Genomic DNA, 67,861 nt, shown 5'->3' on the forward strand with positions numbered 1-67,861 from the left:
AATTCAATTAATATACTCTGCTTCTGCTTTGGAATAATCTCACTTGTATTGTATGTTGTGTGTGTAACTTTGTATAGTACTTGAATGTTGACACACGTGATATAGAAGAGATTATATTTTTAGTTAAAATGATTATCAGCTTTTATCATTCCAAAATAAGGGCATCTGAGTTTTTTTAAGATTTTATTTTATTCCGAAATTAATCAGATTGTGTTTAAAAAATAATGAGACACGAATGCATACAAAATTGGAATATTCTTTAAAGCTTAATTTAAATTTCAGATTAAGTTGATGATTGATATTCCATTTGACTATTTAGTTGTTATAAGAAACCATACACCTGGAAGAATTGTATTATAAATGTATAGTTAATTATATCATGAATAAGTAAAAAGAGCACAAACGTTGACCTATTTATATGTGTCGTCTAAATATGTGGTAACATTAATTTAAGCTAGGATTAAAAAGTTAATAGTAAATTCCATTCTTGCAATAGTACTTTCAATCGTTAATTTATGTGTAATTTGATCTTCATGTAATAACTAATAATGAACATAATCGATCTCACTTGAGTAACAACACGACATCGTTTTGAATACAAGTACATAACTTTAGTCTTTAGCAATACATTACGTATACGGTATACGTGTATGTCTAGGAAGAATACGTATAGTGATGAGGAGAATTAAGGGTCGGTGATGAAAGTAGATTCTTTATCACATGACTTCAAAGGAGTATTTCAATGACCCCATTAATAATGCATGCCATTGCCAATTGCCAATCCTCTCTCTATATTTCTATATATAGAGATATATTGTCTCTCCCTTCAACCCTAACTTAAGCAACTACTACCATATTTTTTTCTCTCTCTTGAATTCTCGATGCATGTGTGTATCGATATTATTGTGTTGAGGGGTATGTTGTCTGGCGCGAAGTCATTGATTTTTATTATTCATCGATCGGACTTAAGTGGATGATTTCGGACCAGGCTTCATTCCCCTCAAACGGAAAGACAAAACACTCTCTCTCACTGTCTCACACACATTTGATCAAAGGTGATTGAAAATATTTACATATAATGATATGTATATCAAGATTTAATTCAATGTGTTTTTCTTTGCTTTGAGGGGAAGAATATTTCGCATGTTATGAATGATTCAAATGATTTTAAAAGTATTTTTGTTTCAGTCTTGGCTAGATTTAAGATGATGTGAGCTCAGTGATATTCCTTACACATATAGTAGTATATAATAATTTTTAATTTACAATATTATTTGGTATTCCTTTTTTTGTTTATACATCCATGTCTTTATATGAGTAATATTTTTATAATGTATTATTATTATTATTATTATTATTATTATTATTATTATTATTATTATTATTATTATTATTATTATTATTATTATTATTATTATTATTTCTCTCTGTATCTATACATATATATTTCAAGATAGAGAGATATTCATGAATCACGTCATTTATGGAGGGAGTATTATTTATTCAAATGACATGAGAAACTAATTGTATTTTTTATAGTATTAATAAAGCCATGAATTCTTTTAACTTATGGCCCAAAATACAAAATTGTATAGTACTCCTATGTATTTTACACATTGTATTTATTTATTCATAGAGCATAGATCATATATAGGTGTATCTATGTATTAGTGATGTGAGCACTAGAAACCGATTTTGTATGCTAATATATTCTTGGTGATGTGTTACGTTGATATTTCAAAAGTTGAGAATCACGAATATTTCCATCCTTTTTTAAATGCTATATTGATATTCTTAGAAAAAATTAAAGCATTAACTGACAAATTGGACATACTCAAATACGCTTTAGTTTACTTTTCTATATATCACAATATATTAATTTATAAATTTCATAAGTTTTTTTTTATTTAATTGGCGACGATCAAATAAGTCGAATTGTACATTATGCGAACTTAATTAGAGAAAATTGAATAGCAAATTGTTTCTTATTGTCTCAATTCATCAATTAATTTTTTTAAGAAATTCACAACAAAATTGAAAAACACAACTAAATTGGAATCAAACATTTATGGTTATGAATATTAACTTGTACTTGCATTTTTATTTTAAAAGAAACATAATCAATTATTATGACAATTTTAATTTACAAAATTAATTCAAACAAGTTCGAGAAGTTAGCGGGTAATTAGCGAATTTATATTATCTTATCTTAGTATTATCATAAATTTCACGTTTAGTTTTATTAATATAGATAGTCTATTATTTAACAATTTATACTCCTAAAAAATTATTTAGACATTTATACTTTACAAGGTTAAATGAGTTTGACTAATTAGTAGTACTATGATATTACTGTGCGGATTTAGGATGAGAATTGAGAAATGCAGCAATATCATTTTTTAAATAGAGCTTGTCACGTCTATGAATAAATGTGTTCGAACACTAATTGATATGCCCACACACAAATTGCTCTTTAATTTAATATGTTGTCATTTATTATATTACTCATATTAATGTTGCTTTGCGTTGTTATTGCGTCAAATCATCATCAATTAGTATAATTAAACAATTTAGGTAATCGACAAGTATTACTACTATAATTAAACAATGATCAATGAATGATGAAATCAATTTCTAATATTATTTCATAGTTTTGACTTATAAATGATAATGTTAAAATATTGTTCATCGAAATTCGACGGATTATACACTGCTATCTAATAAATACAACTTGGGACATGCAAAAGAATAAAGAGGCAGGAAAAGTTGATAATTTGAAACTTTATGTAGCTCTGACATTTATCTCAATATTCAATAATTTTTTTTTGTCATATTGCTCTGAAAAATAAAGGAAAGATAAACATTCGAATAGGAGATTCGGATTGAAAGAAAGTTTTAAAGGAGTGCAAAAAAATGAAAGAAAAAGAACATAATTTTTGGAAAAATATTGTTAAATTAATTTAATAATAATATAAAGTTAGAGAACATGTTTATATTGCTTCCTACAAAAATGCCAAATAATTTCAAATGTACACTTGAGAGTTCCATTATTCACAAATCTAGTCTTAAAAATCGAACTAGAGACCAAATTTGGCCCTTAGATCTAGTTTTTAATGGATGAGATGAGATGATGTAGTGAAAATTTCCGCATTCATTAGGTAGCCAAATTACTTCAACCGAGGGTATTTTTGTCAAATTACATTTATAGTTTATTACTTTATCCAGTAGATTTATTACTTCATTCCAATAGTTAATTACTTTATTCCAGTAGATTATAACTTCATCAATTAGGTTATTTAGTCAATACAGGTACAAGTCCAACTGCACACTTATACATAAACACAATTCAGTTCATATTACTTCATTACATGTGTTTATAACTTTATTGAATAATTCTTTGCAAACTATGCATACAAGGCGGTTCAATTCATATTACTTTATTACTTAAGATTATAACTTCATCAAATGCTTTATTTAGTTCATTACAATATTAATTATTCGCAAACTATACATACAACATAGTTCTTCATCCGTTCTTCCCCACTCTGAAAAATTCCTTTAATCTACCGCGATAATTTCCACCAGAATTCCTTCAAAATCAAACCAGATGACGATAAATTGTTCCCGAAGCTTCTTTAGCCCGAATCAAGCAATATATGCATTTCTTTTTTGATCGCTCTTCCTCATCTGCTCCATATTCATTAAGACTAATAACCTAGTTGAATAAAGTGATGGCACTATTTGAATCAAACAATAAGAATATAATAATGAAGTAATGATCTAGTCAAATGAAGTAATAACTTAGTTGAATGAACTAATAATCTAACCGAATGAAGTTATAGCCTAGTTGAATGAAGTAAAATCAAAATCTAAATAGACGATTTCACACTGCTCTGCAGTTTCTTCGTCTTCTTCGCCACCGACGGCAGCTCGTCTAACATCCTCTCCAGCTCGTTCCCCTATGGCCCCATAACCTCATCAATTATATCCTTCTACATCTTCTTATTCACCACTTTCCCTAAGTTGAATATCAAGTGCAACACCATGTTATCCATCATCCTACCAGTCACCACCTCCCAATATCCATCCTCATCACCAGATCGTACGACGCCTGCAACATATCCGCGTTCACGCCCTACAGATGCGCGATCTCCTTGAAAATTGTCATGAATCAGCTCCATGAATCCATTCTGCTCATCAGCTTGTTCTACGATATCGTGTACACCCCATTGCACGATCGCAGAGCTTCTCCATCTCCACCAGATCGGAGATCCACTCCGTAGAGTGCTGCTTCTTCCTCGACTCCGATGCGGTAGGGCGGGAGAGGCTGCACGCCGGAGGTAGTTGGCGTGGGGGATGAGTGAGAATTGTAGAGAGAGAGAAGTGGGTTGGGTTTGGGAAGATAGGAGGAGATGCATACACTGCATGATATTTGATCTACCAAAATTACCCTTTTGTTAATAAAAAAAATTAAATATTTTGTAATTATTTATAACCATTAGATGTAATTAATGGATGGATGAGATTAGGTCTCTAGTTCGGTCTTTAAAATTGGTTCGACATTGATCACAACTCGTACACTTAAACCATATAAATACATAAATGGAGAACCATGAGAGTGTTATATTGCTAACTTATAACTTAAATAATAGTCATTAGATATTCAAATTAATGGCTTAGAACATCAATCGCTAAATGTCAATACGATCAACAAAAACGTCAATAAGGCCATAGGATTAATTCCAAAAAATATCAATAGAGGTATTAATGTCAATTAACTACATGTTTAGTTATAACTAACTTTTAAAAGAAATTCCAAAACTTTAAATTCATATAACATATATCAAATTAAAGATAACTTCATAAGGATTCCAACAATATCCTACATGCATATGTTCCGACGTCAAAATTTGAAAAAAAAATCAATTTTTTTTAATTTTTTCGTACAGCAGAAATGTTAACATACTATATAAAATATGTCAATATAATACATGTTGAATGTCAATATAAGCAATGGGTTAACATTCCTAAAGCATTGTGTTGATATTTTCGAGTTATATTGACATTTTCATCCAAAACCCTAATTTGAAGTTTTTTTTATCTTTTTTGATTTTATTAATAAAAATAAAAATTATACGTGGCAAATTGTAGACACACGTTTTCTAAAATCCTATGGCCTTAAATTAGTTTTAGTTAGCAATTATATAGTAGATTTTTAGGAGTAAAAAGGTATAAACGAATTTTCAAATGCACTTTCTTTCTCTATTGAAATCGCTTAACATACTATACTTGAAAAGAATCGAAATAGTTAGCTACAAAAAAATTGAGTCATTCTTTACAAGAATTGGTCTGCAATAAACAAAAATTCATAGCCAAATCCACCCCTATTTAGAATCTTAGATAATCTCTCTCTTTCACTCTCACACACACATTTTAGGACAAAGCCCTGCAAACTTGCTGGGACAAACATTTCAGCATAAACTGGGAAATCAAGAATGATTGCAAAAGACATGATTGTGCTTCTCGTTTTCATCTGTTTGGATCTTCCCAACTTCCACAATCATGTCTCCAACATTCTCCATGCTTTCATCATAAACACACTTGACATACCCCACCAATGATACAACACAACATCCAAATCCAAATCCAAATCCAAATCCATTGATGTTTCCTTATGTTTCAGAATCCAGACTCACGGTGCTAATACGATACAAGGCCATGTCGACCTACCTAGCTTGTGATGTCTCAACCCCGGAGCAAGGATGAGATGAGTCTCGAGCCACCTCTGCAAAATCACAGCAGAAATAGCCATAATAAGTCCTCTATACATCACAATGCACAATGTTCAATCACTTTAACTAACTAATGGGGAAAAACTGATGAAAAATTACTATGCAGGTTAAATTGCACACAAAAAGTTCAATCTCTCATGCTATTCTCCTTCGTCGGCACCATTTTCGATTTCTCATTAGCATGGAAAAAGTTATATTCGTACGCAATGATTTCCGCTGTCATTTTCTCATTTGTTTTTCTTTTTCAAGAAAGATCCTACCCTTTGAAAAAACAAAATACAAACATACAAAATTTAATATCCTCATATATATTTACCTATATCTATTTACCTGCTTGTAGAAAAGAAGTGTGTGACCTTTAATTAGAGCAAATAGTCTACAAATGAAACTGTCCAACATATTGGTGTGTTCATTCAAGTGACACATCGTCTTTAGTTGGACTATTTTAATCACGGGCTCTCCGCTTTACATTTTGGGCAGTCTCTAGGAAAAGGGAAAAGGTGTTCAATGGAGTAAGGAATATATGCAGCTATCATCATTAGTTCATTACTATCTTAGTATAAACTAAAATAACTTTTATTCTCATATGGGGGACAATGATGAGAGATAGTTTCAGAAAGAAAATTGAAGCATCAAATCATTGAGTAAGGCAAAGCCATCTTATATAATTGAGCTCTGCAATCACAAGGGGAGTATTTAGATGTCGCGAAGAGCGTTCAAAGAGAAAATAAAACATAAATTTGGCAGTGTAACCTTGGACAGTATGTTTAAATGGAAACTACAGTGATTTAATATGAAGAAACTATAATATATTAAAGTCAAATGGCAATCACTAGTAATAGAATTTAAAGGAAAAATGAAGTTTCATTACTTCAATAAATAAATGCCTGCCTGCAGTTGCAGAAGAAATACTGATGCTGGAAGTTAAAACCGAATCAAATTAGACGCAGAAGAGAAACTTACATTCTGGTAAAACTGAAAGCATGCAAGGTTGAGACTTGATAGCCACAAGAAACCTCATCGCCTCTGTAGTAACAATATTATGATCCTCCCAATCAAGGACATGTCTCAACTCTTGAAGCCAAAAATGACTTCATTTTTATGCCCGCAAATCCTATCAACTGTGACTCCAAAGAGTTGATCAATATAAATTTTGAGCAAACGGACTTTGTTATATCACCATCCCACCAGTAATAACCATACATGAGCTGATGAGCATCTCCCATTCTGATTTGGAACGGACCAGAAGCAATATATTTTCATAATATTCATAGGTATGGTTCGTTTGTAATGTACTTCATCCAGTACCTTCAACGCTGACATTGTGTGAAAAGGGTGAACTGCTGGAACTTATTTTTCAACATGCCATCTTCTCCTGGACCTAGTCACTAAAGTTGGGAATTAATTTTAGAAATTCCGAGTAACCTTCAGTTTTCGACAGTAAGTCCACAACTATAGTTGCTGTATATGAATCTGGCAAGAGGGTTCTATTGGCCATTTTCTGAAGAAGATCGACCACGTTGGCTGGGTCATTGTTATCGCAGAATCCTCGCATAAGTGTATTAAAGATGGCTACATCGGAAGCATAACCACTGTTTTCAATGACAAGAAATAGATCTTTTGCCTTCTCTAACTGACCATTCTTGCAAAACCCATTTATCATGATCGAGTAAGTATAAGGTGTTGGTGCTAATCCCATATCCGGGAGTCTCTCAAATAGCTCGCAAGCCTCATCGAGCTTTCCTGCCTTGCAGAGCCCGTCAAGTAGGCAGTTACAAGCATGACTATTAAGCTTATAGCCAGACTTTTCGAGAGATTGGAACAGCTCTATTGCCTCCCCAAGTGAATCATTTTTGCAGAAACCATCCAGTAATATATTATAGGTTGCAGAGACTGGTGCCACGCCATGACCTTCCATCTTCGAATAAAGATCTCGTGCGCCCACAATGTTCCCCACTTCAAATAGACCAACTAACAAAATGTTAAAAGTAACAACCGTCGGTTTATGATCTTCACTAAGCATATCTCTGAAAAGGGCCATTGCCTCTTCCAATTTGTGATGCTTCCGATAACCATTAATCAACACATTGTAAGTGGTAACCTCCATTCGTTTGCCCTTATTTCTAATCACAACAAACAAGCCTCTCGCATCATCAAGCCTACCCTCGTGACAGTACCCATCCAACAAAGTGTTATACGTTATAACATCCGGCTCCTCGCCCCGCTCTACCATGAAATCCAACATCCCCCTCGCCTCGTCAGTTTTACCCTCCCTGCAAAGCGCATAAATCAGCATATTAAACGTCACAACATTTGGACGGATCCCTCTATCCATCATCTGGAAGAACAACCCCTTTGCCCCCTCCCAATCTCCAATCTTGCACAAACCGTCAATCAACGTGCCAAATGCTACCACATCAGCCGAAATCCCCCTCCCCTCCATCTCAGCAAACAATTCTTTCGCCTCCTCCAGAAGCCCCTCTTTCGCAAGGCCATCAAGAAGACAACAATAGTAAATCAAATTGGGATTAAACCTCAAACCACACCCAACATCTCCATCCCTAATCTCTCGATGCACCCTTAGAGCAATCCCCACATTCCCACTCCTACACAACCCATTAACCAAAGTGCCCCAAGTTTTCACATTAGGGTAAAAACCCATTGCAATTATCTTCCTCAACAGAGATAAGGCATCACCTACTCTATCTTCAATGCACAAACCCTTAATCAAGGAAGTGAATGTAACAATGTTTGGATTAAAACCCTTCTTCAAAATCACGCCCATTACAGCAAAACCTAGACCAGCTCTTCTCGAATCACAATAGCAATTGAGCAAGATATGCATACCGATGTAATCAGGGAACAAATCAGCTCCCGCCATCTGGTTGAACATAAAAATCACATCTTGATGTTTCTTGGCTCTGGCAACCGCTGCAAGCGGCGCATTGAATGATGAAATGGGCGGCGGCGGCTGCGTTTGGAGCATGTTGTTGAACTCTTTGAGCGATTGAGTTGCGTCGATTTTTGGGGCTTTTATGAAAGAGGTGGAATTGGGAGTGGGCGACGCCATTATCGTTGAAAGCTTAGGCTTTTGAGAATTCGCGGAGACGAGAGCCGTGGCAGCACAAGCTGCTTCACGAGCACGTGTTGTAGAAACCATGGCTGTGTGAGAAAGAGAGATGTCAGCTGAGATTTGAGTTTGGTTTTCAGTGTTCTTTTTTCATTCTTTGTTATGTGATTAGGTTTAGTTAATTCATTTTTTTAACAAAATTATTAAAATAAATTAGCATTAATAAATATTTTGTTTAATTCTCCTTATACTCCCGATTTACTATTTTTGGGTGTCCCACTTTAGGAGTCTCAGTTGGAATATTCCATAATTAGTAATAGGCCTCACATTCCACTCACATTTTATTACTCCCTCCGTCCACAAAAATTTGTCTCAGTTTTCCATTTCCGTCCGTCCCCCAAAATTTGTCCCATTTCACTTTTACCATTTTTGGTAGTGGACCTCATATTCCACTAACTCATTCCTACTCACATTTTATTATAAAACTAATACTTTAAAAGTAGGACCCACATCCCACTAACCTTTTCAACCCACTTTCCATTACATTTCTTAAAACCCGTGCCCGGTCAAACCGGGACGAATTTTCGTGGACGGAGGGAGTATAAAAGTAGGACTCACATTCCACTATTTTTTTTCACCAACTTTCCTTTACATTTCTTAAAACCCGTGCCGAACTCAACCGGGACTCTTAAAGTGGGACGGAGGGAGTATTTTCTAATTGAACCTTTTGTATTCTTGTCGAGTATCTTTATTCATTATTCAACATCAAATATGTATTATTTTAATAAAATAATGTATTTCATATTTGTATAGTAGGATGGTGTTCGGTTTTCTAGATAAAATAGTATTCTATCTATTCCATAGTAGTGGGGGCATTTCTTACTGGCATGAAGATTAAGAGCATCCACAACGGTAACGTTGTCCGTCCTTGCCGCTGACAAGGACGCCGCTGCTCACCAATGCGCGTTGTCCGTCCTTGCTGCTGAGCAGGCTTACGTGGCGGGCTACAATTGGCCAACGACATAGATTTTGTTTTTTTTTCTTTTTTTTAAAAAAAAATGTTTTTAAATAAAAAAATTTATTTTTCCACTTCCCAATAAATTATATCCGTTTTCTACACACTTTTAATTTATTTTTCAATTTTCCCAAGTATACGAGGTCTCCGAAGAATATTGGGGATAGAGGACTAGTCTTTCACGGGGGTATTTTTTAGTTATTAATTATGTAATTTTTAATTTGTAGGATTTTAATTATGTATTTTTTTATTTTCTAGGATTTTAATTATGTATTTTTATTTTTTAGGATTTTAATTATGTAAATTTTATATTTTAATGTATTTTTATATTGTAGAAATGTTTTTAGTAATTGAAGTAGTATTTAAATTGAATAATAGAATGGTAGGACCCTTGAGCTTGTCCTTGTGGAAGAGCATGGATGTGGGTGTTATGCTCTTGCCTAAGGACAAAGAGTAAAAGTGGGTCCGGGCCCACCTCTGTGCTCTTATTTAAGAGCACGGATGGGGATGCTCTAAGAAAAATTGTGTTAAGGGAGTTAAGTAAAGAAAGAATAAAGTATGAAATGAAAAAGGTAGAAATATGAAAAGAGAATAAAGTAAGAAAAAGTAAAGTAAATGAAAATAAATGTGTTACTAAAAAGGAATTACTCCACTAGGAAAGTACCAAAATAGCAAAATGATTCTATTACTATAAAGCGAAGGGAGTAATAAAATATAACTTCGGATTAAGTTACGAAATTAACTATGCATCTAGGATTAAGTAACGCTCGAATCTCATTAACATTTTATGAACCATTACTTACTACCACATGATAGCATTCAAGTTGTAGTTTCTAATTGGCGTTGTGGTTGAGATTATTATCATTTCAATTGTAATTTAATGTATTAATCAAGATTGTTAAGTGATTTCCTCTACGGATAAACTATTAACATTTGCCATCCAAAATCCTTTATAAAACAGAATTGCTAATTATAATTGATAGATTTATGGCATTCTCTCACAAAATTAATTAACATTGTCAAATTTAAATTATACACGTGGCATACAACATAAAACAGAATGTTTGATAATTCATGATGCAAATTGACCACATACAAGGAGTTGAAACATTCAGACATTCATGAACATCCATCTCCAAATTCATAGGAACAAAAAAAAACAGAATCACACACACAGAGACACACAGAGAGAAAGAGAAAGAAACAGAGGAAAAACACATTCTTGTCCTTCCATAGGCAAGAGATGCATAGTGGCAAAACATACGTAAAAACTGATCAACAAAAAAACTAGTTACCCATCACAGATTATTATGTTTGATTCTACGGCAGATGAGATGAACGGCAGCGCTAAAGCAACATACACGCAGATCCTCGTGGCCTCCTCCGTGGGGCTGATCATAGCAGCCGCGCTGCATTACCGCATCAGGAAAGTACGCGACAGGAAGATCATACCTCGGAAGAGAATCTCCGCTGCCGACCAGGTTCTGAGCATTGAGAAGTTCTCTCACTATGTAGGTAATAAGAAATCTATCTCTGCCCCTTCCTCTCCTCCCTTGGATCTTCGATCGCGTTAGCTAAGATCAAAATCATCAATATTCGAAAATGTACATATGAATGATCAAGATATTCCTTAGATGATTTTAAAACATAGTGTGTGTTGTTGTGTGTGTGGGGAGCAGCCAGGCAGATGGGATTCAAAGACAGGAGAGAATGCCCACATTTGTGTAAGTTGGCATCCGAATACATTAAAAAAGCTGAGGGATGCGAAGAGGACATGTACGCGTTTTTTGCAAACGATCCTGATGTTGATTCTCTCTTCATCAAACTGGTGGAAGAATTCGAAAGATGCATCCTCAGCTACTTTGCGTTCCACTGGAAACATACGTCGTTTATGCTCAGCCAGGCATGTCGATCTCATGCTTCGTTTCAATCCAACAAGTATTTCCTAGAATAACTGTTGAAAAACATGTAATGATTTCAGGTGCTGGGTGCCGAAGAGCCGAAAAAGAAGCTTAAGAACATCGTCATGCAAGCAACGAGGTAGGTAGATCTTCATATCTTCCATCTCTCATTTTCATTCATAATTTTTATAAAAACTGAATTCTAAACATATTTGTTTGTGTATTTCCTGATTTGTGCAATAAAGAGAGCAAAGAGTTGAGAGGGTAACAAAGAATCTAAAGGTGGCAAGAGTGTTTACCACATTAGTGGAGGAGATGAAAGCTATTGGACTTGTGACAAACGACGATTCACAGTGCACGAATGTCATGGTACCAATGGCTCTTAGCGACAGAAGTCCGGTCCTCCTCCTCATGGGTGGTGGGATGGGGGCCGGGAAGAGTACTGTGCTCAAGGACATTCTCAAAGAGTAAGCCAATCTCGTCTTAGCTGTACATAACAGAAACAAGACATTTAAAAATAAATAATTTGAGCTTATTGTGAGTAGTAAGGTGATTCAATAACAAAATTTGTTTATATGCACCATAGACCGTTCTGGGCTGGAGCATCTGGGAATGCAGTTATCATCGAGGCTGATGCCTTCAAAGAGTCGGACGTCATCTACAAAGCCTTGAGCTCTAGAGGGCACCATGACTTGCTCCACACTTCTGAACTGGTATTTATCACTCCCACTTCTCACTGTCTGCAAACAATATGTGGCAAATGAAAAGATAAATGATGGTTGCTTCCATCTAGATCAATAGTTGTTGCATTTTGAGACCCCATTCTTTCCTGACCAAGCTTCCTTTGCAAGATAATATGATGATAATATCTCAGCGTCACTTGTACTTTTTCTAGGTGCACCAATCATCTACAGATGCAGCATCATCCCTGCTAGTAACTGCACTTAATGAAGGGCGAGATGTGATCATGGATGGAACTCTTTCGTGGCTGCCATTCGTCGTTCAAACAATAAACATGGCCAGGTCTGTTCACCGTCGTAGATACCGCATGGGAGCTGGCTACAGACAAGATGATAACGGGGTCGTGACTGAGAACTACTGGGAACAAATGGATGAAGAACAAGAACATGAAGGAAATACGAAGAGAAGACCATACAGGGTAGAGTTGGTTGGCGTTGTTTGTGATTCTTATTTAGCTGTTATCCGAGGAATAAGGTAAACACAACATTAAACCAACCATGAAAACTATCACAATTTTAATTCTTACTAGCTGATTCTATTTCTTACTGTGACACAGGCGAGCTATAATGTGTAGAAGGGCAGTGAGGGTGAACTCTCAACTGAAATCACACAAGAGATTTGCAGAAGCATTTATGACATACTGCAACCTAGTAGACAATGCTCGACTTTACAGCACTAATGCGTTAGAAGGCGCTCCTAAGGTACACTCGACTCAACCCTCTCTTCCTAAGTTGAGACCAATTCAGACGTGCCGAAACTTAGCAGCTACAAGCATAACCAAGAATTTCCATTTCCACTAATAATTTGTGTGTTCTGCAGCTGATAGGATGGAAAGACAAAGACAAGACTCTGTTGGTCGATCCGGATGAGATAAGTTGTCTGAACGTGGTATCCAAGCTGAACGAAAATGCAGATTCAGTTTTTGATCTCTACAAGACCTTCCATCCGGCTTTCGAAGAAGGCTCTGTGTGGAACGACATAGTTTTGTCTCCTTCAAGGTTGAACATCCAGAAAGAACTCAAGTACTCTATTCAGAAAGCTGAGGCAATGAGAGAGTGATCACAAGCAAACAATTACATACGTACCAGTACATGTAAGAGTGGAGATATATAGATCTTGATGGAGTTGTCTACCTATATAGATACTGTTTAGATAATACTGAGATGGGATTTACAGAATCATCATTAAGACATTTGGCAGTGTGGAAAACAAGTTGAAAAGGCACAGCTTCCTAAATGCAGACTGAAAACTTAGCAGCAAAATTCCAGAGGTTTTTATCACTTGTCTATATTGTGAAAAGAAGATATACTTAGAGACATTTTGTGTCGTAATAAGGGCAAAACATTATCAGCAACCAACAACTAATCAAGAACCTCCTACCTCAATTGCCATGTATAACACTAAGAGACATAATATTCTAGCAAAGCACAAATTAAAAATCAGGAATCAAGGTAAATTTCTCTTAAATATACAAAAAGAAAAAGGAGGAATGTAAGCATCAAAGGGATGAGCTCCAACTCTAGTAATAAGAGTGAAGGAGTGACCTAAGGCAGATTCCATGAATAGGCGGTTTTGTTGACTATGCAGGACTCCAAACATTATCCATAGAAATAAATTAATGATTGAGAGGTGGCACTGTATCCGGTTATATTATTATCTGAATTAATCCATATAGATATTTATATTCATCTTAAACTTTAAGGATGTAATCTCTTAGGATGATATCAAGATATATGTTTACAGTATCCAGAGCTTATATAGCTGGAGACACCATTTTCTGCCTAGGAAAGAATTATGAAGATGGGAAATGCCTGCCTTTGACAGCAGATATCAAGCTTATAAACCAGCATCTCTTACCATCAAGTTCTTTACATCTATGTCGCTATAGCAGAATTCAACAACGCTGCTTAACTCAACTAGAAAAGCTTTTATGTTTCATCTTTAAACCCTGTACTGTTTATTTACACCTCAGCAATATGTTTTCAAATATGTGGCCTCACACAAGGCTAGCAGCTAGCTTGCCTCAGAAGTAACGTATTAATCCCCCCACGCAAAAGAGAAAAGTTATCGAAAGATCATTAGTTATCATCCATCATTAGTAGAATTCAAGCCAGGTTCCCTTCTATTAAGGTATTTGGGGCCATCTTGCTCATTAGGTTAGTTAGCCAAGTAGCTAAAAGCGTGTTGGACAGTCGGCACAAGATCTAGGGAGAGAAAATACATGTAGAGCTTGCCCAGAGTTATGAGAAAGATTCATTGTCTAATAAAATGCCTGTTTGTGTCATATTTGAGTCTTTGATTTGCGAAGCACTATGATTTTCCCTGAAGCGCATGTAAACTTACAAAAACAATAAAGAAACAATAAAGTGAATTGTAGTAGAAACTTAAAATTGTAACACTACCAAATAAGGGAAAGCATGATCTTAGCATTATCCTTGGCTGTTGCAGCATGCAACATACTTTTTGGCTGTAATGTCATTAATCATAATGATATCATCTCTAATTTTATGAAATTAGCTAGTACTCCTATTTCTTTATCAGTCCAGCTCCATGAATACTTGTTGGTCTTTTAGCTGCTCTGCTAAGTTCAAAATGTTTACTTTAGGCATTTAGCTGTATAGTATCGAGTTATAGATCTAAATATCTCCAAATGTTTAACACAGTTACAAATGACCTAAATATCTCCATATTCACACTTGCAATGGTGATGCAGCCAAGAAAATGCAGTAATAAGCAAGTTGGAATTGACCAAGAAGGATATTAAAAATGTACCATAGCTGAAGTAAATGGCCTACGAAAGCGTGTGATCCAGTGCTTTGCGTACAAATTCGGAATCCCCCCATCCCTCCCTTGTTCACTCATCTTCTTCAAACTTGATATGCTCTCACGCAATCGCACATGAATTCTGCAATACTCCAAATGCTCAAGCTATAGCAAAACACAGTTAATTGATGATATACTGATTCAATTGAACAGATTTTAAAACGAAGAAAGAACCCTAAAATATGAAATTGGGGGCAATTAAAGAAAAAGAATCGTTCTATCATACTCTTGAGGAGTGAGAAAAGACAACTACACTCTCTATAAGCATAGAAAGAGACCAGCGTAAATTTACAATACTATCCCTACAAACAAACATCTTTTTTCCATTAAAACTACTTCTTCCCCTTCCTCGCCGCAGTCTTCTTCGCCGGAGATTTCACCGTCTTAGCCTTCACGCTCTTCGCCGGAGCCTTCTTCACCGGAGTCGCCTTCTTCGCCGCCGGAGCTTTCTTCGCAGCCGCAGCCACCGCCTTCCTCGGGGTCGACCTGGTGGAAGTCCTCGCCGCTTTCGCCGCCGGCTTCTTCTCCGCCTTAGGCTTCTCCGGCGCCTTCCTCTTCGGCGCCGCCTTCGCCTTGGCAGGAGCTGCAGCTTTCGGCTTCGCAACAGTCTTCGCTTTCGCAGCCGGTTTGGCCTTCGCCGCTGGCTTCGCTACAGTCTTCGTTTTGGCAGGAGCGGCTTTTGCCTTCGGCTTGGCTTTCACCGCAACAGCCTTCTTCGCAGGCTTCGCCGCCGCCTTAGGCTTCGCAGGAGCGGCCTTCTTCGCAGGCGCGGCGGCGGGTTTGGGGGCACGAGCCGGCGGCAGCTTGTACGAGCTCTTCACCTTCACGAGCTTATCATTCGCCGCGAATTTCCTCAGCTGAACCAGCAGCATCTTCCTGAAATTCGACGGCAGAGTCTTCTGCTTATCCTCGATGAACTTCTGGATCGCGTACTGGCTCGATCCAGTCCTCTCCTTCAGCGTCACGATCGCCTCCTGAACCATCTGTGCACACATCCGAAAACAAATCAGATCTCAATTTCCAAAACCACAATTCAATTGAGAAACAAAAACTCACAAACTGAAAAATCCAATTCAATTCGATTCGATTCGGTTAATACCTCGAAGTAGGGAGGGTGAGTAGGAGCGGAGCGCTTCCTCGGCGCCGGCACCTTCTTCTCCTTTGGAGCGGCTGCCTTCCTCGCCTTGCTGGATTTCGGAGGCGGATTTTCCTCCTTAGCAACCTCCTCAGCGGCGGCGGCAGGCTGCTCCGCCACAATCTCGACGTGGACAACTGGTTCCTCGGCAATAGCGGCCATTGGATTCGGATTGAGCTGCAAATCTATGCTTTGAAGCTATGAATTCCCAATTTCGAATGAGAATTTGGTGTGAGATTGAAGGCGAAAAATGGGCGGATTTAATAGTAAGCTAATTTCGAGAAGACGCAATATGATTGGTCGAGAGGCAGCGCACGCGGATTCACAGCGTTCGTAAATTTTAAATCTTGACCGTCCGATGCGATCTAATCTACGGCTATCATGGTAGTTGAGTATGACGGATTGCAAAAGCATTACCAAAGTTGGCTGTTTTTAGGGCTTGTGATGTGTTTCTATGCTTGATTAATTTAAGAATAACTCGAGCTAGGGTTATTGGATTTTTGTGATTCTTGTTTTGTTCTCTAGGGAATTTCGTAAGGTTTCGAGGAAATGTCTGTTTGTGCATTGACGATTACAGGTTTGGGAGATATTGCGGTCGGAAGGTGAAATGGTCGAGAGTAGTGTTTACACGGAGCGTGTTGCGGTTTCTGAGTCGTACGTGTGAATGCTTAGGTTGGACTGCTGATTTTAATGTTGGATGGTGTTCTAGGTTAATGTGGGAGCGTGTTGAAACAAGAATCGTCCGAATCCGTTGAGGTTTGGTCGGGGAAAAGTTCGTTTGAAGTCGATCCAAGATGAACACATTATTAGCTAGTCCAATGTGACTAGTCTTAACACATGTAATTTGAGATTTTTGTCATAGAATCATCTTAAATTGGAATTTTCTCATTGAGTAATCTTGTTCTTTGTGAATTGATAATATGATGTTATATTTCGTTTGTAATCGAAAATCAATCAAAAAAGTCACTTGTAATCTACGGTGATAATCGCTTCTAAGTGTGCAACTATCTCATCAAAAATCATTCACGTATATCTCTAAACCAAATTTGCATTTCATTTGGCCAAAATCACCATCAAAATATATCTTGTTAACGCAAATTTTGCTAGGAGATTTAATCTGACACTATTTTTAGTTGTTATAAATCTATTCAAAGGCAACTATTCATCCATTTTTATGAAAAGGACCTAATTAATGGCACACACCATACATTTATACATGCTATAGAACTAGTTGACATATCAAATTACGCTTTGCATAAAATCTGTCTATACTTTCAAAATTATAAGAACTGTAACTTACTATTGAATTTTTTTAGTTATTGCTTACTATTCATCATGTTGTCGATTAAGTCAAACCTTAACCTGTGTGGAGTCTAATTGACATAGTAAATCAACGTATAAATAAAAATATCACAACACTAATCTCTTGATAAATTAGCAAGCACCAAGGTAAGGCTGAATAAATTAGCAATAACAAAAAAAGAAATGCTAAGATTCCAACCTCATTCTCTAGAAATATATTGTTTTTTGCATTATTAGTTAGGCCAAGGCATACCTTATGCACCTAAACTAAAAGTAATATAAATGTCATATGTGGAATGAAATATGAATTAGGTTTCTCGATATTTGAGTTTCAAAAGCATCCACAACTATGCTTTTGCGGATCCGAATCCACTTTTATTCATTTTTAATTTTCTGCTCTTTCACTAAAGCATAACACTTACATTCGTGCTCTTCCGCAAGCTATGCTCTTACACTATTCATAAGTCCCACTATTCTATTATTCAATTTAAATGCTTCAATTACTAAAAATATTTTCACGTACACAATTTTTTTTATATGTGTATGTTTGTTTAAACGCTTGTATTTAAAAATTCCCTCACGGATTCAATTAGTTAATTTCTTGTTTCTTGCTTAAAGAAAATCCACCGAAGCTCAAACTTTGGGAGTTTAAGAATTTCATTCTTTTACAGTTTTTTTATATAACTAATTAGTAGTAATATAGGCGGATTCATTCTCATTAGTATTAAGTAGTCTCAAATGCATTTTGGCTGTGTGAGATCAAGGAACAACGCAAGTAAAATGTAGCATTATAAATTTGTTCATATTGAATGTGAATCTTCTCCACATGTTAGATTTTTATGGTTTTGCATTATTTATATGAATTTTCTTCACCGTGACGAAAAATCTGGTCAGATTTCATGTACTCCCACTTATTCTCTAAGTTTTTGGTTATTATGACTTAACTTTTTAGGTTACCGAACATATTGCATTCGTACAACATGTTCTCCGAGCTTAACATTTTCCAGTGGCTATAGCTCTGTATTCTCAGACGACGCGTACAAATGTTACATTCACAGTACTTGTTCCTGATTTTTAATAATTGATTTGAATAAGTCACCAGCGTGCATATCATGTTTTATTTCTATTGGTTCAAGCAACATCTTAGAACAACCGGATTGAATAAGCTTCACATACACGGGGAGCCGAGACAAACAACCTCAAGCCATGTTACAAATGGTGCGGATATGTCTCAATTTTTCATAGCGGATATAATATATCCCTTAAATTCAACGAATGGAGATGTCGACGACCTCACAATGCGGCAACTCTGCCCCACCCTCATCAAAGACTGAGCTTCTTTTTCGTTCTTATCCGCAACAACCCTTCCTCCTGACTCCTGAGGTTGACGACCACAGTTTCAATCTACTCAACCTTACGAGTTATATTTCCTAGATCTGACATTGGGTGTAAAAGGTGACGTGTGGGCGTAAGCTTATTGAGATACTTATTTTTTATTACAAATTTAGAACATGAGCTATAAGGCAGGAGTAGTAAAATCATAGTAACATATTCTTATCATTTTTATGGAAATGGACTATCATGAAACAAATTGAAGGCTGCGTTTATATTTATAAATTATCATTCCGAATATCATGTTGTACCTTAAAATATTAGGTGAGGAGATTTATCGGCCCATTTTGCCACAAGCTTCAGTAGTTTATTTTATTTTTTGGGTTTGGTTAGTTTTCTGCGCAAATAATAGTACTTGAATAATTTGAAATGAGTATTTGCTTATTTTAAGTTTTTGGAAAAGGGAAATGGATGCTTTGATGATAATGAAATGGAATCAATTTTCTATAACTCTTATCCCAACAAAGCCAATCAGGTGGATTAAGGGTGCACTAAAAATTTTCATTTATTGAATTATATTTGAAGACCAAAATTTTACAGCATCAAGTATTTATACATTCACTGGAGTACATGTATGGAGATAGCTGTTAACTAAATCAGAACTCTCAAAACATTTCAGATACTCAAAATCATCTGATCTAAATAGCTATTGCTCTGATATATAAATTAACAAGAAAATACCATAAACCTACAAAACAGTCTATCATAGCATTCAGTTACTTGCAACTTGCAAGTTCTACGAGAATTTTAATGCGCAATAAGCAAGCATTATAAACACGAACGATCCTTATGATTGTCGACTCAGGAATGCAAGCTGCTAATGTATCAATCAGTGAATCAACAAGAAATAAAACACAACAAATATTGATATTCTGCAGCAGATTCTGGTTCCCTTGTACTATGCAAGAAACTCAACTAGTTATTGGATTCTGAACACTTGGACAGCAAGGCTTCGAGACGAAAGATCTAAACAACAATTTAACACCATGTATATGTACTGACCAAATATGTACACAACGAACAATTCAAGCCGACTTTAGGGGTATCTGAACTGGTTATGCACATGGGCCATTACAATCTTGACCCTTTTTTCGGGTGAAATTCAAGTGTTGGCCGACTGAGAAGGTAAATTTGGGTGGTTATGCTCACCTTCATAAGTTACAATTATCATCGTGGAATCTTCCACGCATCTCTCAACATGTTTCCTAGCAGGACAGCCTCTCATGGTGCTACATTTATAGTACCCCCTGCAAAGACCCGATGCATTCAGTGCAATTACTACAATAGAAGTGAGACTGCAGAAGCATTTATGCCTACGAGATGAGAGCAAGCAATGACAATACGTGAGACTTTGGTAACTTCCAGTGGTAGCTGCTCGTCAGTATAACAAGAACGTGTAACTACTAACTAATACATGTAAAATTACAATCTAATCCAAACAAAAGCAACAAGTAGCACGAGTTTAACGAAAACGATGACAAATTAACTTAGGATGATCTCTCAATAACTGACTATATAGAGGCATTCAATCAGAGCGAAAGCTTGTTTGAATCATAAGGAGACGGTACCTTGGATGAGGAGATCCCTTGATAGGTTTTTGACCGTACTTCCTCCACGAGTATTCATCAGGAGGGATATCAGCTAAGTTACTGCTTGTAGCAGGTACCTTGATTGCCCTTTTAATCTTGTTTTTCCTGCAAAAGAAGAAACATAAACATGGAGAGAAATCTTGCTATACAATTTGATCGAACACAAGCCATAAAGAGCACCTCTTCTTCGAGCAACGGCACCTACTACTGTCCCCACATTTCACACTCCCATCCTCTTCCCTCCCACAGCACCTTCTCTTGTGATGATAGGAGTCTTGATCTGACGAACCAATCAAACAGAACACGCTCCCATCCGTATTCGCAACACTGGCATCTACGCTCAACGAAGAAATAAATGACCTAGCAGACGACATGGCCGGAGTGAAGGTAGAGCCATTGGAATTCAGGCTAATTCCACTACTATTGGCGCGATACATCACCTCAGCCTGCTGCTGCTGCTGCTGGAGCTGGATCTTCCGCTGATGATAATTAGCCGAAAACTGAGGTAGATTCTTCGTGCGTGAGCTCAATTCCAATGTGAGTGCACTGGGATCACTCTGAAGAGGATTCATTTGACTAAGGGAAGGTGGTTTTCGACACTGATCCTCTGTTTTAGCTACTGGATTCTCCAAGAACATATTTTGGGGGAATGGCGATTGAATTTTCTTCAATCTCCTCACTCTAGCATGACCACTACTGGAATTAAGGAGAGAGACAACTTTTCTGAACTTGCTCACAGCATCCCCTGTTTGATCCGAGAGATTTGCGTAGTGATTCTGAATTTGGGGATGGGACAAGAGATGAACGACTCTGTAACAGCTTTCAATTGCAGCACTATTTGCCCTCTCTACCTCTTCCATCGAGAATTGGGGGTCAAAAACTAACTAAAATGCAGTACTAATAAAACCCTAGTTCCCAAATCAGAACAGAACAAAATCCAGATAGCACCGAAAAGGCCTCCAAAGTGATGATTTGATTCGACGTACCTTGAGCAATCATGAATCCGACAAATTCAAAACCTCATAATCGGTAGAAATCAAACTTAAGCTATCCGTTGCAATCAGGATTCATGGCGATTGGCGAGAAGAGAGAGAAGGGGGGAAAACATAAGTGAAAAGTGAGGAAAAAGGGACCTTTTTTGTTAGATTTCTGGTGGAAAATGGCGTAATACCCATGAAATGATGACGGAGTAAAACGGATTGAAAGACGTGAAAGAGAAGACTCTGAGAATTTGGCTTTTGTGAACTCTCAAACCCAGAAAACAGATTGCGAAGGTGAAATCTTGGCTCCATTTTTAGCCTATTGAATTACTGTTCAGCTCAATTAATTAAACTGGCTTTGAATAAGATTTAAAATAAAAATTTTCAGGTTTTCGAATGTTGGGAAAATCGGTTTCAATTATATAATATTTGAAATTGTAATGAAATTAATATTTTTACTCATTGGGAAATAAATTTAATTAAAACATGTAGCAAACAAGAAAGAATTTTAAAAAGAGGTGTTTTTTAGTGATTTTGAATTGTGGGTATTAAGTGATATTATTAATAATAATTTACCTATGCTTCACGTTTCATTTTATTCACTAGTCTATGATTCATTACAAAAATATTTACATAATTTATGTAACAACAAATCAGCGAAAATGGGTTTTGAACTATTTTTAAGATGAGTGAAGCATGGGGTAGAGTTTGCCAGTGAAACGAAGGAAACAGAGCCATTTCAACCTCAATACAAGGAATGAACCAAAATTCTTTGCATCTAAATTATAAGAAAATCAAACCATGTTTCACAAAATGTTTGGCCAGACGACGACGAAACGTAAGACTATTGCTGCTTCCTTCCTCTTCCTCTCCTGGCTGGCTGTGCTTCAGCTTGTTCTTTTCCACCACCTTCGGATATGTCGGCTGGAAAAAAGAGTTGCACAGTTTCCAAATTAGAGCACTCGTCTAAGATTATGAGAACGAACGAAACAGACCAAAGCAGAGCACACTCCTATCCCTATGCATATAAAGAAGTAACTAAGCAAGGAACGAAGCCAATCACTGAATGTTGTTTACTCAAGAATGTTGCTCAATAGTTTAAGACTTCAGGCATTAGATATGTTTACTCAAGAATGTTGTTTAGGCGAACAAAGCCAATCACGGAATCAATGCAAACAATATATAGATCACACTCCACAACATATTCACAATGAAAACAGAACAAATCACAGTATCTCACACATTTCACGAAAACACTTTTACCAGAGCAGAGCACAAAATATTAAGCACTGACACGAAATCTTCCACCTGAAGTGGACTATCAATGACTAAACGCATACCTCTACCCAATAAATGGTGACATCATCAACCTTGATTCTATATTTCTATGTGGCATTTTCCATAAAACAAATATCAGCAGTCTATTCAAAAATTTTCTATATAGGAGTATATATCTGTACTATAATCGAGCTCTTTGCTTGTGCTGAAGGTTAACAGGGAAGGAAATAGCATCCCAATATCTGCAAATAATAGGTCTAAGAAATTTTGAGCATCATTATCTTCCTACCTCCATAATATTATTGGATCATCATAACTTGCTCATCCCTATATCTTAGTACCAAAATGTAAAATAAAACAACTGACAGCAGGAGTTTTCTATAAAATAAAATAATTCAAAAGAAGAAAGAGATGCCAACAGACTTATCCAACAAAAAAGTTAGGAATGACCGTAGCACCATTAGGTAGGGAGATAGACATTCATTCTATCAGACTCTCAGAAGGCACATATGCAGTTGCTGAATATGAGACGTTATGGACCTTTTTTATAGTAGATAATCATGTAAAGCTACAAACATAAGTTTCAATCTTAACTTTGACACCACTTCTGAATTCACAAACACATAATCTACATAAATTGCGTCTATCTTGTGTCTGGAATTATTAACTTACATTACATGTGTAACAAATGCACCTACACACCAATTTTATATTAACCCTAAGCCCTAGATAAAGGCAGCTAGATTACAGTGAGACCCCCACTATTTGCTTCCTTACATTAAGAAGGAAGTGAATGGACACGCAGATGGAAAATAATGAGTCAAGAAAATACCATCAGGTCCCCGAGCCATCAAAGTAAAGAAGATGTTATTGAACTTCTCCATCTTCCTTGCATCCTGTGCTTGGTCTGTCTTAAATTTGATACACTGAAAGAAAAGGGAAAAGAAGTTACTGAATGTCGTTCCAGACTTACTGTATACGTTCTTATCTTAAGATTGTGGCAACGTATGTTAGAATGGGCAAAATACAAGTAGCCAGCCATATTCAGCTAAATTTCAAAATATCAAGCATCTTCAAGATAGTTTTTTAAACTAATCTATCAAGAAGTGCAAGGTGGGCTAATTTAGAAATAGATAATCACACTGGATCCATAACTAGCAAGAAAGATCTTTCGCCTTGTGGATGGTTAAGTATATATGACTAAAGGGATGAGTAAATCTGAGACAAAGAAAGGACCTACTCAAAATGATACATCCATACTCCAAATATTAACATCATAAGCATCCTGGCCTATTAGTGTAACATTCTAGTGCTAAAAAATGGAAGCTATAGACTGCAAGTAATATGCCACGTCGCTGTGAAAATTGAACAACTACAAAAGGACGCTAAAATAAATAAAACTAACAAGATCAAATAAGATAGAAACTGATAATATAAAATCAACCAATACTCTTCCATCCCTATGAATGACTGAACTCTTATCCTATCAGCATGACAGATTCAGGGCAAACTACTACTGGAATGTCATAAGCCAACACAATTTTCGTATACTGCAGCCTGCAGCTGAGGTTCACCTAACCCATGTCAGAGGACACTTCTAGTGTGAACTATGAATAGAAAGTATAAATGTACAGGTACAGTTAGCCAATCACGACACCACCAAGAATGAAGTTGCATTTTACTCGCAAGGTTGATCGGAAATATCAATGCAAAACAAAATGGAAAAAAGGTACTACTACATTTTTACTTTCTAAGGACATTGCTCAACATTTTGAAATTCTTTTAAACAGGAAACGTGACAAACTGGTTGAAATTGCACTTTCACTTATGCGTGCAACACCCCAAAAAACCTTCTGTGAGCGACATTAACTGAAAGACAATGCTGCTAAAACTTGTCCATTATAACATATACCAATAGAAACTTCCCTAAACATCTTCATCAATAAATACATCTTCAAGAGTAGCTGCATCAGTCTCAAAAGAGATAGACATCACATGATAATCATAGTAGGTAATCTACTACTATAACGCAAGGAAGCAATCAATTCAAGGGCTTGAGCATATTTAACATCAAAGCACTACATCAAAAACTCCAGAAGCAAAGGCATGAAAATTCTCTCACCAATTCGAATTAAAAAATCGAGTAACCATCGACAGCTAAACATTCTAACATTCGCCATCCAGAATTTCGAAAACAAACATAAATGTCAAGTAGTATTATGAAACTTCACCTCTCTATCATCGGTGACCTTGAGAACCAATTTGCCATCACAATGCCTGTATTTCATGGCATAACGAGTCTGCGCGGCCAGCAAAGCGATAGCAGTGAGTGAGAGATCATGGAATCCAAATTAAACGAATGTAGCGTAGCTGAGTTGAAGAGAAATACCTTTTCGGGATCGGATCGGAACAATTGGACGGACTTTTCCACGAAATCATCCCACGATTCAATGTAAACCATGACAACAAAACTGAGAATTTCACCTTCTAAATCTGGTGTATGCGTCTAGGGTTAGAAATGGAATAGAACTATAGAAGTAAGAGAAGAATCGGAGTAGAACGCCGGGAGAATTATGCAGCTTTTTGGGCGTCAATTTTAATTTTACTAACCACTAATTATAAGAAAATTTAATTTTAGTGCCATTTAAAAAATTTGGTGTTGGGATCGTAACATGACATGTTAATAAATAATCAAAATATATAGGGTAAGAAAATATATCATTTTTTTAAATACTTATTTATAGATGATTTAATCAATAGAAATATTAAAAGTTGTGATTAGTAAGCTATATAAACTTGATATAATCTGACAAGTATGATTTTTTTTTATAAAAAGAAACGAGTTAATGTCAAACCTAGTCTTGCTTTTTAAGATTGGGTTCGAGTGACCTTGATAATTAATAGATTACCATTACAATCATATTTGTTCTAATATTGTTTTCAACATCGAAAACGCAAGTCCTTTCCATTCCTAGTCTTCGTTTCGCTGCTACCAGTTTTGTGTTATATTTTGATAATAATCCAACCTTATGATTTGTCAACCTGGATACAAATTACTAAAGTGAGAATAAAATTGATAAATTTCATTGTCTAGAACACAATACCAATTCTAATTTATTTTATAAATGAATGAATTACATAAACGGAGAGTTGTATGTAGCTAATGTAGATGCATTTTGGACAAAATTTTAGTCTATTTTACGTAAATAACCTAATGAGATTTATTAGACGAGTTTATCCTTCATATATTAGATAGATATTGAGTGCAGTTGTCAAGCCTATAACAGGCTTCTTATTATTCATTGTTCGATACATTATTTTTTATGTGTTTCTTGAGTTTTTACTTTTAGAAATGAATAGTTTGTTTTTTTTGGTTGTTGTGGGGCTTTTAGAATTGTGAACCTTTGTTTTTTAAGAAATGTGAAGATGTGAGTGCTCTTATTTTTTTAGCATTAGGTTTAAACAAACGTGATGATATTTTGATTTGAAAAAATTAGTAAAATGTAAATCTCATTTTTATATTGGAGGATTCAATTTGGGCATTAAAATTAATTAAAATCATGTCTTCCTAATAAATTTGGTGATGGATATTGTTAATTGCCATAAACAAGGTAGAAGAACGTAAAATACATTTGCTCAATTTTTTTTAATGTAAAATTGAAACGCTACATTTGAATTTAGTCTTAACGAGATAGATTTTTATCACGTCGATCCGATAATATCCACACGATTAATAAAAGCAAAAAACAAAGTTACAGTAAATTTCAAAATTTTAAGATACAATCAATTTTATTTTATTATTATTATTTTTTTGTTTAGTATATAGATCTGTCTCAATCATGTTTTCTTCAATAGCAACAGTCAAAGTTATTTCATTAGAAAATGAAACACCTATTGACTTATTTAGTTAGTTAAAGTAGAAATTTTATTCTCCTTTAATTTAGATTTGAGAGAATTTCTTCTCTAATGGCGGAGGAGAGGTCTCAAACTCCCATCACCGACAAAGACGACCAACCGCAATCATCCAAAGGCAGCTGGGCCCAAGCCGCCTTCCACGTGGCCACCACCATCGCCACCCCCGCCGCCTACGCCCCTCTCCCCTTCGCCGTCGCCTCTCTCGGCTGGCCTCTCGGGGTGGTGAGTCTAGTTGGAGGGACTCTCTCCACATGGTATTCAAGTCTCCTCATTGCTTCCCTTTGGAGATGGGATGGCAACTCCCACACCACCTACACACTTCTTGCCAAATCCATCTATGGTTAGCATTCTTGATTTTTCAATAAAATACTCTACCATTTTAATGCATAATTGGTAAAATAATAGATTGAAAGACAAAGAGATTCGACTGTTGTTAGTGGAGAATGAGGAGAAAGAAATTGCCTGAAATCGAAGTTGCTATTTTCACGTGACAACCAAAAATGGCAAAAGTGTTACTGCCTATCTCTGTCCCAAATTATTTGCACTATTTCTATTTTAAGTAATAATTTACGGTATTTAATTCAGTTTTCTCTTATTAAGTGTCCCCTTATTACACTTGAAAGGCTAATTATTCAATCCTTAATTTACGACCAAAAGAGAAAAGTGCTGAGTAGCATGGGATGGGGGAATCGATTACATATCAACACTAATATTGATAATATCCCTCTTCTTGAATCAAGGATCATGGGGTTACTGGTCTATTGCCTTTTTCCAGCAGGTGGCTTCTCTTGGTAACAACATAGCCATCCAAATTGCTGCTGGCAGCAGCCTCAAGGTAATAATGCCAATCTTGTTAATTACTTGTTGTTTAATTGTTGTTTCATTGTTTCCATCCATCTCTTTATGAATAGGCAGTGTACAAACACTATGATCCAAATGGTGGCTTGAAGCTGCAGCATTTCATAGTCTTCTTCGGTGGATTCGAGCTCGCCCTCTCTCAGTTCCCGGACATCCACTCGCTGAGGTGGCTGAACGCTCTCTGCACCCTGAGCACCATCGGCTTTGCCACCACTGTCATTGGGGTGACCGTGTATAGCGGTAGGTTCCAAATTCCAATTGGTATCTTTGGGAAGAAAACGCGCATTTTAGTGACCCTCGGTAGGCGTTGCAGGGACCAGGGGGGATCGGAGCATGGTCACGTATGGCTTGGATGGGAGCTCGTCTAAGAAGGTGTTTAGGCGCTTCAACGCGCTAGGAGCAATCGCCTTCTCGTTTGGAGATGCAATGCTCCCGGAGATACAAGTAACATACTTATATGGCTAGCCATCTCATCTTTGGTGCTTGTTTATGCATGTATTGTGTAGTTTCAAACTTATGTGTGTTTCTTGGTAGAGCACGGTGAGGGAGCCGGTGAAGGCGAATATGTACAAAGGCGTATCGTCTGCGTACTCTGTCATTGCTGTGACCTACTGGCAGATAGCGTTTCTGGGCTATTGGGCGTTTGGTGCGGGCGTTGAGCCTTATATCGTGGCTTCTCTGACGACGCCTCAATGGACTCTCGTCGTTGCCAATCTCTTTGCATTTGTTCAGATTCTGGGATGCTATCAGGTAATCAACTAGAAATGAGGTTGCATTATTCTTGAGATTCTTTGATTTGAACCATCATGTAGATTTACTGCAGGCCAACATATGCATACTTTGAAGGGATGGAGAACAGGCTCCGTGGCTGTGTGTATCGCCTTGTGTACACCTTTGCGTACGTTGCTCTGATAACGCTCGTTTCCTTAGCCATGCCGTTCTTTGGGGACTTTGTTTCTATATGTGGAGCTGTTGGCTTTACGCCCTTGGATTTTGTCTTCCCCGTTGTGGCTTACATGAAGGCGGGTAAGATGCCGAGGAGCAGGAATCTTCGCCTCCCATTGCTACTCTTCAACGCGGGTATTGCTGTCTGGTTTTCGATAGTTGCGGTGCTGGGTTGCGTCGGAGCAGTCAGATACATCATCCAGGATACTAGGACATACAACTTCTTTCATGATATGTGAAACACACTAAGCATACACAACTTTGTTTGTATCAAACTTACATGTTTAAATGCACTTTCCAATATAATCTTTTTCCAATATAATCTTCTTCTTGATTAGTTTTATTAGTTAGCAGTATATGTTTCTTGTTGATTTCATTATGACAAGGCAATAATGGTATAATTAAATCCAATCAAATTCTCATTAGAGCAGTATTTCAAAACCAAATGATATAAACAAAGGAGTAAAATTTACTGAGATGTGCATTTTATCGCAGTCATTTTAAGTTGGGCCAACTCAATATTTTCTACTTGGGCCGTTTCAATTAATTATTTTGGACGGCTTCCTTAACCTTTAGCTTTGGGCTGATTAAATAAAGGTTGAGCATTTTAGCGAATGATTGGACTGTTTAAAGTAAATTCGGAAACGGTATTATTTTATAAATTTATTTAAGAGTAAAGGTCAATTTTGATCCTAAACATATGACCGAAAAATACATTTGTTCCAAAATATTTATTTTTTTAAAAACAGATCCATAACAAAATGAAATCATTGTCGAAGTGATCCTTTTTTTACGGTCTCGTGTAAAAACTAACAGTCATGCCCCTATGCAATTAGCGTTGACCGTTAGTTTTTTGACGGAACAATAAAAGAATGACTACTTCGGTGATATTTTCATTTATTATGAAACCTATTTTTCAAAAAATGAACGTTTTGGAATAAATTAATATTTGTAGTCATATGTTTAGTACCAAAATTAACCTTTATTCTTTATTTAACTTTCCCAAAAAATAGTTAATGGAATTAATTCTCGACTGAAACTAAAAGAATTTCTAAAGATAAAAAAAAGGAATTAAATAGCATGCATTCTAGTAGTTACTAGATTAAGGAAATTAAACTAAATGTTTGCGGTTAGAGTTAATTATGAGAATTGGATCCGATTAAAGTTATGAGATTTGGGGAAAGAGGAGTGGTTTTGGGCCAAAATAGCTATGTGTCTATTGGACCAACTATTTTAGTTGATAATGGAATAGAGATTTGGGCTAATAAACACTTATTGTTGTTTCTTACCAGAATCAAGATTGCCATAAAATGATTTTTCTTACGCGATATATATCTATTTTTTACAAAATAAAATAAAATTCTTTGTATATAAGTAATATCTTAATTAAGTAATTTCTATAATATAGGAAAAATCATTCTTTTTAGTTCATGACTATCAATTTGATCTCTATATCAATCGCTATACTTTGTTTATCCTCTTCATAATGTTTCTTTGTGATATTTTTGAAGTTGGTGAGTCTATTGACATGATTCGTATGATTATAGTTTTTTCCATCAAGATGTTTGTTGATACCTCCTAGGGTTTTATCTTTAAAAGCCGTTATCTAATGTATTTGGCTCATTTCAAGCTTGATTTGCTACTTGGACCCCTATCATTTCAAGCTTGATTTGATACTCTAATATTCAAGTCAAACTACCTTTGTTTGTATAATTTATTCAAAATATATTTTTTGTGTGGGATTTGTTGTTATAATAAGTTACAGTTGTCTAAATTTAGACATTAAGTGTCATTTCACCTTTGAATTAATGAATCTTCATGTATATTCCTACTTAAAGCTAAAAAGCAGTTTATTTTTTGAAATTAGTGTGATATAGTAAATTTTTTCAAACCTTAAAAGTTGAGAATATGAACTTTAAGCTAAAAAAAAGAGTATATGGTAAGGTGTTCTTGCCCAAGTATAAACAAGCGAAAAGAAAATGATCAAGAATAAAAATAAAAATAAAAACTGTCTTGAAGATGATTGAGGTGGTGTATTCTACATTAGAATTATATTTTATTAATTAAGTCAATGTTACTGTTTATGAAAAATCACATATATGTTATTATTGTTGGAATATAAATAAACTTATTTTGTAATGAAAATTTCTAGATAATATATAAAATTGATATTAGGAGAAAAAATTCCCCAGTCTAGACATACAAATAGTAAGACTTGACTAGGGGATTTTTTCTCACGATATTAGGTAGTACTAGTATTAGAATATCTATTAGGAGAATCATCTAGATATTGTACTAGTATTAGAATATCTAAATACTTTTTAGGAGAATCATCTAGATATTTATAATATAAAAGAATGAAGTAGAAAATTTCATAATAAGTTAGGAATGACTATAAATATGGGAGAGTGGTACCATTTTGCATAACTAGAGTAAGTTTGAGAATAGAGTGTTCTTTAGTTCTCTCACATCACCCGCATCTCCTAAATTATTTTCAATATATTTCACTAACTTTTCTCTCAAATATTTCCTTCAAATATGAGTGTAAGTATATGCTTTAACATTGAGATGCTACTTATTGAATATAAAATTGAATGTATGGATATAGTTGTGACTAGGACTGGGTCCGTACGATATATCGTACCGTAATATCAGTATGAAAGAATTAAATACCGTTACCGTATTGAAAGTTTCGGTATACCAATTAAGATATACCGAACTTCGGTATATCTTATCGGGATGATATACCAAACTACGGTACACTATACCGTTGTTTATAGTTATTTTTCAATCTATGTTCTCTAAACTTGCACATTATTTTCCTATATGGTTGATAATCTGATTCACTTGAATATAAATATTCTTCATCTTAGCGTTGTTTATAGTTATTTTTCAATCTATGTACTAATTAATTCTCGGTTTTGTTTGCAGCAATATGTTATGCATTCGCAGTGACTACAGCCTTGTACGACGACGAGGTTGTACATCACTCATCCGGATCCGTATGCATTGGATCCTCCGTGCAGGAATTACGAGACCACCTTCACTACTTCAGGCGCCCTGGGGAGTTGGCATTTCAGGCACATTTAAGGACTCGGGGAAAGGGTTTGTTTATTCGTTCAAGAGGGTTTTTAGCTATGTGAAGAAGCACGGATTGTGTCCGGAAGCCATCTACCTCTGGAAGGGTTGTCGTGAACTATGATATGCGACATGACACAAAATAGAGTGGAGTTGTCATCAGTGGATCATATAGTAGAAAAGGTAGTACTTATAACTTGTTGATTTATGTTTGAAAAATCTTCACAAATTTTTTTATAAAGATATATTTTTGTCTTGATTAAACTTGGTTTTGTTGTATAGACAAAAAAAATATTGGATATAAGATTTTAAGAAGCTGACAAGTAACGAAGAAATTGAAAGTGCATTGCGTAACCAACCAGTAGTAGGTTCTATGGTCACCTCAGATGATTTTGTGGCTCGTAAAAGTAAGTGTAAAAATATTATTTGAAAATTCTAATAATTATTAAATTGTTAATAATCAGGATGTTCTTAGCTTTGAACCTTGAGATAATGGTGAGGAGCATGTCGTAACCCTAGTGGGTTTCGGACATGACGACTTGACACTTATTGGGGCTACCGATGGGCTTCATCATGTGACACAAATTGGCCCATCATGTGATACATGACGACTTGGATGACTACTATATAAGAAAGAGGTTAAAATAGATACATGTGTGAAAAATTCATCATGTGACTATGACACATCATTCAAGACATCCATATCTTGGATCCGGATAAAGCAAGAAACAAAGATACACCGTTAATCTGAATTAATTTGAAAACCAATCCAAGCTACTGACCCAATTAAAAGTTTCAGCTCATTCAATATTATAAAATAATTGGCCCAAGAAACATATATACTACAACTTTGGGCCAACAAGAATATTTAAAAGTTTCAGCTCATTCAATATTATAAAATAATTGGCCCAAGAAACATATACTCTCTCCGTCCTGTTTTAGGAGTCCCGGTTGATCAATTTTGGGTGTTCCGCTTAGGAGTTCCGGTTGGGATAAATTAATAAAAAATGCCTACAAAGTGTTAAAAGTATTAAAAGTGGGTCCCAACATCTATTACAACTAATAAAAAAGTGGGTCTCAACATCCACTACAATATTTATTTATTGAACACTCAATTAAAAGTGGATCCCTACATCCACTACGATATTTATTTATTACATAATCAAACACTTTTTTCTTAAAACATGTGCCCGACTCAATCGGGACTCCTAAAGCGGGACGGAGGGAGTACTACTTTGGGCAATTTACTCCATTTGTCCCATAAAAATATATGTGTACTTTCTATTTTCTTCCGTCCCATAAAAATATAGACATTTCGATTAATGGAAAGTTGTCTCTAAATCATTACCCATATACATCAATTTATTTAAAACTTATACCGTTATGGCCCACCATTACAAATTATTAAACACTGATAATAATGTGGGTCTCAGTATCCACTAACACTACTTTTACTACACTTCTCCTCTTCTCTCTTATTTTAACAATTGTGCATTAATTTTCTTGTTATTTCAAATACAAATATTTTTATAGAACGAAGAGAGTAAATTGATAAAAAAAAATAGGATATCGTTGACTCTGAACCTTGGGTTAATGTTGGGTCGCATGCCATAACCATAGTAGGTTACGGAGATTAAGGACTTGAAGATTACTACTTACGACATATTTCATATGACAGTCCATGGGGCTATCGAGGTTACTTTAGAGTCTCGAGGCGTTTAGTTTATTATATTTACGTTCCCATAGGAACTCAAAGTCCTGGGTATTATGAAATGATCTAACATTGTTTATTTTTTTGTCGTAGCAGAGTAGCTAAAGATACCCGAGGAAGCCACGTTGGAGTTAGATGGTAGAATGAAAGAAAAATATCTTAAATTGTTTGTTTGAGATGACCAAATTCCGGGACAAATTTCCAACCCAAAATTCTATCATTTTAGTTTCATGAACCAAGTGGCAATTATAATCTATGTGATTGATTTTTCCATCTATTGGGAAATTTAGTTGAGTGTATTTATTTGATGTGCGCATTTGATTGAGGAAATTAAATTTCATTTAAATTCTAACGTGTATGTTTAATTAAGTGTATTTGTGCATAATTGTTACCCTTTAATTGGAGTTTTTGACCCCTCCCTTTAGTTGGAGAGAAGGATTTTATTTCCTTGGATTTTATGTATACATTGAATGCAAATATATAATAATGAATTATCCTTCTTTCTTGTATAATTTTGGTATAGGTATTAAAGTTACCTTTAATAAACAATGAATATTTAAATATGATTATATTTTCTGAAAGCTCAAACTCAAAATAGATCAATTGAGGCTGACCGCTGAAGGATGAAGGTACTTATCAATATCATCAAGTAAGAATTTAAAATCTATTACTATGATTGATATTATTTTCAATTAAATCATTAGGTAATTTCCATATTGTTTTTTAAACTCTATCATCAAGTAAGAATTAACAAAATAATAGTGAAAAACTCAAGAAAATATAAAATCAAAGTGAGAACCTATGATTGCTATTTCTCTGAATCCATATCATATAAACAATCCTCTATTTTGTAGTATTAAACTAAGTGATTACAATGTTTTTGCCCTTGATTATTCAAGTGACCCCACAAGGAAAGCTCCGATTTGAACTGATTTTGATAACTAAACAAATCAATAAGCAGTGAAAGAAACGTTCGATACATTTAAGATAAATAAAGTACTATTTATCATTACACTTTAATTGATTAATTATTTATTTTAAAAGTAGCAAATAATTATGGAAAATAAGTTGTCGGATACCTAAATTTACTTTTATTGGGCCTTAAATATTTAACCTAAGCTAGAGTGAAAGAGAGAATTAAGTGAAAACAAAAGTATGAAGCGTCAACTCTTTCTCTTCTCCAGCCGAAATATTTAAAAGCTTGAAGCTTCACACCCATTGCCAAAAATTGGTAAGCATTTTCTTGTATATCTATGTAATTGGCTTTATGTGATGCGTACAATTTTTGTCTTCATTTGGGTAATTAATTTGGATATGATTGTTTTGTCGAAAAAATTGTTTTGTTACAGACTTAGGAACTGCACATGCTTTCAATTGCTAAATAAGTTTTTTGTCAATAGATAAACTAGTTTTAACCAATATAATATTTACCACTATTTTTAATGTTATAAAGACTGATTTGATTCATGTTTTTATAGCCTGAAAAGCGAGATATCATATGTACATAGTATTGTAAGCAAGCAATAGAAATTTTCAGAATCAATCGCTTCCAAATAGAAATGACATAAATACCGTCAACTAAAATTTTCAAGTACGTACTAGCATAAAAAAAAGAATTAAATATATTCATACAAAAAGAAGCCCTAATTCCTCTCAATCATAATTTACATTGGCAGAAAGCATGGCTAGCTTCCCTCTTTGCTAGCCTTCCTCTCTTGAGCCGTGTTCGATCTGAAAGTGGCCGTGCTCATGTTCGTGTTCGTGTTCGTGTTCGTTCTACCCACGTAGGGCTAATATTCCGCAGGTTTAATTTTTTTATAAAATATTTCTCCAACTTGCATGTTTGTATTTGTTAAAATTAAAACTCTTTTCAATTAATATGAGTTTCTATGGTCAAAGACAAAGAAACTAAGAAAGTAGACTTGTTAATTGCCTACCAGGTATTGTTTACTAGTATTTATGTATTATCATCTCCATACTTGCATGCTAAATTGCAAAGATCAATTTTAAGGACTAGTTAATCACATAGTAATTTTGATGTTTGTAGGTGACTTTGGGCCACGAGACGAAGATCTACCTGATATCTGCGTAACCGAGACAAAATGTACTAGTACATCATTGTTTTGGAAGGCAAACATCCGCCCTAAGCCTGAGCCTGATCTTTTTGTCTTAATTCGACATACAGTATTTTTTATTGCATTTTCCCCTAAAGAGGATGGCACCATGTCACCCAAATATTTTGTGTATCTTCCCTCCATTCTGAAGAATAATTATAAGTTCACTGGGTGTAGCTCTAATGGTCTACTTTATCTTAGTGATTTCAAGTTGGGTAATGCTCTTTGGAACCCAACAACAAGTGAGTATAAGATCCTCCCTAAGACCTTTTTGGAACCGGAACCGAAACCTCACCTTGAATGTCTTAGTCAATCATTCGGAATGGCTTTTGACCATACATCTCAAGATTACAAAATGATCCATTTTGTTCAAACCGGTAACGCGAGTTACCACATTCACTTGTATTCGCTAAAAACTAATTCCTGGAAGCCAATACCATTACCATCCACTAACGAATTTGAGTTTTGTTCTATCTATTTGGATGATTCCGCTTGCGTAAATCGGGTTTATTATTGTGCAGCAAGCTCAAAAGAGACCCCCAACGACGTCGTCCTTGCCTTCAACTTTACTACTGAAGCTTTATCCACTCTACCCTTACCTGAAATATTTTTTCGCGGGGAACGTATTTGTTTGATAGAGTATAAAGGGTTGTTATGTGCTTATAAACGTTGCGAGCGTGGAGATAAATATTTTTGTCCTAGTATTTGTGACTATGAACTTTGGATCATGAGGGATGATATTGGATCATGGACAAGAGAATCTATTTTCCATACTCGCCATAATCGCGGTGGTATGGAGCCGTTGCGATTTTCGCAGGATGGTAAGCTAGTGTACTTTTCGATACACTTGGATGATATAATGGTGTTTAATCGAGCCACTGGAAAGTTGAAGTCTCTTGGCGAATATAACGGGACTGGTTATACAGTGGTGCTTCCGTTTGTTGAGAGCTTTGTTCAACTCAACGGAATTACACGCCATATGATAGGGTCCTCGATCTAGCAAATCTCGCCGAATATCATCTCCAATATTTTAGCGTATCTTTTATTATAGTTAATTATAAATATGCATTTTCTAAATCTTTTGTAATCTTTTATTTTAATTATGTTTCTTGATTAGCAAGACATATGTTAGGGTCTAGAATTCTATATAATAGAATTCTATTGTATTTTCATTCATTGAGAAATAAAGTATAAACTTATTCTCATTCCCGGTTCTGGCGGAAATCGCCCCTAGCACCTCAACTAGGGTTTATCTTGCTATTCGTAATCGTTCGAGTGCTCTCAATGAAAGCACCAATTGATAGGTTTTTGTATCCTATCGATCAGCAATAGATCACTCGAACGATTACGAATAACAAGATAAACCCTAGTTGAGGTGCTAGGGGGCGATTTCTGCCAGAATCGAGAATGATAATATGTTTATACTTTATTTCTCAATGAATGAAAATACAATAGAATTCTATTATATAGAATCCTAAACCCTAACATATGTCTTGCTAATCAAGAAACTAAAATAAAAGATTTAGAAAATGCATAAACATAATTAACTATAATAAAAGATACGCTAAAATATTGGAGATGATCTTCGGCGAGATTTGCTAGATCGAGGACCCTATCACCATACCTGTGTGAGAAAAATTCCTTTTGATTCTCAATTCCATGTCTATATATTGTTACAGTTTAGCATGTGTTTATGAGTAATTAATGTGTGTATTAGATATGTATGATTCAACTTGATCAGAATGTATGCATGGAGTAATGAAGTTAGCTTAATCGGAAGGGAGTTGTGACAGAAGCGGACAAGAGAGCTGGAGAAGTATTTAATAGATTCAAACAATTAGTTAAATTTTATATAATCAGCAGTTGAACTTTCATGATATGTGCTGATACACACTATCTTCTTCTTGATTGAGATTTATTTAGTGTATTTTCCTTGTTACATTATCTACTATTCAATTTATTTGACTTGTACATGCTAATGTTGATCTTGTTGATTTCATATGAAATTGCTAAATGAAAAAGATTTTTAGGAAGACTTCATAATTGTTTCATTAGCCTATATAAGAGAAAATATGCAAGAATTAGAGATTATGGATTGCAAACCAAAGAACAAACTAACCAGCGGAAAACTTGAATCAGAGGTTACCCTAGACCCTAAACAACACCGTTTGGTGCACATCATATATGTATAGCGTCAATTATCGTTTCAAAAAAAAAAAAGGGGTAATTACATGTTTCATGCAAAATATTTTACTTTTATTTCAATTTAGTACAAAAAGTATTAAGTTTACATATTTCATACAAAAAGTTACATTAGTGTTTTAAATTAATACATCCTGTTAAATATTTTTAAACACCGTTAATTAGTTTATAATTTGTCCAACTTATCATCATAATAAAAAATAATTAGAGATTCAATAAAGTTAATCACTCTAAAAAAATAATAGTCAATATCAATTGTTCCACCAATTGATCGTAGTTTTAAAAAAAAATCTGTTTCTCAATATACTCTATTTTTATTGTATTCGTTATAGAACATAATATAAAATAAGTCCATATTTCATCTTTCCATAATGGCTAATTTGAGCTTTAAACCGTCAATAAGTCAATATTTAATTTTTTCAAAAAAGATTCAATATCTTTTTAGTTGTATTCTACATTGTTGCATGAGAAAGCTTCGACAATAAAAGACAATTCGCTAATTTGATGGTGAAGAGTGGTGATTTTTTTTCTGTGTGTTTTTCATTTTTGTGAGTAATGGAAAGTTTTAATTTTAAACTTTTGTACAAATTTGAAGCATTGATGAAACTTTTTGTATGTATGATGTAATTGGAAGTAATGGTGTTAGTAGGGATTTAATAGAATTTAAATGAGGATCACCTACAACTTTTCCTACAACATCTCGTAGGGTCCATTACTATGTTATGTATGTGAGGGGTGGATTAGGAAACCAATCGGATCACCTAATACTTTCCCTAATTCATCCTCTACTCCACCCCTCACAAACATAATTGAGGGTGGAGTAGAGGATGGAGTAGAGAAAGTATTAGGTGATCCAAGCTGATTAGGAAATGTATTAGGTATGGATGTCAATCGGGCCAGCCCATCGGGTTTCGGGCCAACCCTATTCGGGTTGCGGGTCAATCGGGTGCGGGCTAATCGGGCTGTGATTTTTTCGGGTTATAAAAGTTCAACCCTAACCCTAAAAGCTCGGGTTTCGGGCTAGCCCAGCGGGCTAATCGGGTTGCTAACGATAAAATTAACATGCGCTCAATCCAATAAATAATAGTGAAAATTAGTTATATTTATAAAATGTAAAATATTTAATTATGATAACTTTGAGATATATGCTTAAACTAAAACATAAACATGACCAAATACTAATATTTGAGATTTATGTAAAATAAAACATAAAATCAAGAAATTTTAAAGCATGTTTTAGATATTTAAACGTATATTTTTTAATGAATTTGAAGTTTCTAATTTATATATCTATTATTATGTTAATAAAATTAATTTTTTAGTAATCTATATTATAAAATAACCAATGAATTGTCGAATTAGAGTCAAACAAATAGAACGATAGAAATCCTATCGGGTTTCTGGGCCAGCCCATCGGGTTTTCGGGCCTGGTCCTAACGGGTTGCGGGTTAATCGGGTGCGGGCTAATCGGGCTGTAATTTTATCGGGCTAGAAATTTTCAGCCCTAACCCTGTAAATTTGGCGGGCTATTCGGGCTGACCCACGGGTTACGGGCTACATTGATATCCCTAGTATTAGGAAAAGAATTAATTGATCCTTTCCGGATTTTTGTAAAATTAAGTAAAACTTTTTGTATGAAATAGATAATCTTAATACTTTTGGTAGTAAATTGAAAGTAAGGGCAAAACGAAACATGTAATTACCCCAAAAAAGAACAAGAGAGCTTGTGAAATTGCAATTGCTATGGAAAACCCTAATTCCCCGATTGGAGGAAGAGATTCCGTTGTGTGGGGTAAACGAAAGAGAGAAGAGATTGAGGGAAGAGTGAAGAGCGATTCCGGTGGCCATGGTGACGATAAGAAGAAAACAAGGAAGGTGGATGTTTTCGAAGATACGGATGGTGTGATTCTGCAGCACCTCGAGAAGAAGAGTTTCGAATTTGAAGGTTTCAATCCTCTGAAAAACTATGGACCTCATAATCCCTTCAATGAGGAAACAAGCTTCTATGGATTAGATGATTCTTGGTCGTCAAGTGATGTTGATGATGAGTCGAAGAAGAAGACGGACGCACCTCCTTTCGACACCACGGATGTTATCAAATACATCACTCAAGTCCGCGATAGCTTTGTAAGTCCGATCCAATTTGATTCAGATTTGATTTGATATCTGATAATGATGATGTAGGGTTTTGATGTGGATGTGCTTCTCCCTGCTTGGCTGGCGACTATGTGCCAGCTTTTGCTCTTCCCTTCTGATCGCACTTCTGAATTCGTGAATAAGATAGCCAAGGTCGCGATGGATGAAATCAATGTTGACATGGTATGGTATGCTATATTTGTCTCTTGCCATCAAATTTGTGGTGTTTATTTATGATTGCAACAGGAAAGCCTGACACATAAAAGCCAAACTTACGAGCTTGTGGAAGTTGCCAAGTCTGTCACCACCTCCTATCCATACCTTCTCTCATATTTGACTCTTACTGTGAAAAATGTTGAACCTGCTGCTGCTGCTACTACCACCACTATCCAAGCAATCGTCAAACGTCACATGAACATACCTTGGGAACTCCTTCAGTGGAGGTTTAAACCAGATGCAGATGCTCCCAAGGCTTATGACTAGCTACACAACAATTATGTTGAATGCTTGATATTCCTTTTATTGGGAGTACTAGATATTCCTTCTATGTTTGAACAATTAGCACTCAATCATGTTGTCTTCATATTCCTTTTACAAGCCATAAAATTGTTCTAGTACTACATATCACTAACTCTTACTTCTCCCCTGTTTATAGAATTATTTGTTGAATTTAGTTATGTATCATCTATTTAGTAGTAGTAATAGAATACTGCTACAAAATGGTTCTGGAATGAATTAGTTATAGAATTTAGGTGTTATCTGTTGTTAAAATGAGTTAAAGTTCTTTTTGGGTAAATGCTTGATCGTACGAACTCCCTCCCACACAACCTCTTTCTCCAGTTTCTATTGCTTCAAATCCACCATCAACACGACCCTCAACGCCTTCTCCAACCTCAGTCCTATCATGTTCATCATCGGTATTCGTTGCTAACCAATGATTGCTGCTCCATCCTCTCTTTACTTACCCTTTTGTCTTTCCAATTGCTCCTACGACCTACTCAATTCAAGTCTACACGTGAAAGTTTCATGGCTAGGGATTTCAATTGTTGCTGCACTCCGATTCAGTGGAACCGAAAATCAATCAAATCAGCTTTGCAATCGTTGAATTGGCTACCCGCGGATTCATTTCACTCTGCTTCAACACACTGATTCATCTTCATCATTCTTCCTTGCTCCTTCATTTAACTTGTTCTCACAAATTAGTTGTAAAACGAGAATCTGGATTGAGGCACTCCACAAAACGAAGAAGAAAAGAATTGAAAATTGGAAACCAGAGACTTTTGTGTTGATGAGAATTGAAAATTCTTTTTCAGAAATGGATCCAAAACAGTTAAATTATCCCCATATAACAACGGGTTTAATTTCCAGAACAGTTAAATATTTTTGGGTTTTTAGGATTTTAAATAAATATTTATTAAAATAATTAGGTCAAATCGGGATTAAACTTGTTGACCGTTTTTTAACGAAAATGTTGAAGGAAGACCAAAATGATCAAATTTTCATATGTTCAGGACCAAAAAATCCAAAAGATAATGTTTAGAACCAAAAAACGTAAAATGGTCATATGTTCAGACCAATTTTGGCTTAAAAATAGCCTAGGCTCTGATACCATGTTAGAAATGGTAGGGTGAGCAGCCATGAATAGAAGAGACAACATTTGTGGGAGCATGAAGGGAATGAGCTGCTATTGCATTGATGTTATGAAACTTAAAAAACTGTGTACAAACTACATACAACTCGGTATTTATACATGACATTAGAAGAGTCTAGAATCAACAACTAAAACCCTTGATGGCTAGCTGCCAATCTCAACTAGCAGACAAAGTTGCATATCTGATTCCAGCTTGCACTCCTGATCTTAATATCTTTGATCTGATCATATCAGGTTTGACTCATTAAGACTTCTTTACACGTAGGTGAGTACAGCTGGCAACTCATTCCAACATGGCACGAAGTTGCTTTCTTCATTTTCTTCTTATCCACTTGTGCACACCACTGCATGCCTTGTTCTTCATTCAAGGCTTGATCCTCATTCATGCTTTGAATCTTCACGCTTTCAAAACATAGAGATATATACCACATCATTGTTATTTTGCAAAATAGTATTCAACTACAAAAGTTATACGAGACAATCTCAACACCACTTTCGACAACGACACCGATCTAGTACATAAGTATGATTTGGAAGCAAGCGATTTTAATTTATACTCCTATATATTTTTTCGACACCGATCTAGTACATAAGTATGATTTGGAAGCAAGCGATTTTAATTTATACTCCTATATATTTTTTCTTACCATATCGAAAAATGTCATTCTATAAATAACGAAATTTATGAATTTGGCTTATTTGTTTAGGAATTTTAACTGTGAAAGAGAGATTAAATTGAAACTAGACGATCGAGGTGACAACTAAAATTTGAAATTGAAAAGGTCACTTATGTAGATGCTTGAACATCATTCAATAAATTGAATTTCCAACTCACCATAACCACGAGATAAATGAAGACAATATCTCATTTTATATAAAAAAATTCATACTCCATACTTCTGTTGTAATTTTCGAATAATAATATCACCTTGAAACAATATTAAAATATTTTACGTATAACATTTGCTTCTTAACACGTGTCTCCATCCTGCTTCTGTTTACTTCGCGCCTTTTCATAATTAAATAAATAAAAATAACTGCACCGCTTAAGCCCTGTTTGGTTACTCCGTAAAAAGTTCGATAAATATTTCTCCCTTTTTCTTGATATCCCAAACAACTCCTTAGGCATCTTTTCTGGAGTATATAAAGTAGCTGGAGCGGTTATTTCTTCGCATTTTCAGCTAATCAAAATTTGAGCCATGGCTGCTCTCTCCCCCACTCAAATCGGTACTTTCATCGCGAAATCCTTCTCGTTTTCGCTCAATTCAGCATATCTAAGTAGCTCTTCGTGCATGATTGTGTGTATTTTGATTTTATTTTGTTTCTTCGCCGTATCGAATGTGTATTTGAATTTTTTTGGATACGCTTGATTTCTTCACGCATTGTTAGTGTGAGGGTTTCTGATGATTTCTAGTTCTTGCTATGCAACATTTCTGATGATTGAAATGGCAGGTGCTGAGATTTTGAAGGCTACTGCTGATGGAAACAAAAAAGCACTCAAGGGTGGAATCTTTTATTTTTGTCCCCCCTAATTTATGTGTTTTTGCCGTCTTGTTTTCCTTCAATTTAATTATTATTCTGAGATGTTCAAATTTTGTTGTGCGATCGCAGCCATTGGAAGGGCACATGGTAAGTCAACAAACTTAAAGCAAATCTGCGATTTATACAATGACTTCGCTACGGGCCGGAGAGCCATTCATCTCGCTGCTGAAAAGGGAAATTTGGAGATTGTCACACGCTTAGTGGAACGCTTCGGAGCCTTTGTTGATATCCCGTCTTACTGCGGTTCTCACTCTCTCTCTCTTGTGATACTTATGTGGAAGTAATTTGGAATTATCTTCCTTCAACACTTGTACTATTTGATATGATTCTTGAATTTTTTTCGTTTTGGGGATTGGTAATGTGTTATATTTGAAATAATTTGGGATTCTTGATTTCTTTTGCTCCATTCTTTGTGACTCTAAGTTGTGCAACATTTTTCTGTGTATTGATTCAGGGGATACTCCTCTGATAGAAGCTGCCAGAGAGGGACACATCAATGTTGTGGAATTTCTGATCAGCCATAAAGCTCAACTGCAGGCAGCGAATAAAAAGGGATTCACTGCGTTGCATTATGCAGTTCAAAAAGGTCAGTGGTTTCTGTAGGTTTATTTTGGCCCATTTCTGCTTAGAAGATTGTGATGTCAAGAAAAAATTGCCAGTGTCCTTTTTCTGTTGAATTCTAAATGACTGTTTGTTGCAGATAACAGGGACCTTATGGAATTGTTGCTGAATAATGGTGCTCCTACGGAGAAAGATTCTGTGGATGGAACACCTTTACAAATTGCTGCATCTCGAGGACAAATCAAGTCTATCAAGTTGCTGCTGAAATATGGAGCGGAGGTTGGCAAGCACAACCTTGAGATGCATTCTTTTGTCGATAAATGTTACTTGTCTAAATTTCATTTTGGCATGGTGTCACTTGTCGTATTAGGATTTCAGTTGCTGCTGCTTTAAAAGTTTTGATTGTGAAAAAGAGTTTCATAGATTTATCATGTATAATTTGGTGAAATGTAACCAGTCATACTGTTATAATCCAGTGAGATTGATGTACTATTTAACTAATGAGGATATGTGCCTCTGTTAGCATATTATTGTATGATTGATGCAGCTAACTATGCTTATGTTTCTTTTGGTGCTTTATATTTTGCAGCCTAATTCAAACATTTCAGAAGTTCAGGACTCCCCTCTTATATCAGCAATCAAGGCGCTCTCGTATGAATGTGTGAAGCGTCTGATTAAGGTATGTTGGTGAAACTTAAGTTATTATGGACTTCAACTTTGTTATTATGCGTGTTAAATGCAGTGTTAAGAGGTATGCTAATGCTTGAAATGTGCTATTTGATCTCTTTAGCTGTAGCGTAATCACCTTCGTCTGTTTGTTTCCTCCGCCTTTTCATTTCATTAGAATCTGCAACTATACCTCTGGTAAATTTATTCTGTATCCACCCTTTTCTATGTAGGCTAAGGCTGACCCAGACAAGTTTTTATATGGGTTAACTCCTTTGGCACATGCAGCAAAACTACCGGACACGAAATATCTCGAATGTTTGATTGCTGCTGGAGCAACTCCGGATAAACAATGCACAGTTAGTTTCTACCTATGATATTTTTAGTCTTAAACCTATGATATTTCCACTTCGTCTGGGTTATATTTCACCTAGCAATCTTGTTGGTTTTTTCTGGTGTAATCTATTAATTTACCTCTTGCACTGACTCAACACTGATAATGACGACTTTCAGGGTCGCACAATAGCTATTGAGGAAGCTGCAATGGTAGATAATCGTAAAGCTGTTTCGATTTTGTTTCCGTTGACTGCAAAGCTTACAGGATATCAAACATGGACTGTTGATGGCATAATGAAGTATAATCGTTCTGGACCAGCAAAAACAAAGGTCTGAAACTAGTTTTTCATTCTTCTGCTCCATATTATGGAGGAAATTCAGTTCATCATTACTCTTAACTTAAGGTCTCTCTCTCACACACACACACTCACTCACTCGTATGTTGTACCACATATCTTGCAGAGAGAGGCATATAAGAAACGTTACTTGGGAATACTTGAAGGTTTAGGCAACAGTAGTTCAGAGAAGGAGGATTATCCCACTGCATTGAAGTGGTATAATGAGGTATCTATTTTCCCCCTACTTCCAAATTGTTGTTGTTAAACTGTCCTAAACTAAGTCTGTGCAACAATGTTGGTGGTGGTGTGATGAGTAGGCTGTTTTTCTCGAACCTGACAACGTGAGGTGGCTATCGATGCGAAGCATGTGCTATGCGAATATGGGCAACGGGGTGCTTGCTGCGCGCGATGCTCTGGAATCCATTAAACGCAACCCACAGAAGTGCCCGTGCCGCAAACCTCACTATGCTGTCGGAGATCATGGCCTTGCATGGCAACTATTCAAGGTATGGAACAGAATAGTGTGCAGATTGCGAGTGTTTGTTTATGTTTGTGTGTGTGATTGTTTTTTGTGGTCTTTGAAGAGGTACCACATGGCATCCATGGACTTCATCTTGACTCCAGACAACATCGAATACAAGGACGCATATAGGTAAAATTATTATTAACATTATGTTTTCACATTTCTTTGTAATTGTGGATTTTGAATTATGTTTTGGGTTTTTGGTGGCAGAGTTGCTTTGTTTGAATACTTTTCTTGGCTGTATCTGACAAGCTGCCCAGGGGAGATCATGATCTATTTCCAGCATTTCATGTAGAGAGATAGAGAGATGCTTTGTGTCTGTACAAATACATTGGAGCTAATATCAACTGCAAATATTGAATCATTGTTTCCCTATTGATTTCATTTGGTGTCTCCCTTTTTCTACCATTTAAATAGTTTTTGCTTTGATATATAGTTATCATATAGTTTTACTTTGAGCATTCATTAGTTTACATTAAATATAGGTCTTAAAAATAAGTATTAATCACACTTTTGAAACAATTTTAATTTCTAATGACTTAGTTTCGGGTATATTTCTGGCTTTACCATTATTTTCTTTTAGTAGTAACATATTTTTCAATGTTTCTCCATTTGACTTGAATTCATAAATGATTTGACCAAGTATCTTCATTCAAAAGTTTAACTCTGTTTTGAATATTTCTACCGCCAGTCTTTTTAAAACTTGAGCTTAGGTCTACTGTTGATTGAACTAATGTTTTGACTAATAATTATCGACGAAAATAGAAAACGAAATTAAAAAGAAAATGAATAGGTAAACGAAATTTTGCTTTCAATCCAAAAGTAGACTATAAAAATTACCAATTTTTTAACCTTATAGATTTATAGGCACACTAATATATAGTGTTATTCAAGATTCAATTCAACATTGCACACCGAAAGTGATTTTTTTCATACCCCTAATTAAAACAAATGAACTTCTGAACACTATCAATATAGTTTATTTGTTAACTCTTTGTACGTAGTCAAAGTTTACATAACTAATTTTATAATATTCATTTTATTCATGATACAATTATTATATTTAATCAAATTATTAAGTATTTTGTCTGATCATCCGCGGCAGTGTTAATTGTCCCTCTTAAATAAAATCATTCATATATATCAGGCTAGCAGCATCAACATTGAAATACGCGAAAATGGAACTTAAATTTTTTTGGTCAAGCTTTTCGGTTTCCTGTAATACTGAAATATACTCCTATTAAGACTTTCATAATTATTTGATTAACCCCGCCGATTTAAATTTAGAAATTTCAAGATCAAGATTGTCGCATGTTCCTTTTATTCGAAAATGCAAACTAAATAAGACGTACAAATAGGAATGACCGAGGCGTATAGTGATCCAAGAAGATTTTTCACAACTTTCTCGACAAAATTTCTTCTAAATCAAAACAAAAATGTTGTAGAAATTTAACAAATCTCCAAACCTCATAATTTTGCCGTATTTTATGAATATTAATCTTAGAAAACTGACATCGAACAAATTCATGATCTTCAAATTTACTTATAATATTTATCAGAAATTATGTTTTGAATATAAAATTACACTCTGCCAGTGACAAGTATGCAATAGATAACCAAATTCGGAATAAAACATATGCAAAAAAATCCATTTATTTAATTTCATTACAAATTCCTACTTCCAACATAAGAGCTGATAATCTCTCCCTCCTTTGGTATCGATATTTATTCTTTACTACAGTATTTGCTAAAAGCAATTTAAAAAAAATCCACACCTATAATAAAGAATGAAGAGAATACAAATTACATTTTAGTTGATTCATGGATCAAACTAAAAAAAAAAAAATCAATTATCTTGTTGGTATTGTTAGTTTCGACATTGTATCGCTTTCACTTAGCGATGCCAAACCGAGCTATTTGCTTGGGGTAAGCCACCGACGGATGGGATCGACCAGCAAAGTTTCGGCTACCGACCGAGGCAGTGCATGGCTTCCCCCCGCCACCGGAGACCCACGTGCAGCCGCTAGGCGCGGGAGGGCCGGTCGGTCGCCCCCGTTGGAAGGAAGGCAGTAGTAGATTTTTGCCCCCCTTCGTTATCCATTGCTCCTCGTCTTCATCTAGAATTCGAGTCGCTTCATACGGCTGTACCATAAGCAAAAAAACTAGTACCGTGATGGCTAAAAATGTAACAAACTTCATCTTGGTATTGGGTATAGATTATTAGCTATTAGAAAATACAAATTTTGGGCTTTGGAAATTGGATTGGTTTTTGAATTTTGATATGTGAGGTTTTTGGGAGTGTATTTATAATGCATGTAAGCATGGAAATTTTTGCCATACACATTGGTTTGACCGTTGACCAAAGGATTTTCACATGAGATTAGAGGAATTGAATTGGTCGTTTTATTGAAAGAAACGATTTTTTATTATTATATTATATAGTTTTGATGGAATAATATATGTTTGCCACAAAGTTGACAAGTATATACTTCGTATGCCCCCTTTTTTTATTGCTCTGTTAAAAGTTATAACAAGTCAATAAAAATTACTCCCTCCGTCCATGAAAATTCGTCCCGGTTTGACCGGGCACGGATTTTAAGAAATGTAATGGAAAGTGAGTTGAAAAGGTTAGTGGATTGTGGGTCCTACTTTTAAAGTATTAGTTTTATAATAAAATGTGAGTAGGAATGAGTTAGTGGAATATGAGGTCCACTACCAAAAATGGTAAAAGTGAAATGGGACAAATTTTGGGGGACGAACGGAAATGGAAAACTGGGACAAATTTTCGTGGACGGAGGGAGTAATTGATAAACATAATTCGTAATTTTCGTATTTTCACAAATGTTTTTTTGGTTTGACGTAAACACGATATTAACAAGTCCTCTAATAGTGTAATTGGTGAATGAAATTAAGTACCTAAAAAGAAAAGTAAAATCCAATAGTTAATTAAGGTCCGGCAGGACACCTACAACGCGTCTCTTACGTGTTCAGTCACCCGAAACATGATACTAGAAGGGTGCGTTACGAATGCCCTTATAGCAGTGGAACCGTTGTGTTAAATGTTAATTGAGGGTAAAATGACTTGATTTTATCTGAGTGACGTAGGAAAAATAATTATTTAAAACTTTAGTGAAATAAATAAATTTTTATTTGATGAATTTTGTACATTAATATTTTCATAAAGTTAAAAACTATTAAATCTTAAAATATAGTAACATCTTTGATTTAATTATAGTACTATAAATTTATAATTATTGATAGTAATATTGTGTAGTAGTAGTCCTTTGAAGATACGTGGAGAAAAAGAACAAGACCTTGACTAAATTACCCTATTTAAAGTTGAAAATCTTTTGCCCGCGTAAGAAATGGATAAATATTAGTAGAAAATGGAATCCACAATTCTTGGTCATTTAATTTGCTTCCTTGCATATCAATCCATTCATTTTGATTAAGTCTATACAAACAAGATTGTGAACAATACAATAAAATGAAAGTTGTTTTTAAAACAAATTTGAAAGAAGTAATTAGGTGGCACGGCTTGTTGTTAAAATTATTAATTTATTCGGCAAGTAATTAAGATTTTGATATTGACATAGATTGATGACATATTTGCAAACGTTAAACAAGATGATATTACTTGCATGGAGTGACACGGTATTTTGTTATACTCAATTAAATAATTTCATTTGTTATACTATATCCTAATATCCCATTTCTTGTTCTCTCCATCTCATTTTTTTCTTATACAAGTCTTAATTCTGAAATTATTTAATGTATAATACAAAGTAGTTTGATAAGGGTATTTCCCTTATCAAGATGCCGGAGACGATAAAAGAGATAAGAGAAGTCCCGAGAGGCAGAATCCCGTCGACAACTCAAGCTTAAACAAAATACTAAAATAAAACTGAAAGAAACGTAAATTCATATATTCATCATTCGTTTCTTTGAAATAATAACAATGCCACCTATTTATAATGCTAGTTACTTGATGAACAAGAAAATAGATATCCTAAAGATACGGTAAATCAAAACCAATTAATAAATATCCTATAGATATGCACGTATCAACTCCCCCGCAGTTAAAATCCACCTTGTTCTCAAGGTGGGAACCACGACACAACAAAGAGCGTCGCGAATAGAAGCTTTGACGAGCTATTCCCTCCTGGATCATACGCACAAGTCAGACCCCTCTTTTTCAATATTTTCATCGTATTGCTGATTGCGCACTCCTTCTGAACCAATTCTTCGGTCTTTAACTCTTTCATTCCCACTTCAAGGCCGTGCTCTATTATCTCGATTGCAACAAGGCTCTCAATCTCCATCTTCTCGTTTGTACCCGGCTTTTCAAGCAGCACCCTCAAATCTTTTTCCTTCTTCTCTAACTTAGATTTAAGATCTTCATATTTTATCTCCTTCTCGATCAGCTTCGAAAAATTCTTGTTGACCTCTTTGTCAGCGGAGTCTTTCTCTTTCTCGTTCTGCTTCAACATCCTACTAAGTTCTATCAACCTCTCCTTCCTCGCACAAAGTTTTTCTTCACCACCCGGTAGATTCGCATCCTCCTCCTTTCTCCCTGTGCTTGAGACACCGGGTTGCGGATGACCATTAGAGGCAAATAAGGGGGCTGTCACCGGCAGCAGTTGTAAGGGCTGCCAAGGTCTTGGTGCGGCGTAGTAGGACGACAACTCAATAGACGACGATGTGCTTTGCTGTTGCGGTGCTCCTTGGTGGTAAGGCTGCACAGGCAGAGGGAGATCGTAGTGTTGAAGGTGATGGCTCGGCGGTTGTGGCCACGCATAGGGTTGCTGGGCAGCGTGTGGGGGCTAAGTGTAAGGCTGATATGCCTTCTGCCGATCAAGCTGGTCGGGATACGGAGCGGGTTGTTCCCAAGCGGAGGGCTGCCACGCTTGTGGTGGGTCCCAGCGGGTCGGGAGTTGGGTTCGAACCGGTTGTAGCTGTTGAGGCGGCGCAGGCGGGTACCCATAAGTGTTAGGGTTTTGGTGATGGGGTTGCGACAACAAGTACGGAACAGGCCCATATGTCGGCTGTGGCTGCTGGTATAAAGGTTCCAGTGGCGGGTATATCTCTTGCTGGTAAGGAGCCGATGGTGGCTGGTAGGAGGTGAACTGGAATTGCGGCTGTGCGGCTGCGTACAATGGGGTTCCGTCGGGTGGGTCAGGTCCCTACACTCATGATCAATCAATCGGGTCTCGAGTCGGTCATGCCAAGCGAGAATATATTCCATCGTTGCAGTTATTGAATTCAATTGCAAGTCTTCGGATGCTTGCGATACCTCCGGCCACGAACGAAGATTGATTTTGGCCATGAGTTCGGGGATGAAAGCACCAATTGTTAAGGATAATCTCCTTAACGCGATGCCGAAAGATAGATTAGAAGTCCCAGGAGGCGAAATCCCGTCGACAACTAGGGTTTGCAGAAAAACGATAAAGAAAACAAGGCGATAAACGATTATTTCATTGATTTCATCTCTCAATGAAAGCACCAATTTGATAAGGGTATTTCCCTTATCAAGATGCCAGAGACGATAAAAGAGATAAGAGAAGTCCCGCGAGGCGGAATCCCGTCGACAACTCAAGCTTAAACAAAATACTAAAATAAAACTGAAAGAAACGTAAATTCATATATTCATCATTCGTTTCTTTGAAATAAGAGCATCCACAATAGAAATAGGCCAGCCATAGGCCAGCCACTCTCTCTCCCTGCCACGTCAGCAACACTAAAAATCCACCTGCCACATCAGATTTAGGCCAACCGCAATAAAAATAATTCAAAAACAACTACATTTACGGAATTAAATTTACGATTAAATTGCGGAACTAAATTTACGAGACATATACGGGAAAATTCATTAATTGCAGTAAAAAAAAGTACATTCATTTAAAAAAATAAATTACATAATAAAGAAAAAAAACTATCGCCGTGCAGTCTTCCGTGCCCACAACTCTTCAATTATATCCTTTTGGAGTTGAATATGAGCATCCACTTGGCGCATGTCGGCATATTCCTGGAGGCGGCCGACTTCATCGAGAGGTACCCCATGTCGTACGCTAGGGGTGGCTGTTCCGTGGCTTGGACCGGCTTCATCGTCATTGGCCCAACTAGTCAATTGTACGCCTTCGTCTTTGACGATCATGTTGTGCATGATAATGCAGGCGTACATTATTTGGGAAACGCATTTGACATCCCACAAACGCGTTGGACCCTTAATTGCCGCCCATCGAGACTGGAGCACACCAAATGCGCGCTCCACGTCCTTGCGCGCCGACTCCTGTCGTTCCGCAAAGTAGGCCTTCTTGTCATCCGTTGCGTGCCTGATCGTCTTCACAAAGACGGGCCACCTAGGGTATATCCCATCCGCCAAGTAGTAGCCCAAATCATGCCGGTTGCCGTTGGCCACAAATGAGACGGTTGGACCGATGTGTAACACCCCGACTTTTTATTACCCTAAGACTTAGAAATAAAAATCGATCTATATATATATATAAGTTTCACGTCTAATTTTCTTTTACTTCTCGTTATGATTAATCGTTGTGAAGTATATTTTGAGTAGTGATAAAAAATAGTAATATTTTAATATAAAGTTTGCTCTAATAAAAGTCCGTTTGTGAAGACCGAGTTTCAAATAAAAGTTCGTACACGAGTTCAACGTTTGAGTAAAGATTAATTAAAAATAAAAATACTCTCCATGCCCTTCGGATCTTGCGCAATAGTCACGCCTTGAATCCCGATACCTACATGAATGGATAAGATACGTGTTAAATCAAGACGAGATGATCGACAAAATCAAATCACATCAAACACGCAAATCAAACGGCGGCTCACGTTTTCCAAATGACGGCTCACGTCTTTTTAAGCGACGAGACATAATATTCTTTCCTTTTTAGGAAAAAGAGATGTTTGACAAGACAGCCTCATTTAGCAAAAAGTCCATAACTCTTGGACGATACATTTCCTTGCTAAACCAAGCTATTAACCATGTAAATTCATGCATTCTTTTCCTATATAAATACCACACAACCTCATCACTTACACTTTTGATTCACCATCTAAATTCTCCAAACAAAACTCATCTCAAGAAATGATGCTAGTATGTGCTTGAAGAAGGAGGATTAAGTCTTTACACACTACATTCCTTTCTTCCTCAAGGTACTTATCCTTAACCATTTAAATTCCTAAGTTTTACTTCACATTTGCTTTTCATTACATCATGTAGTAAAACTTATCCAATTACTCTCATCTTTATCAACATTGTTAGACCAAGTTTTTCTTAGACTTTGAACAACATTGGACTCTTAGTCAATACCATTGCTACACTTTTTTTTTCCTATATACATGGATACGGCTTCTAAACCAACTTTACAATCAAATGTATCCAAAGTGTTTTCATAACATTAGCCCATAACATGTTCAAAGAAACATAGAATGCTTAAGATGAAAATTAGATAACAAAGAAGTAAAGAACTTAGCTTTTAAGAGTGCACCGCTGGACACCGAACTACCGGAAGGCGCCGCTGCTGTCACCCGGAGCAGCCACTGCTGCTGTCTCCGGCAACCCGCACACCTTGCTGCCCTCGTGGCAGCCACACACGCATACGCGCTGCTGTCCCTCAGCAGCCGCACACACCCAGCTCCCTACCCCCGCAGCTGCTGCCCGGCGACGCCGCCGTGGCCCAGAGCTCGCTGACCGATCACCGGTGCCTCGTACCGAGCAGCCCAACGCTGCCCTCTTCCCCGAGCAAAACCCGACTGCTTTCTTCTCCACTAACTCGGCGACCCCGATGCCTGAAATTGAACAAGGGTTAGGAACTTAAGTGTGTTAGTGTGTATGGTGTGTGTGAGATGAGAAGATGAAGAAGAGAGATGAGACGACGTACCTGGGCGGCGGAGATCCGGCGAAGGGGGGGGGGGCTCCTCTTCGGAGGCAGCCGAGCTCCGACGGCAGAGAGAGAAAGAGAAACCGGGATAGAGAGAATGAAGAGGGAGGAAGACGCGGTGCCTGCCGGCGTCCTCGCCGGTGACGCCGTAGCCGAACTTCGGCGGAGAGAGAGAGAGTTAGATGTGGGAGAAGGAGGCGCCCCCTTTCTTTTTTCTCCTGATTTTGTTTGAAGTAGTAGGGTTTACCAATTAACTAGGATTTGGGCCTTCCCTTTAGGCTAAATAATTTAGTAGTAGTATCATCTCTTAATTTTCTAGTATGGGCCGAAGAGTTAGAGAAAAGGTGAAACTTCTAAATGAGAAAATGGACCCTTTTCTCTTAATTTGGGGTTAATATTGCTTGATTTGTTGGAAGCTTTTAAATAATAAATCTTATAATTAATTACTTTTCCTAATTAATTAAATTTCTTGAAGTTAAGAATGTATGAACTTAATGAACTCTCTCCCATATAATTATTTAATTACTTTAAGGTTTCTTATAAAATAGAGATCCACTTTTTTTAAAATGGAATGAAGTTATCTTGATCGACCCCCGAACATAGGACGCATACTCCATGTAGGATCATTTCATGTCATGCACCTTATGTATGTTCTTAAGACTAATTTAAATCATTATACTATTTCAAGAAGGGCGTGTTCGCGGAGTTTGATTTCCAAGGCCAAGCTTTTGTAGCTTTTCATTTGGAAGCTTTGAGGTGAGCTTTATATCCAACACATTAAGTGTGGATAAAATTATTAAATATATGAAATGATTTTTGTTTGATAAAATCGCACTTACTTTTTTTAAAATGTTATTGTGCCATAAATTGTTTGTTTTATGATGCCTATCTGTTTGGATATGCCAAATGAATGAATGAAACAAATTTGGCTCCAATAGGACCAAGATCCTATTCGAGTTAGTGTACACAAAGGAATGGACCGTGAGTCATCGTAAGGGTTGGCCGGTCAATGTGATCGTGGAAGGTGGCCACCTTCCCGACACACAATGAACCATCAGATATGGCGGATTGACTGGAATGAACTTAGTCTGATCAGACGAACTTTATGAAAATGAACTTAGTAAGCTCGGGCCTTTAAGAAAACCCACGTGTGTTACTGTGATGGCATGATAATAACTTTTTCTTATATGTGTATCTTTCGGCAATGTGTTCACTGAGTACCCCGTACTCAGCCCTGCATGTATTTCTAAATGTGCAGGTTGAGCAAGTGATGAACTGGTGGCTGAGTGGTGGAGTTGGTGGTCGTCTCATCTCTTTTGTAGGATTTTCGTGGCATGTGTCTTCATACACATGTCCACATGGTTACAACTCCTTCCGCTGTGCTTTTGTTGTGGTATTTGTAGTAGATGGGTCATAGGAAAAATGATCAGTAATGAATGACTTGTGATAAACACTCTTTTAAATTCTCATGATCTTTCGTTGTCTTGTGAACCTCTTGTACCTTATGAAGAAGTACTTGTGTGTCTTATTGTTGATTCTTCGTCCCCTTTCTATCCCCTCTTCTTAATTCTCTCCCCTGGTCACGATTTACCGAGCAAGACTATCCTTAGCAAGGCGCGGTCGTGACACGATGCCCCGACACTTCTCGTTGAAGAGGGCCGACGAGTTGAGGTCGTTGTTCGACCCGGCTACCCCAAAATACGCATGCCGGATCCACAGCCGGTAATCAGCTAAGGCCTCGAGGATCATCGTGGGATTCTTTGACTTGTAGCAGGTCGTGTAAGCCCCTTGCAGAGCAAGACAGTTTTCCACTCCCAATGCATACAATCTATGCTTTGCCTAACATCCCGGGGAACCCATGCTGCTCCCCGTGCATCCGCATCAGATTCGACAATCTTGGGGGGTAGGGCTTCGAAGGTACTCCTTACCGAAAATTTGAATCACGCCCGACAGAAAAACTTCGAGACATTGCGAGAGAAGTCGTCTCACCGATGTGGAGGTACTCATCCCACATGTCTGCCGCGCCTCCGTAGGCCAACTGCCCCGATTGCCGCCGTGCACTTTTGGATAGGGGTGTGGCCGGGTCTGCCACCCGCATCGTGCCTGAAGCGGAAATAAAGATATCGACGCTCCAAAGCGTCAACGATACGCATAAACAACTCCCTGCGCATTCTAAAACGCCGCCTGAACATGGTTGCTGGAAACCGCATGTCCGGAGCGAAGTAGCCGTCATATAGGCGCTGATGTGCAGCTACGTGATCCCGATCAATCACTGCTCGGCGGTGGACAACCGGTGGAGGGCGAGGTACCGCCTGCTGTTCCACCCTTCGCATGTACCGCTCCATCTCGCGGTTCATGTAGACCTCAGCCTCGTTCATCTGCCGTTCGTACTCCTCAGCATCCCAACCACTACCACCACTACCACCACCGCTACCACCCGCGTTACTCATTCCTCGATGTTGCTCTTGTACAGAAATTTAGAGAGCGAGAAAACTCGTTAAAACAAGTGGTGCAAATGAAAATGAAACTAAAATCGCGTATATATAGGTTTTCAAAAAAATAATAATAAAAAAAAATGAAAATTGGCGCTGGCCGATCGGCACGCCACAATGGCGGCCAGCGCATCGGCCAGCGCCCTCTAATCGGCTAGCCCACGTCGATTTTTACGCCGATTCTCGGCTGGCCGGTTGCAATGGTTCGGCTAGCCGATCGGCTAGCGACGGTATTGTGGATGCTCTAATAACAATGCCACCTATTTATAATGCTAGTTACTTAATGAACAAGAAAATAGATATCCTAAAGATACGGTAAATCAAAACCAACTAATTAATAAATATCCTATAGATATGCACGTATCATAGTTTTACTTAGGGGTGGCAAAATGGGTAGCGGGTAATGGGTAATTCCCATCTTGACCCGCTACCCGCCGGGTATCGGGTACCCGATACCCGACATTAATGGGAAATGGGGCGGGATCGGGTAGTGTGTTTTAGAGTTTTGCGGGTAGCGGGTATACCCACTACCCGTACGGGTATACCCGTTAGTCCCGTTAAACCCGTTATTATTAGTATTAGAGCCATATATCATTTTTAATACTCCCTCCATTCCATATTAATAGAGGCGTTTCAAATAGTTAAATTAGAGAAAAAAATAAATAGTTAAATAATAATAGCCATATACACATTCATTTTGAAAAATTAAAAATAAATAGTTAGAATGAAGAAAAAATAAAGTAAGAGAGATAATAATGTAGAGAACAGTATTTATATTATTATTTTTCCAAAATGAGTGAAGAAAATGAAATGTTTCTAAGAGTTCTTTTGAAACATTTTTATATTCCGACGAACATACAATTGAAAACTCATCGGAACTAGCTATAGAGTCCCCTCACTTTTATTCTTAATCTATTCAAAGTTTACCATCAATATTAATTAAGTAAATTAGGGAACATTGACGATTATTATGGTTTTCAAATTTTTTATTCGAATTTCGGGTCGGGTACGGGTACCCGCAATGCCGGGTACGGGATACCCGACACGGGTATTGGGTAAATCCCGGTATATAACGGGGCGGGTATTGAGACAACCAATTTAGCTAAAATCGGGTACGGGTACCCGACTTGTCGGATGCGGGTACCCGCGAGTAACCCGTTTCGCCACCCCTAGTTTTACTTTTACTGCTTGCAATATACTATAATAACACTGGCTTATGTTCATCATCCAATTATGTCTACTCCGAAATCTTGATTAATTATAGAATTAAAATAAATTAATAATTTAATAGCAAGATCAACACATATTTTATGGATAATATTTTGCAACTCACATGCACAACTAGAATTTGCCCATATGATATATAGACAGATTATCTTAGTTTTAAATATTATTTTAGGGTTAATTATATATAAAGTCACTCACCCCCTCCGCATTTCACAGTGGTAAAGAATATAAAGTTATTTTGTCATTTTAATACATTCCATAGTAGTGAAATTATTTTCTTTTTAATAAAACACCAACTCATTTCTTCTCACTTACTTGTTCATCTCTCTTACTTTATTATCTTTTTATTTAATATATTATACACCATTTTCTTGATTTTTATGTCGGAAAGAAATACCTTTACTAAGTTTAAAATAGAGGGAGTATTAAATTCTGAGTTAGTCAACTTGGTTTAAAATATAAAATATAAATTGCAAAGATTAAAAAACTATTGATCGTTGTCGACCCATCCTCACAATTTAAAAACACTAAATTAATATAATAGGATTAATATTTTTTAGTTCCTTAAATTCAAAACGATATCGTTTAAACTTTAGTCATTCATATCGTCATATTAATGTACAATTACATCAACTATTTATCGAACTCACCAAATATTTACATGTCTACACTAATTTAATATCGAATTTATCCTAAAGTAGGACAAATGAGATTTTTTAAACTTAATCATTTCTCATCCAAAGTACTAAAATTTGATACATATTACTATTTCGGTCCGTCCCTGAAAATTTGATACACTTCACTTTTACCATTTTTGATAGTAGACCCCATATTCCACTAACTCATTCCTACTCACATTTTATTATACAACTAATACTTTAAAAGTAGGACCCACATCCCACTAACTTTTTCAACTCACTTTCCATTACATTTCTTAAAATTTGTGTCGGGTCAAAGTGTAGCAAATTTTGGGGGACGGAGGTAGTATTTTTTAAAAAAATATTCCAAGAGAGAAACCAAGACCAAATTTTATAAACAAGTGGTAATATTTTATTTTATATTTATTCGGATCAAATAACGAAAGAATTCAACTTTCCCCTTCTTCTCAGATTGAATCTGCGTAATTAGGGTTTCCAGAATCCCCTCTGCTCAAGCACATTTATCCTGCTAATCTCCAATCGTCAGCGTTTCTTTCACCCGATCGCCTCCCTCCGCAGTAAATTCCCAATTTTTATAGTAGTAGGGTACCTCACATGGATCTGAAGGATGGCAAATGATTCGCGTATTATCAGGTTTTGACTACTCTCGTGAAAATCGTCTCCTTCTGTTACAAGTTATCTATTTTTAGCTATACGACCTTATAAATTGAACATGATAAATAATTCATCAACTTTCCTCACGATTATAGACCTGAATTGATGAAGCAGCTATCACGTTTTGACAGGTGAACTTGAATCTTTGAAATAGGTTTCTCGTTGTGTGCTGCTATAATGCTTTTCACATTTTGAAGTGTGAATTTATCTGTGTAGGCTTAATTTGCTGTATTCGGAATAGTATGAGTGTCTTAATTTTTCGATTTCATTTCAAACATTGGCTGTTCACGTTTGGCGGGTGAACTTGGATCTTCAAAATTGGTTTTACATTGTGTGCTGCTGTAATGCTTTTATCACATTTGAAGTATAAATTTAGCTGTGTAGACTTAATTTACTGTTTCAAACATTGTAAGTTGAAGTTCTTCTCTTCATTGCAGATAGTTGAGGTAGCGGAATAAGTATATGCTAATTCACAGTTTGACCTACTACTGTGGCTGTAGATCTACGACTATTGTGTTGTAGATCGTGGTAGAACTACTTTCACAAATCAAGATCTATAGTTTCTGGATAATTCAAAGTCGATGCATGGTCAGCTTCCGCAGTGGTATATTTTCCCTTCTACATTTATGATAAAACTTCTAGTTCTTGTATTGATTTATAAACCAGAGTGACACATTCAAGGCAGACATATATCCTGAAATTATTTACTTGTTTGCGGAAACTTAATCGTTAGCGGGTGAGAAACAAAAAATGGAAAATGAAAATTTCACATGATGCATTACTGATTTTGTCATTTCGATTACCATACTATTTTTATTCTTTGCATCATAAAATATGCTTACATAACTGTTAATTTCACCTCTGTTTTCAGTGGAGGGAGCATCATAAGATTCATAACCTTGGACCAAGTGGGCTTTCAATGCTAAGTCAGCCTCCTGTGTAGTCAATGGATAAGCTCACAGAACGAGAAGGGAAAATTACTTATTTTCCTTTTTTCTTTTTATATTTTTAAGGGGTTGCCTTTTAATTTCTTTTACTTAATTTTTATTTATTTATTTTCTGTGTTTTGAGGGTAATTAGTTGATTAGAATTTGGCTAGAGTTCCATATTCATATCAGAACATTAAAAACTTGAGTTTTCTGCCATTAGTGATGGGAAAGAAAGTATGGTGGAATGAAGAAGAGAAGGTTGTTGTGGAAAGTGTGTTGGGCAGTGAAGCAACTGAATATTTTGACTGGGCCGCTTCAAATAACGTTTTGTCTGAGTTCTCTGCTTCTAGTGGAGATCTTGGAGTGCAGGAGGCATTGTGCAATATTGTTGAAGGATCTCACTTGACATACGCCATTTATTGGCATGTTTCGAAGTCAAAATCTGGTAGATCAGCATTGATCTGGGGTGATGGGCATTACCAAGAACCTAAAGAAAGTGTTCATGATAGTCGTGGTAATCACAATGATCAGAAACGAATGGAAGGAGATAGAAGAAAATGGGTCCTTCAAAAGCTTCATGCTTGTTTTGGGGGATTAGAAGATGATAATGTTGCCGCAAAGTTGGATCAAGTTTCAAATGTCGAGATGTTATACCTCACATCAATGTTTTTCGCGTTCCCTTTCGACAAGCCTTCTGTTCCTTCCCAGTCGTTCAATTCTGATAGATGTATCTGGGTATCGAATATGGATGGTTGTCTTGAGCGATACCAGTCAAGAGCATATTTAGCCAAGTTAGCACAGTTTGAGACAGTGGCATTTGTACCAACAAAATCAGGGGTGGTTGAAATTGCTTCGAGAAAGTCTATACCTGAAAACAAGAGCATCATTAAGGCAGCCAAATCTATAGTGGTTGCCTTCAACTCAACACAGGCAAAACCTGTCCAGAAAGTATTTGGCCAAGATCTTAGTATTGGGGGTTCACGATCAGGTACTATAAATATTAGCTTTTCGCCAAAAGTGGAAGATGATTCTGGGTTTTCTGCAGAATCATATGATTTACAAGCAATAGGTAGTAACCATGGTTATGCAAATTCATCAAATGGGCATTGTGGTGATGATGGTGAAGCTAAAGTATTTCCACATCACGTGGTAGCTGGGGGACTGGATCCACAAACAATTATATCTGGAATGGAACTCGGTAAAGAGGACTGTTTTTTCCTTTCGGACGATCAAAGGCCTAGAAAAAGGGGGCGGAAGCCTGCAAATGGGAGGGAAGAGCCATTGAATCATGTGGAGGCAGAGAGGCAGAGGCGAGAGAAACTCAACCAGCGCTTTTATGCGTTAAGGGCTGTAGTTCCTAATATCTCAAAGATGGACAAAGCATCTCTTCTTGGCGATTCAATTGCTTACATCACAGATCTTCAGGCAAAGATCAGGGTTTTGGAAGCAGAGAAAGGGATGGCGAATACCAATCAGCAACTAAATCCTGTTCCGGATTTTGAGTTTCATGAAAGGCTCGAAGATGCTGTTCTACGCGTAAGCTACGCTCTGGAGACTCACCCTGTATCTAAAGTTGTAAAGGCGCTGAGAGAGCAGCAGGTGATGGCACAAGAATCTTCTATCTCTATCAACGACAAGGGCGAAGTCGTTCATACGTTCTCCATTCAAACAGGGAGTGGCGATGGAGAACAGTTGAAAGATAAGTTAACTGCTGCTCTCTTGAAATGATCCAGCTGCAATTCTTACAAATATTGACTCTTAGATACATAGAATCTAATAATAGACTATAGAGCTTGTTGATTTTTGTTGCAATTATCTTCACTATTGATAAGAGTCTATGGGATGTATACTCTTTTTATTGGATTTTCTGCTGTTATACATACTCTTTTGACCAGAATTGTTTACTCCATGTTAGATTTGTTTATTTTGTTTCACACAATTATTTATGTCATTAATCAAAGCTCTATTAGTTTATTTTCTCTAAAATTTCAAATAAATAAATAAATTAACATCAATTTCGAATTTTATAGTAAAATTTTATAAAAATTAATTAAGTGTTAGTAACAAACAATATTTAAGATATTATAATCAAATTAAAAACATATAAAGCCAAATCAATAGCAATCAAACATTGACTAATTGAGATGGATGAGAAATTGTTTCATCTCTACATTCCTTTTTTTTTTTTATAAAAAAAATTATTTTCTGTAAAAATGGATTCCATCAATTTTCATTCCTTCTGCTTACTCTAGTTGTTAAAGTAAAAATGAGGAATAAGGTATGAAATTCATTTTGATAAGAGTAAAAAAGAAAAAAAATATTTCCTCCGTCCACAAAAAATAAAGCACAATTATCATTTTTGGCCGTCAACAAAAAATAGAGCACATTTATTTATGAAAAGTTTTCAACAAATAATAACTCTACACATCATTCCACTAACACTACTTCTCACTTACTTTTTTTTTTTTTTTTTTTTTTTTTTTTTTTCATTCTCTCTTACTTTACCAATTATTCATTAAAATCCATGTCAAAGGCAAATTGCTCTATTTTTGGTGGACGGAGAGATTGTTTTTTTTTATGATTTCTCATTTTCCATGATTAATTTGTAAAGAAATGCACATGATGAAAAATAATTGTTGGAGATTAGTTTTTTGATAGAATTAAATAGGGGAAAAATAAAAAATGATTTAATTCTGAAAAGAGGCGATTGTTGCAGTTGAAGACTGAGTCTACCCGCCAAAAACGCACACACAGACACACAGTTGAGAGCTGCCGATGAAGCATTCAACCCCTCTCCGCCACCGTAGGTTTCTCCCCGAGATGCCTCTCCCCTCCACAAATCCATTCTCCCTCCTTCATCCTAATCTCTCACTCTCCCCACTCACAATTCCATTTGATCCATTTCCATGTTTAATCAACACAACCACATTTCTCAATTTCACTCATTTTTCCTCCCGCGCTCTCACCACATTGTCGCTCCAGCTCATCCCCACGCTCGATAACCGCTTTCATGAATTTGGATCGGGATTCTGGTTGTTCCTGAACGCGAATCGTAGGGTTTCGTGTTTGATCGGAAATCGATGCTCTGCGTCACTTGAGTTAATATGGTATATGCCGCATTTTACATCTTTGATTTGATTACTACTATGATGTTTATGCAATCACGAGAAATTTCTAGTGCTCCTTCAGAAAATGCTGTAAAATTAGGGTCATTTGTCCTGTTTTCATCATTGATTGGGTGTGGAATAAGGCAATAAGCTGTTTATGAAGGTCGTTTTAGTGTATTCAGAATACGGAGCGGTTATTGATCAATCTCCCAATCTCATAATATGGTACTGAAACTGAACTTTATGATCAAGGCATTGGTGTAATGCGTAGTGGAATTTAGTTTGCTACTGGCTAAACATAAAAAAGCAACGAGAGTTTGCATGTATTGAAATATTGATTTGCTGAAGATCTTGTTGATTTCATATGCAGGGTACCCCGGTTAATATCACTGTAGGCTCTCACGTCTGGGCTGAAGACCCGGACGTTTCTTGGATTGATGGTGTGGTGTCTAAGATAAATGGAGCTGAAGTGGAAGTAGATGCATCTAACGGGAAGAAGGTAATTTGTTTCTTATTAAACACTTTGACAGCTTATTAAAAAATATCTGAGGTTACGATAAGCCAAAAGCCTTCAAAGAAAAGATATTTGAAATTTGGAAAGCTTAATATATCTACTGAATCGTTAGAGTTATTGGATGGGATAGATGATAACTTGCAGGAAACATGAGTATTTCTTCACAATTTTCCCGAACTATCTTTGTTTGCGCTTGAGAAAGAAATGATAAGTAATCATTATATTATGAATTCTCACATACACAGTTAAGGGACATGGAGATTTTTCTTTTCAAGTGTAGTTATCTGTCAATGCCAAGTGTATATATTTTGTCTTTTCAAATTATCAGATTGTTGCGAAATTAGCAAACATATACCCTAAAGATGAGGATGCACCTCCTGGAGGGGTTGATGACATGACCAAGCTATCATATTTGCATGAGCCAGGAGTGCTGCAGAACTTGGCAGCAAGATTCCAGCTCAATGAAATTTATGTAAGATAATTGTAATGTCGACTTCAAAATTTTGCTCGTTCCTTGTTCTTCCTGATATGATCATCTGTTGCGCCATTTAATTTTTACATCCTACTCTTGGATTTCGACAGACTTACACTGGAAGTATTCTTATTGCCATCAACCCATTTCAAAGGCTTCCTCACCTTTACGATGGCCACATGATGGACCAATACAAGGGAGCACCATTTGGGGAACTGAGTCCTCATGTATTTGCTATTGCTGATATGTCTTACAGGTGATAGACAATGTCCCCTTGCCTTCTTTCTTTCATTCGTTCTTCCCACCCCTTTCATTCTTTTGGTTTGTTTTTTAGATTAGATATAGTTCAAATAAATTATGATATTTTGAGTTAGGGCAATGATAAACGAGAAAAAAAGCAACGCGATTTTGGTGAGTGGTGAAAGTGGTGCTGGTAAGACAGAAACGACTAAGATGCTTATGCGATACCTCGCCTATTTGGGAGGCCGTAAAGGAACTGAAGGGCGCACAGTTGAACAACAAGTTCTTGAGGTAAAATATGTCATGTGGTTCTATTTCATCTGCAATGTTGAGAATCATTGGGAGATTTTGAGATTGATGCTCCAGCCGCTAATGTCCCGATTATTTGGCTTTTCCAGTAAAAACCATGGTTTTTAAACTAATACATTTTTCCATGAGTAATTACCCGTATTGAACAAATTTGAAGTTCTCTGAGTGGTTCGGTGCAGTCGAATCCGGTGCTTGAAGCATTTGGAAATGCAAAAACTGTCAGAAACAATAATTCGAGGTTAGAAGTTTGACCAAGTTGTATAAGATAATGTTTGCTATAAAAATGTGAAAAATTATAGTCTCTACCACCCCGTGTGCTAATTAATTTGGTGGTGCAGTCGCTTCGGCAAATTTGTTGAGATTCAGTTTGATAAGCAAGGAAGAATATCAGGGGCAGCCATTAGAACATATCTTCTGGAGAGATCGCGGGTCTGCCAAATTTCAGATCCTGAACGCAATTATCATTGTTTCTACCTTCTTTGTGCAGCGCCAAAGGAGGTAATCTAATATTACACTATCTTTCAAGCTTATTTTTCAGATCAATACCTATAAAATTATACTAGTATTTGTTTTATTTTTCTCAGTAGTTGTACATCTTATCAGGATGTTGACAAATATAAGCTGGGACATCCAAAAACATTTCACTATCTTAATCAGTCTAGCTGTATTGAGCTCGTTGGTGTAAGTGATGCTCAGGATTTCTTGGCTACAAGGAGGGCCATGGATATTGTTGGAATAAGTAAAACAGAACAGGTGCAATCTTATTACTCATATTTATATCTTTCAAGGTGTTTTATTTTCTTTCTGAAGGTGCTTAAAATTTTTTTGTCATTTTTCAGGATGCAATTTTTAGGGTGGTGGCATCTATTCTTCATCTTGGTAATATTGAATTCACCAAGGGGAAGGATGCTGATTCATCACTACTGAAAGATGATAAATCAAAATTCCATCTTCAGACTGTGGCAGAGCTTCTAATGTAAGTTCTATCTTAAATTAGTAGTATCTGTTAGTATTTATGGTCTTCTAACTTTTGAATTTCTTATCCTTATTAGGTGTGATCTTGCTTCACTGCAAGATGCATTGCTGAAGCGTGTGATGATAACTCCAGAAGAAGTTATTAAGAGAAGTCTGGATCCTGAAGGTGCAAAAATGAGCAGGGATGGCTTCGCGAAGACGATGTATTCCCGCTTGTTTGACTGGTAGGGTGCTTCCTGTGACTTTTCTTTTGTTTCACGGTTTAGTAACCTCTGGTTCTTAAAATATGCAGGTTGGTCGAAAAAATTAATAATTCGATTGGGCAAGATCCAAATTCCAATGTTCTTATTGGTGTTCTTGATATCTATGGTTTTGAAAGTTTCAAAACTAACAGGTAAGCTTTGATTGAACACTGCCAAGATGGTATTTTATCGGGACTGTCTGAGCTAACTCACAATCTTGTACCATCAGTTTTGAACAGTTTTGCATTAATTTTACCAATGAAAAGCTACAGCAGCATTTTAATCAGGTACTCCACTTTCCAGCTAATTTGACTTGACGATGTTTAACAATAGCTGTCACTAAATTCCTACAAATTTCCTTTTTTCAGCATGTTTTCAAGATGGAGCAGGAAGAATACACCAAAGAAGCGATCGAATGGAGCTATATAGAATTTGTCGACAACCAAGACGTCCTCGATCTTATTGAAAAGGTTGCTTAATAAATACAAAGATGATATGCTTTGGGCTAGATTTAGTGGTAGTTCATGTTACTTGGCTTGCATATTATCAACCTCAAATGCGCATAACCTAATTAGGCCTCTAATTCTAGCATTAGCAGTTATATCTCTGTATGCTTTTGAAGTAATAGTTTCACAAAAATGGCTTTTACTGCTTTTGCAGAAACCTGGAGGGATCATTGCTCTTCTTGATGAGGCCTGGTAAGGTTTTACATTTCTCATTACACTTCTGTAGTTATATCACCTTTTTTTCCATTGACCTTTTCAGTATGTTTCCGAAGTCGACATATGAAACTTTTTCACAAAAGCTTTTCCAGACATTTAAATCCCACAAACGTTTCATCAAACCAAAGCTGTCCCGTACAGATTTTACAATTGCTCATTATGCTGGAGAGGTAACTTGGATTGATTCTTGTCATGATGATTTTTCTGTAACCTTTTGATATTTAACTCTGATGAATATGTTGTCCTATTTTATGCCCCCAGGTTTTGTATCAATCTGAACTGTTCTTGGATAAAAACAAAGATTATGTCGTTTCTGAACATCAAGAGTTGCTCTGTGCTTCCAAATGTCCATTTGTAGCAGGATTGTTTCCTCCTGTTCCTGAAGAAACAACCAAATCTTCAAAAAATTCATCCAAGTTTTCATCAATAGGGTCTCGCTTCAAGGTACATCTGGTTTTTCGAGCTTGGTATTTCCATTACATCAATCCTTTTATAATACCGAGCTCATGAGATCCTTCAGTAAGTCAAAAACTGATATTTTCCTTAATTTGTACAGCTGCAACTCCAACAATTGATGGAAACACTGAATTCTACGGATCCTCACTACGTTAGATGCGTGAAGCCTAATAATCTACTCAAGCCTGGTATTTTTGAGAACGTCAATATCATGCAGCAGCTACGTTGTGGTGTGAGTGCAGACAGCTTTGCCACTTTTAGATTCTTGACAAGTTATTAGTTGATATTTTATTAAATCGAAAGCCAAGTTGTTTCCTCCCCCATTTTATTGACAGGGTGTTTTAGAGGCAATTAGAATTAGTTGTGCTGGCTACCCTACTCGTAGGACATTTTATGAATTTCTTCATCGTTTTGGTATTCTTGCACCGGAGGCCTTGGAAGGAAAGTAAGTAAATTTCTGTTGGACTTCACCATATGATAAAGGCTAATAATATCCTGAAGTAAAAATCCCTTATGATGGTGAGCAGTACTGATGAAAAAACAGCATGTAAAAAGATTTTGGAGAAAATGAAGATGACTGGAGCTCAGGTAATTTAATAGTTTTCATTCTTGACAAATATATTAATATGAGATTAAGGAAGATTCTTGATATTCATTTCTATTGTAAAGAATAGAGAGGAATAATTGGAGGAAGAAGACCGGATGTTATAGTCTTGCATTTTTTTTAAAAATTTTATGTTTGAGGCATGTTCTGTAAATTGCCCGCCCCCCCCCCTCTCTCTCATGTTTATGGTTTTACTTATGTTTGTATGTACTATTATATGTATTGTGATTGCAGACTGGAAAAACAAAGGTCTTCCTCAGAGCTGGTCAGATGGCTGATTTAGATGCTCGGAGAGCACAAATACTTGGTACTGCAGCGGCAAAAATACAGAGAAGAATTCGAACTTATATTTCCCGGAAGTACTTCATTGTTTTGTTGAGGATGGCAATTTCAATGCAAGCTATTTGTAGAGGTTCGCCTACTATCTCTCTCCTACTTTTCATATTGTATCCATCCCTCACTTGAAATGCTTTAGCTTCCTGATGCTTAGATATTGCTATGTTTATTAACTGGAACGATGCTTCTTTAACCATTCCTCTCAGGAAGACTTGCTTGCAGACAGTTTAGCAACTTGAAAAAGGAGGCGGCTTCTATTAGAATCCAGACAAGCTTGAGAGGACACTTGACCAGGAAGAACTACTCGAGACTCAAGGTGTCGGTTGTCGTAGTGCAAACAGGGGTCCGAGCAATGGCTGCCCACCGTCAGTTTAGAAACAAGAACCAGGCTAAAGCAGCTACTATTATACAGGTGACAGAACATTTCACTAAGC

At 36.3% G+C, this 67,861-nt stretch overlaps 11 protein-coding genes and 2 long non-coding RNA genes across 18 annotated transcripts in view; 6 read left to right on the top strand and 7 right to left on the bottom strand.

Moving 5' to 3' along the window:
* Positions 1-5,286: 5,286 nt before the first annotated feature.
* Positions 5,287-8,990, bottom strand: LOC125218040 (pentatricopeptide repeat-containing protein At1g12300, mitochondrial-like). Its single transcript, XM_048119635.1, has 2 exons — positions 6,756-8,990; positions 5,287-5,785 (listed from the first exon to the last, which is right to left on the bottom strand). The coding sequence occupies exon 1, from the start codon at positions 8,950-8,952 to the stop codon at positions 7,174-7,176; it is 1,779 nt and encodes a 592-aa protein (XP_047975592.1). The 5' UTR covers positions 8,953-8,990; the 3' UTR covers positions 5,287-5,785; positions 6,756-7,173.
* Positions 8,991-10,921: 1,931 nt separating this feature from the next.
* On the bottom strand, positions 10,922-12,498 carry LOC125221569. The gene is made up of 3 exons (XR_007176387.1): positions 12,360-12,498; positions 12,078-12,265; positions 10,922-11,831 (listed from the first exon to the last, which is right to left on the bottom strand). It is a non-coding gene; the product is annotated as an uncharacterized LOC125221569 (long non-coding RNA).
* On the top strand, positions 11,188-13,578 carry LOC125221568 (calmodulin calcium-dependent NAD kinase). The gene is given in 7 exon segments (XM_048123705.1): positions 11,188-11,392; positions 11,557-11,917; positions 12,024-12,245; positions 12,365-12,491; positions 12,674-12,993; positions 13,076-13,220; positions 13,339-13,578. Coding segments are annotated over 7 exon segments (1,620 nt in total).
* A 1,962-nt stretch (positions 13,579-15,540) lies between these two features.
* On the bottom strand, positions 15,541-16,716 carry LOC125221567 (histone H1-like). Its single transcript, XM_048123703.1, has 2 exons — positions 16,442-16,716; positions 15,541-16,325 (listed from the first exon to the last, which is right to left on the bottom strand). The coding sequence occupies exons 1-2, from the start codon at positions 16,637-16,639 to the stop codon at positions 15,675-15,677; spliced, it is 849 nt and encodes a 282-aa protein (XP_047979660.1). The 5' UTR covers positions 16,640-16,716; the 3' UTR covers positions 15,541-15,674.
* A 3,089-nt stretch (positions 16,717-19,805) lies between these two features.
* LOC125222747 (probable WRKY transcription factor 21) lies at positions 19,806-22,048 on the bottom strand. The gene is made up of 3 exons (XM_048125532.1): positions 20,941-22,048; positions 20,740-20,865; positions 19,806-20,418 (listed from the first exon to the last, which is right to left on the bottom strand). The coding sequence occupies exons 1-3, from the start codon at positions 21,618-21,620 to the stop codon at positions 20,274-20,276; spliced, it is 951 nt and encodes a 316-aa protein (XP_047981489.1). The 5' UTR covers positions 21,621-22,048; the 3' UTR covers positions 19,806-20,273.
* A 347-nt stretch (positions 22,049-22,395) lies between these two features.
* LOC125222748 (signal recognition particle 9 kDa protein-like) lies at positions 22,396-25,621 on the bottom strand. The gene is made up of 4 exons (XM_048125533.1): positions 25,408-25,621; positions 25,250-25,318; positions 23,851-23,944; positions 22,396-22,664 (listed from the first exon to the last, which is right to left on the bottom strand). Exons 1-4 carry the CDS (start codon positions 25,477-25,479, stop codon positions 22,585-22,587), a joined length of 315 nt encoding a protein of 104 aa, XP_047981490.1. The 5' UTR covers positions 25,480-25,621; the 3' UTR covers positions 22,396-22,584.
* Positions 25,622-26,943: 1,322 nt separating this feature from the next.
* Positions 26,944-29,073, top strand: LOC125219786 (GABA transporter 1-like). 3 transcript variants are annotated; one of them, XM_048121853.1, is made up of 6 exons: positions 26,944-27,273; positions 27,674-27,768; positions 27,845-28,031; positions 28,105-28,235; positions 28,326-28,541; positions 28,615-28,854. In XM_048121853.1, exons 1-6 carry the CDS (start codon positions 26,985-26,987, stop codon positions 28,633-28,635), a joined length of 939 nt encoding a protein of 312 aa, XP_047977810.1. In that variant the 5' UTR covers positions 26,944-26,984; the 3' UTR covers positions 28,636-28,854. The 3 variants fall into 3 exon arrangements, with proteins under 3 accessions (XP_047977810.1, XP_047977808.1, XP_047977809.1); XM_048121851.1 differs by having other exon boundaries at positions 26,948-27,273; positions 28,604-29,073; XM_048121852.1 differs by having other exon boundaries at positions 27,078-27,273; positions 27,709-27,768; positions 28,604-29,073.
* Positions 29,074-39,527: 10,454 nt separating this feature from the next.
* On the top strand, positions 39,528-40,654 carry LOC125223441. Of its 3 annotated transcripts, none has more exons than XM_048126589.1 (3): positions 39,528-39,968; positions 40,026-40,160; positions 40,224-40,654. In XM_048126589.1, the coding sequence occupies exons 1-3, from the start codon at positions 39,585-39,587 to the stop codon at positions 40,458-40,460; spliced, it is 756 nt and encodes a 251-aa protein (XP_047982546.1). In that variant the 5' UTR covers positions 39,528-39,584; the 3' UTR covers positions 40,461-40,654. The 3 variants fall into 3 exon arrangements, with proteins under 3 accessions (XP_047982546.1, XP_047982549.1, XP_047982548.1); XM_048126592.1 differs by having other exon boundaries at positions 40,077-40,160; XM_048126591.1 differs by having other exon boundaries at positions 39,528-39,953.
* A 2,134-nt stretch (positions 40,655-42,788) lies between these two features.
* LOC125185409 (ankyrin-1-like) lies at positions 42,789-45,978 on the top strand. The gene is made up of 12 exons (XM_048081931.1): positions 42,789-42,855; positions 43,081-43,131; positions 43,240-43,413; positions 43,625-43,756; positions 43,871-44,010; positions 44,321-44,410; positions 44,631-44,756; positions 44,911-45,063; positions 45,196-45,297; positions 45,389-45,577; positions 45,656-45,723; positions 45,805-45,978. The coding sequence occupies exons 1-12, from the start codon at positions 42,828-42,830 to the stop codon at positions 45,887-45,889; spliced, it is 1,338 nt and encodes a 445-aa protein (XP_047937888.1). The 5' UTR covers positions 42,789-42,827; the 3' UTR covers positions 45,890-45,978.
* Positions 45,979-49,691: 3,713 nt separating this feature from the next.
* Positions 49,692-50,920, bottom strand: LOC125220797 (MAPK-interacting and spindle-stabilizing protein-like). Its single transcript, XM_048122934.1, has 3 exons — positions 50,888-50,920; positions 50,439-50,777; positions 49,692-50,330 (listed from the first exon to the last, which is right to left on the bottom strand). The coding sequence occupies exons 1-3, from the start codon at positions 50,918-50,920 to the stop codon at positions 49,692-49,694; spliced, it is 1,011 nt and encodes a 336-aa protein (XP_047978891.1).
* Positions 50,921-52,162: 1,242 nt separating this feature from the next.
* LOC125224401 lies at positions 52,163-53,691 on the bottom strand. The gene is made up of 2 exons (XR_007176873.1): positions 53,490-53,691; positions 52,163-53,397 (listed from the first exon to the last, which is right to left on the bottom strand). It is a non-coding gene; the product is annotated as an uncharacterized LOC125224401 (long non-coding RNA).
* A 4,596-nt stretch (positions 53,692-58,287) lies between these two features.
* Positions 58,288-61,313, top strand: LOC125223214 (transcription factor MTB3-like). Of its 2 annotated transcripts, XM_048126247.1 has the most exons (4): positions 58,288-58,500; positions 58,617-58,652; positions 58,959-59,125; positions 59,393-61,313. In XM_048126247.1, exon 4 carries the CDS (start codon positions 59,673-59,675, stop codon positions 61,176-61,178), a length of 1,506 nt encoding a protein of 501 aa, XP_047982204.1. In that variant the 5' UTR covers positions 58,288-58,500; positions 58,617-58,652; positions 58,959-59,125; positions 59,393-59,672; the 3' UTR covers positions 61,179-61,313. The 2 variants fall into 2 exon arrangements, with proteins under 2 accessions (XP_047982204.1, XP_047982203.1); XM_048126246.1 differs by lacking the exon at positions 58,617-58,652.
* A 1,608-nt stretch (positions 61,314-62,921) lies between these two features.
* LOC125222781 (myosin-11-like) overlaps positions 62,922-67,861 on the top strand; it is a 10,088-nt gene continuing 5,148 nt past the window's right edge. The window contains exons 1-20 of the mRNA XM_048125588.1: positions 62,922-63,056; positions 63,400-63,543; positions 63,654-63,799; positions 63,918-64,074; positions 64,272-64,330; positions 64,431-64,590; positions 64,696-64,845; positions 64,932-65,068; positions 65,145-65,291; positions 65,360-65,461; positions 65,539-65,596; positions 65,678-65,779; positions 65,970-66,007; positions 66,075-66,201; positions 66,293-66,475; positions 66,588-66,719; positions 66,823-66,932; positions 67,015-67,075; positions 67,326-67,503; positions 67,634-67,839. Coding sequence (XP_047981545.1) covers positions 62,922-63,056; positions 63,400-63,543; positions 63,654-63,799; positions 63,918-64,074; positions 64,272-64,330; positions 64,431-64,590; positions 64,696-64,845; positions 64,932-65,068; positions 65,145-65,291; positions 65,360-65,461; positions 65,539-65,596; positions 65,678-65,779; positions 65,970-66,007; positions 66,075-66,201; positions 66,293-66,475; positions 66,588-66,719; positions 66,823-66,932; positions 67,015-67,075; positions 67,326-67,503; positions 67,634-67,839 — 2,532 coding nt within the window. The remainder of the gene's footprint in view (positions 63,057-63,399; positions 63,544-63,653; positions 63,800-63,917; positions 64,075-64,271; positions 64,331-64,430; positions 64,591-64,695; positions 64,846-64,931; positions 65,069-65,144; positions 65,292-65,359; positions 65,462-65,538; positions 65,597-65,677; positions 65,780-65,969; positions 66,008-66,074; positions 66,202-66,292; positions 66,476-66,587; positions 66,720-66,822; positions 66,933-67,014; positions 67,076-67,325; positions 67,504-67,633; positions 67,840-67,861) is intronic.

This window comes from Salvia hispanica, chromosome 4 (assembly GCF_023119035.1).
Source record: "Salvia hispanica cultivar TCC Black 2014 chromosome 4, UniMelb_Shisp_WGS_1.0, whole genome shotgun sequence".
Taxonomy (NCBI): Eukaryota; Viridiplantae; Streptophyta; class Magnoliopsida; order Lamiales; family Lamiaceae; genus Salvia; species Salvia hispanica.

What these genes read in the sequence shown, in the direction of transcription:
- LOC125185409 (XM_048081931.1), top strand. Translation starts at nt 42,828, where the DNA reads ATGGCTGCTCTCTCCCCCACTCAAATCG. An exon ending in GTGTGAAGCGTCTGATTAAG is followed by an intron (nt 44,411 to 44,630) that starts GTATGTTGGTGA and finishes TTTTCTATGTAG; the next exon opens with GCTAAGGCTGACCCAGACAA. An exon ending in CTCCGGATAAACAATGCACA is followed by an intron (nt 44,757 to 44,910) that starts GTTAGTTTCTAC and finishes GACGACTTTCAG; the next exon opens with GGTCGCACAATAGCTATTGA.
- LOC125219786 (XM_048121851.1), top strand. Translation starts at nt 26,985, where the DNA reads ATGGCGGAGGAGAGGTCTCAAACTCCCATCACCGACAAAGACGACCAA. An exon ending in CTGCTGGCAGCAGCCTCAAG is followed by an intron (nt 27,769 to 27,844) that starts GTAATAATGCCA and finishes CTTTATGAATAG; the next exon opens with GCAGTGTACAAACACTATGA. An exon ending in CAATGCTCCCGGAGATACAA is followed by an intron (nt 28,236 to 28,325) that starts GTAACATACTTA and finishes GTTTCTTGGTAG; the next exon opens with AGCACGGTGAGGGAGCCGGT.
- LOC125218040 (XM_048119635.1), bottom strand. Translation starts at nt 8,952, where the DNA reads ATGGTTTCTACAACACGTGCTCGTGAAGCAGCTTGTGCTGCCACGGCT.
- LOC125222747 (XM_048125532.1), bottom strand. Translation starts at nt 21,620, where the DNA reads ATGGAAGAGGTAGAGAGGGCAAATAGTGCTGCAATTGAAAGCTGTTAC. An exon ending in TGCCGTTGCTCGAAGAAGAG is followed by an intron (nt 20,866 to 20,940) that starts GTGCTCTTTATG and finishes CTTCTTTTGCAG; the next exon opens with GAAAAACAAGATTAAAAGGG. An exon ending in AAGGGATCTCCTCATCCAAG is followed by an intron (nt 20,419 to 20,739) that starts GTACCGTCTCCT and finishes GGGTCTTTGCAG; the next exon opens with GGGGTACTATAAATGTAGCA.
- LOC125222748 (XM_048125533.1), bottom strand. Translation starts at nt 25,479, where the DNA reads ATGGTTTACATTGAATCGTGGGATGATTTCGTGGAAAAGTCCGTCCAA. An exon ending in TCCGATCCGATCCCGAAAAG is followed by an intron (nt 25,319 to 25,407) that starts GTATTTCTCTTC and finishes CTGGCCGCGCAG; the next exon opens with ACTCGTTATGCCATGAAATA. An exon ending in AGGTCACCGATGATAGAGAG is followed by an intron (nt 23,945 to 25,249) that starts GTGAAGTTTCAT and finishes CTTTTCTTTCAG; the next exon opens with TGTATCAAATTTAAGACAGA.
- LOC125221567 (XM_048123703.1), bottom strand. Translation starts at nt 16,639, where the DNA reads ATGGCCGCTATTGCCGAGGAACCAGTTGTCCACGTCGAGATTGTGGCG. An exon ending in CTCACCCTCCCTACTTCGAG is followed by an intron (nt 16,326 to 16,441) that starts GTATTAACCGAA and finishes ATGTGTGCACAG; the next exon opens with ATGGTTCAGGAGGCGATCGT.
- LOC125223214 (XM_048126247.1), top strand. Translation starts at nt 59,673, where the DNA reads ATGGGAAAGAAAGTATGGTGGAATGAAGAAGAGAAGGTTGTTGTGGAA.
- LOC125220797 (XM_048122934.1), bottom strand. Translation starts at nt 50,920, where the DNA reads ATGGCCAAAATCAATCTTCGTTCGTGGCCGGAG. An exon ending in ATCTTCGTTCGTGGCCGGAG is followed by an intron (nt 50,778 to 50,887) that starts GTATCGCAAGCA and finishes TCATGAGTGTAG; the next exon opens with GGACCTGACCCACCCGACGG. An exon ending in ACCAGCTTGATCGGCAGAAG is followed by an intron (nt 50,331 to 50,438) that starts GCATATCAGCCT and finishes CTGCCTGTGCAG; the next exon opens with CCTTACCACCAAGGAGCACC.
- LOC125223441 (XM_048126589.1), top strand. Translation starts at nt 39,585, where the DNA reads ATGGAAAACCCTAATTCCCCGATTGGAGGAAGAGATTCCGTTGTGTGG. An exon ending in CTCAAGTCCGCGATAGCTTT is followed by an intron (nt 39,969 to 40,025) that starts GTAAGTCCGATC and finishes ATGATGATGTAG; the next exon opens with GGTTTTGATGTGGATGTGCT. An exon ending in ATGAAATCAATGTTGACATG is followed by an intron (nt 40,161 to 40,223) that starts GTATGGTATGCT and finishes TGATTGCAACAG; the next exon opens with GAAAGCCTGACACATAAAAG.